Source organism: Opisthocomus hoazin, chromosome 6, assembly GCF_030867145.1.
Source record: "Opisthocomus hoazin isolate bOpiHoa1 chromosome 6, bOpiHoa1.hap1, whole genome shotgun sequence".
NCBI classification, from domain to species: Eukaryota; Metazoa; Chordata; class Aves; order Opisthocomiformes; family Opisthocomidae; genus Opisthocomus; species Opisthocomus hoazin.
Window position 1 is genome coordinate 53,576,076 of NC_134419.1, and position 58,778 is coordinate 53,634,853.

Consider the following 58,778-nt stretch of genomic DNA (forward strand, 5'->3'; position numbering starts at 1 on the left):
CTCTCTCGGTTGGAAAACCACAGCTCTGTGCTGCGTCAGGCTGAGGTGAAGAGAGCAAAACCCAGAAGGACCCTCAGCACCGCAGGCAATTCATAACATCTTACTTTAAACCACCCTTTGCTGCTAAACTATACTAATTGGGTCCAGAAATCTTGCTGTTTCATTGTCTAGACAAAGCCTGGGATTCAGAAAAAGAAAAGCTTTATTCAATTATTTTCATATGGCTTTGTAACAGAAACCTGTTTTGACATATTGGCTCAGTTCAGAGTGAAAGCAACAGGAAAATGGATGCTCCTTTTAATCGGCTTCTTTGTCCAGTCAGTCATGCCCTGAAATTGCATTTGCCGAAATCATAGCACAGACGACGAGGTAAGGCATTAGGAAAGTCAAACCAAAACTGCAAATTTGGTTAAATACACAAACAAGGAAAATGCGTAAGTGACAGGAACATGTTTGGATGTGAACAGTGCCCGGGAGACATGAAGAATGTCTGGTAGAGTCTTCATTCCCAGCGCTTACACGATGTGCAATGCGATTTCCAGCCTGCACGCCATTGGTAAGTGTCAGGGATATCTGCGAATGTGTCTGAAAACTGAAGCTTTTGGAAGATTAATATTTTAGAAGATGAATGCTCTAGGACATTGCATAGTTGTCAGAAACCTAAGAGGTGATGAGATGTTCTGTCGCTGGCAGGCACCCAGGCTGGATTATTTGTTTCCCAGAAGCGGAGTTTAGTGCTGCCTGCAAAAGCAACGGCACGTTTTATAACAGAATTATCCAGGAGTATTTTTTAGGCTTTCTAGAAGAGGTTCTGGTAGCAGCTACTGGTTTGTTGTATGTGCCTAACAAAATGATGTGCGACCTCCCACTTGCACAGTTTTACATACACAGCTCAGAGGTTTTCCACAGTCTCTTTGCTAGATAACTTCAGAATAAATGATGCCACACTTCATACTCTCTGATACCAGACAGCGATTTTCAGTGCCGTCTGTCTCTGCTCTGGGCCAGGAGGCAGCAACCAACTCTGTAACAGTTGTCTGCCACTTTGAACGAGACTATTTTCCCCGAGGAAAATGGTCCTTTGTGGGACAGGAGTGCAGCGCTGCCGGCTTGAAAGGGCTTATTTCATTTTGTAGGCATAAATGGCGTTTGCAGTCCATGGTCGCTGTGTAAGACCCAGCACTGACCCACTGTCACGGCAGCGGGACATGGATAAATGTCGGCGTAGGCGGAAACGTGGCCAGTGCAATGCGCCGATTACCTGTTACGCTTGCACCGTGTGATTTGCAGGAAGGGACCCTCTTTGCACGGGCAGTTGCCTGGGTGTTATAATGAAAGGTAAATGCTCTGGTATTGCTTAATTGTGCTGCTGTAGAGTGTAGGGGTTCTGCTTTGCGATGTTTCTAGTATTGATTTTATTTGTTCTGAATTGAAATCCAGTCTGGAAAAGGACATTCACCTCGTCAAACTAACTTCCTGAATATTTAAATTATTCCTGTTAAGAAACTATTCAGGAAGTCTGATTTTTAAATATTAATTTAGTTCCAAGAGACCGTATGGTATCAGTCTGCCTCGGTAACGTCTTTGTGCTACATTGGAATTAGATGCCACCTGAGGGGCACTAAAATGCTAACTTCCAGCCATTAGCCTATAGTTCAGGTTCAACCAGTTTTACGCACGGTTATTGCTGTAATCCTAACAACACACTACCGGCAGGCTGTTTCACGGCTGTTGGCCTTTTTAAGGAAAAGTGTAACTTCATGTTTTATTCATTTTAAGCCACAACGTTCCTGAGAAACCAAAGAACCCAGCACCCAAGCAGCAGCTTCGCAGTTCTGTGTTTTTATCCACGCTGTCTTCAACGGCGAATTGCAGAGGGTTGTGGAAGCGCTGCTCTGGGCTCCGGCAGCAGCGTTAGATGGCCGGCTTGAGTAGCAAGATATATATATATATATATATCTATATTTATTTTTTTGTTAATGTTTTTTTCTTAAGCCTCCAGCTGTGGGCTTATCCCTGACCGAGCACCCCCCGGCAGCTGCCCATTTGCAAAGGAAACCGCGCAAAGCAGCAGCAGTAAAACAAAGCCGGAGGAAAGCAGGGCCAAGCCGCAGCAGGGAGAGCCCCGCATCCCCGCCGTGCCCCACGCCGACCCCACCCGCGGGGCCGCTCCCGGAAGCGGCGGCGGCCCCGGCCCCGGTCCCGCCCGTCGGGGCGGCCGCTGCCGGCCGCGGGCACGGGCCGCCGGGAAGGGGCGGGCGGCGGCAGGTGCGGCGGGGCGGGAGGATGGCGGCGGGGGACGCGGAGCAGGCGCGGTACTGCGGGCGGCTCTCCTACCTCTGCCTGAAGCTCACCCTCATCACCTACTCCACCACCTTCTGGGTGAGGCCGGCGGCTGCCCGCGGCGGGGCGGGGGGGAGCGCTGTCCGCCGGGCTGGGGCCGGGGCCGGGCAGGCGTGCTGTGCCGCGCTCGGCGCCGGCGGGGAGCCCCGGCGCTTGGCGGTGGGTAGCGCTGCCGGGGGGCGCGCCCGCGGCTGTGGGTGCAGCTCCCGGCCGGCCCCGGGGGCTGACGGGCCGGTTTGGGCGGGTGGAGGGCTTGCGGGGCTGGAAAGTTTGGCGGAGAAAACCCGTTCGTGCGTGTGTTAAAATCCTGCTGTTTGCCCGGGGGGAGCTGGGCAGAGAAAGCCCTTCCCCTGCGAAGCCAGTCGTCGGCGCGTGGGGTAATTAATTCCTTTCCTGAGCCTTGGCTAAACGACGCGGTGAGGCTTTGAAACTGCGAGGCGCGTCGCCCTTGCTGTCCTCCAGCAGGTACCGGATAAGCCCGCATGCTGTCCCCTGGAAGCGGCGAGTCCCAGCCTCTGGGTCCCGCCTGTTACTGCTGACCCCTCGAATGGGGCGAACTCGCCCTGACCGGGCACCCCCGGGGCTGGACGGGGCCGTCGGGGCTCGGTGCCAAGACCGTGGTTTTAGAAGGGATTTTGCCAGGCTGCCGTGTGCTGGGGTGATGCTGCCCGGGACCTTAGAAATGCTTATAAATATCTGCAGGGTGGGTGTCAGGAGGATGGGGCCAGACTCTGCTCAGCGGTGCCCAGCGACGGGACAAGGGGCAATGGGCACAAACAGAAGCAGAGGAAGTTCCATCTGAACATGAGGAAGAACTTCTTCCCTCTGAGGGTGACGGAGCACTGGAACAGGCTGCCCAGGGAGGTGGTGGAGTCTCCTTCTCTGGAGATATTCAAGACCCGCCTGGACAAGGTCCTCTGCAGTCTGCTGTAGGTGACCCTGCTTCGGCAGGGGGGTTGGACTAGATGACCCACAGAGGTCCCTTCCAACCCCTACCATTCTGTGATTCTGTGCTGGCTCCCGACTGTACTGGTGGGTGAGGTGCTTGGGCAGGGTTTCTCTCAGCTTAAACACCGGTTGAGCTCTTGTTTTGCTGCTCTGTGTTTCGGTCTTAGTGGATGCCGTGGTTACAAGTTGGGAGTGTAGCGCTTTTGGCGTGATGCGCGGCAGGAGAGGTTTAGACCCACCAGGCTTAGTAGTAGGTGTCTGATTAAAGCTATGATTTAGGGATGAACCACAGTTGAAGTGCAGAGTGTTTGGGTGCTATTCAGACCTTTTGGGGTCCTAGATATTTTGCTTAGCAAACAAACAACTGACTAAGGAAAACCCCTTGGTTTTAGACCCCCGAAGTTTCCTGCGTTGCTCCACAGCAGTCACTCCGCAGGCGTGGTTTTTGGAAAAGGGAGATTTGTTGCGTTATTTCTCAAACCTTCTTTCTGCAGTGTGCCCTGCGTGAAGGACCGTGCGCATTGTCTGCTCCATGTTTTCCTTTGGCACCAAGGGCTGTTGCTGATGGGATGTGAAAATTAATCTGGCAGCGGAAGAAGGGCCCTTTGAAACGTTTCCCTGAGCGTCTGCGGAAGACAAAGCCTCTTTCCAGCAGCCTGAGGATTTTATTTACTCTTCGCAGTTGCTCGCTCTGGATTTTCAGCGCTCTGCCCATGTTCGTAACCAAGCACTGGAGCCTGATGGCTCTGCTGGGGCGGTGGTTTGCCGCTGGAGAGCGGGCGCAGGGAAGGGAAGGACGGGGGCTGGCGGCCTTTGCCCCTGGCGGGCCAGGGCTGGGCAGTGTGCTGGGGCCGAACACACGCCGTTTTGTGCGAGGTACGGCGCGTGGGTTGCGCTCTCGATATTTTCTTTTGTTCTAGCTTAGTGAAGCAGATCTCATTAGCCGTAAATGTCAGCTGTCTGGTTCCTGTTTTTTTTTTTTTTTTTAATTGGTGTAAACGGGAGTGAAGTTTGGCTGTGGAGTATTGGCTTGCTTAAATTTTGGGTGATTTGTGTTCTTTTACCGCTTTCTGGGGCTTTGACACGCGGGATGCGGAGGCTGTTTGGTTTCCTCCCTGCTGCTGCTGTTCCTCTGGTACATTTGCAAGTGCTGAACACTCGGATTCAAGTCCCCGGGATTGCCAAAAATCTCCAGGGACTAAACATCAGCCTTATCGAAAGGCAGAAAGGAAATGAAAGCATCGATGGGAGTGCCGGAGGGGATGTTTGCCACAGGCAGTGTTGCTGCTGTGTCTTCCCATATCACCTGGGGCTTTTTTAAAAGCTGGTCGTCGCTGTAACTTTTGCAGCCCGCTGTTGTGCTGGTGAATGAGGCTGCAGTGTCATTTTTCTCACCTGGCTGAAACAACATCCAGCATTTTAAACAGAGAGTTGAGTGGGCAGGCGCTTTATTTAAGAATAGGTATTGTAAATGCAGGGTTAAAACCACTACTTAGAAATAAATGCTCTTCCTTTCTCTTGGGAAAGCAACTTCTGTCTGTGCAAAAGCCCCAGAGAAAGTCCCTGCCATTCGCTGGGGGATGCTCATTTAGAGCAAGTCAAGGCCAGCTAATTTTTCCTGCGGACGCAGTGTGAATTGCCAAACTGGGAGCTGTTGTGAAGGATACAGGATGTAAACAGTATGTACGTTTGTGGGCTACCTACGTAAAAGTTGCATTTCCACCCCTGGTCACAGGAAGGGAGAGCACAGTCCCCGAGAAGAGACACGGGTGGGATGATTGCTAAGGTAGCACATCTGCTTGGCATAAACTATTGCTGCAGTTGGTTTGGCCATATTAAAGGTTTAAAAGATTTTTGTTAAATGCTTAAAAGAATAGAAGATAAGAAAAGTATAATTCCTGCTTGTAAGGAATGAAGATTTTAATTGTGTGCTTGGGTGGACTTTTTTCCCCCCATAATAGTTTTCTATGCTTCAAAATCTGTATAAAAGTTGGAATTCACATGTGTGTCTACTATGTGATACGTCAGGCTGAGCTTTGTATTTGCTGGCTGATGCTTTTCCCCTGCATTCCCCCTGGATGCAGCGGGAAGCCTTCCCTCCTCCCTGCGGCACGTACCCTCTGCGTCCCCCAGTTTGCAGAACTGTTAATTTAGGATTGCTCGAGGGAGTTTTATTGCAGGAGTATTTTGTAGCACCCTTCTTGGGGGTGTGATACAATTTTCATGTCTGATATCCTGGAGCCTCCCGGAGCAGGCGGCTTGGTGCACTTCTGGAGGAGAGCAGAGGAGTGGGGAGGCGCTCCCCGTTTCCCCGCCGTGGGTCACGGTGTGGCTTCAAGCCTGTAATTTGTCTGGGATGGGATATCGGCTACCTTGGTCCTCGGGCCAGTAAAAGCTGTAATGGGTAGGAATCTGAGGGGAGAGGGAATTTTTTGGTTTTTTGGGGGCCAAGCTGGTGTCAGAAAACAAGGTGGGGCTGGAGTTTCTTGTACACCTAAAATGCTGGTTGTAGTCTGGGGGTGTGTGAGCAAAAAGCAGATGGAAGGGGGTGAAGACGCGTATGTACATAAATCTCTCTGTATGTGTGTATGTATTTTAAGATCTTAAAGTGGGAATGTGTCTTGTGTTTCTACTCACGGGCACCTTTGAATCTTTAAAACTAAAGACCACCTTAAGTTGAATGTTTCCACGAGAAAACTGTGGCTAAGAAAAAGATATTTCAATAAAACATTCTAGTCGTGAAACAACACACTTCTGAAATTCAGATAAAGTCCTTCAAGTTTAATCCCTGTGTTTTATGCCCAGTGTTGTTTTTTTTTTTTTTTTTTTAAATTTTCTAAACAAGGAACCTACCAGGCAAGTGTTGAGCTGCTTAACGGTGCTTTAGTGCTTCCATGAGACTCTTCAAGTTGTATTATCTGCTGCTTTCCTAGCAGGGTAAATGCAGTCTGGACACAAAGGTATCGGGATTTTAAGTTTTGGGGTTGTTTTTGTTTGTGGTTTTTTACTTTTAATGATAGTAATACTTGAACTTCTGACTCACGTATACAGGTGCAGTCACAAATGTTATGTTTTGTAATTGTTTTGAGTCTCTTTCCTCAGTTCTTCTAGCTGTATTTAAAGACGTCAAACTGATTTGTTTATGTCGTTTTCTTTTCTGCTTGAAAAGTAATTTATAATTTATTATCCAAATCATTATATTTTTTAAAGACTAAAGCTAACACTACAAGTTGACCATTTAGTAATAAAAAGACCTAATTACAGTTTTTCAGTAGAGGTATAGAAGTAGTAAATTTGGGTACCAGTTACTTGTCCACCATGTTTTCTCTTTTGTCATCCATAACCTTACAGCACAATTTCTGAATTTGTCAGAGGGGGACTGACTCTGAATTTGGTCGTGTGAATTTTTAAGTTGCTTTTGAAATAGCTTAGGTTTATTTATTTTTATGGGTGAACCGTTCTGAGATTTTTCTTTTAGAAATGACAACTTGGTGTCACTCCTCACATAATGTCCTTTGGGATTTTTCTTCTTACCTGTAGAAAATCAAGAATTTCCAATAAGCTGTTATTTATTTTAAGATGGCCCATAATTAAAAGAAAATATTTCAACTGTTGCGCTCATGATCTTGCAACTACGTATGTCATGTGTCTGTCTAGACCTTTGCCTGGGGTATACCATGCGGTATCCAAAAGCCGTATAATTAAGAAGCGTGCTCTCCTCGCCGTTGGTGTGTGGGGAGCGGGCTCGGGGTTCCTGCAGAAATGTCGGGTCAGAAAAGGGGAATGCTGCTTATCAGATTGCCAAAATGATTGATCTGAAACTGGACTCTTCCGTGGAGAAGTGCCTGGCTGTTGGAGTCAGCTGTCAAGTTTTTCCACTGCAATTTGCATGATGAAGTGTTGTGGGTTATTTTTTCTTTTTTCAAATTCAGCATAATTCAGAATGACTTGCAGCATGCCATAGGTTTAATACCAAATGATTGTGACTTAGCTGTAATTATTTTGATTCAAATATCTTTACATCGTCACCTTCATCTGGTAGTTGCTCAAGAAAGTGGCGTGATTTCAAACTTGCATTTTTAAAATAATTTTTTAAAAATTAGGTTCATTTCCCCCGACAGCAGGAGACGTGGAGGTATAGGAAACAGCCGGCCATATTTACTGAGCCCGAGTACGATAGGAGCTGATAAGAAGGGATATGTAAGCTGATGATTGCAGACTGGCTTGTGTTGTGTTAGGGGCATACACACACGCACACACAGAGGGAAGGGCAGACAGACATCCAAAGGAGGAATGTTAATGCCACGGCATTTGCTAGTGTAGTGTGTAATATATGTGATCTCGGATGAATAATAAATTACATTTCAACCAGGGACGTGTGTTTCAATTGGTTTAATTTCCAGAATGTTAAAACATTCTTCAACATATTTTTGAAATGAGCAAACCTCAGTCTTTTTCTAACTCGGGTTTTTTCTGCCTTAGTCTTTGAGGTGTTTTTTTAATATGTACTTCTGATTTGAGCATTTCATTGCTTATAATTCATTCTGAAGTGAGAAGCCACAGGTTCATGTGTACTCACAAAATGTCATCTCTGTGTTTGCTGGCAGAAAGAGTAACATCTGTGCTCTTCTCTTTTTCTGTTCCAGGTGATCGGAGCCCTTGTACTTGCCATTGGGATTTATGCAGAAGTTGAAAGACAGAAGTACAAAACTCTAGAAAGTGCCTTTCTAGCCCCGGCAATTATTTTAATACTTTTGGGCATTATAATGTTCCTTGTATCTTTTGTGGGTGTACTGGCTTCTTTGAGAGACAATTTATGCCTCCTTCAGGCAGTAAGTGTTGGGTTTTTTATTCATAATTTTTAAGGCTCGTTGCTTTTGCTTTTCAGTGTCACCCGAATTCAAACCCTTAACAATGTCTGTGTTGAGAAGTGTTTTAATAAAGTTGCCTTTTTGATTTTGATTGCATTTGAAACTGCTTTATGGCAGTGGTCCCCTAGCCATGGTCTGTAGATGTCCCTCCATCAGGGAGCAGCAGTATTTGGCCTGCCAGTGACAGGACAGGCGAGGGCCAGAGCCCGGTGCTGAGAAAACCAGCTTTCCAACAGTTAAGGGCTTTGTGGAAAACAACCAGGAATGTGAATTATTATCAGCCAGCATGAATCTTGTGCAAACTCAGCTGTTGACATACCATTTGACACTAGCCTGGCACCGCGGTGCCTGCTCTTGCTCTGGTCTGGCCGTGCCCTGCTGTGTTGGAGAAGAGGAGATGGTGCTGCCCCTTGGCCGAAGGAGAAGGCCCAGCCTGGCTGCAGCTTCTCCCTGTCGGTACGGGGGGTTTCCTAGAGCTGCGAGCTCACTTGCTGGGGTGTGAAGCGCAGAGATGAGCTGCAGTCCCTGATGGTTCCCCAAACGCTTCTTGTTTCAACCCGGAGGAAGCTGCTAGAGAAAGAAACCCCAAGTCAGGCTGGCATCCATCAGGCTGGTGATGGCTGGGGTCTGTCTGCCTTCGTCCGGGAAGTGGAAGAGAGGGGGGAGATGGAGAATTGTGTGTTACAGTGTTAGCTGTATAGTGCCACAGGGCTTCGAGAGAAGGGCCCTAAGGGAGAAAGGAAAGGGACACGCTTTTTCTCTCCAGTGCCTCTAAAAGGGTAAATTTTAGGGAAATTCCAGTACAACGCTGTGGTTGCAGATGGAAGTTGCACGTAGGACTAATTAAAAAATAAAGCACAAAATCATAATTTTCACCTTCATGGGAGTTCAGTCTAAAGAAGTGCTAAATACATGGTATGTTATGTAGGACAAAACAAGAAGTAGCTGTGGATTTTGAAATTATGCTGGAATTTTACTGAGAGTCTGTCCTTAGGTGTGGTGGTGGCTTCTTTTGCTCGGAGCGTGGTGGTGTGTCCTCATGTGATGCTGAGGATGTTTTCTGTTCCCTTTGTGGTAGCAAACCCAGTAGGGTATTCAAACAAAGAAAGTCCCTGATGCCTGCTTCTTAGGCTAATTCCAGATTCAGCAGAAGAAAAGATGTCTGTCCAGTGAATTCGTGACACTGATACTGGGTATTGAGAGCACAGAAATTAAACCAGCTTTCGGGGCGGAGCATTAGAGATTATTTTCAGATGAGAGATCATAAAACCTCACTCCTGGTGAAGTTCATTGTTAAGATGTAGACCTAAATTCACATAACAGCCATCTTTTATACCCAAAGAATCCTTTGGGTTGGAAAAACGTTTCAAGTACTGGCACGTCGCAATTATCTCGTGGTGTTGCTAGGGATTTCTTCATGTTGTTTGCATTTTGCATGCGCTTTGGTAAGTAGTCACAGATGCATACGTTGTGGTCATGTGTGAGTGCATTTGTGAGCACGTGTATGCATATGCACAGATGAATAAATAAATAGAGAGCTAGCAGATGTAATTTTTCTTACCACTGAGCATAGTAAGTCGTATTAGTGCCCATCGTGCAGCCTCTGTGCTCAGCTGGCTCGGTGCTAACAGTACCGCTCAGTTCCCTCTTCTGAAGCAACACACTAAAAGGTACCAAGCCAGAATTTTCTTTGCTTCAACACTGGCAATTTAGTACAAAATTGTTTGGATTATCTTAAAGCACCGCTTTACCCAAGAAATGAAACCTAGCAGGTGAATACTGGCTGTGTAGGAAGCATAAAAACACAGTGTTCGGTGTGGTTTGTAGCAGTCCGTTGATATGCTTCTCTGTGATGCTGTTATGGAGAGAAATATCTTGGCACCATAAATGCATCTATCAGTTTTGAGTCCATTCAAAGCAGAAAAATAATGTGTTTGCCAATTGCGCAAACCCCAGGATGACTCAAGCAAGGAAAAAAGGCTTTCTTGTGACAGGAACAGTTTTATAAGAACAAAGCCATAATTTTATATCTTTAGGATGATATCTCTTATGCAGAAAGCCAAGTGTGTTGGCAATTGAATGTTACAGGCTTAAGCACACTAATTGAGAGAGTAATTGGGGTTTGCTCTGTTTAAGGTCTCACTTGCAATTGTTTTTCTGCAGTTCATGTACATTCTTGGTATCTGCTTGCTGATTGAGCTGACTGGTGGAGTGGTGGCCCTGATCTTCAGAAACCAGGTGAGTCGCGTTCAGCTTTTACTCATGAAGAACGTTACTCACAATCCGTGACATTACAGCTATGCTGCTGAGCAAGTAACGGGCATTAAAATTGTCACATGAGCGCTACTTGATGGAGGTCTGAAGGCAGGTCCAGACTTTTTGGGGCCTTTCAACTTTGGGGAAGGGTGGGATTGGCCACCCATCCTGGAGATGAATTCCACATTAAAGAATTTGGAGAAAATCTGGTGGCTAAGAACATGCAATACAGGCAAAATGAGTTTCCAGCTCCTCCTGTATTACAAAGTGCTCTCTTCTCGTTTGCCATCTGGGTCTCAGATGGCTGATCGAGGAAGTTTCCAGCTGGATTTGGAGACTTGGTTATTTTTCAGTGGCCAAAATGTTTTACCTTACCTAAAAGACAGCTGTTCCCTGCCCACGTCCATAAGCAACACAACTGATTTCTGTAGGAGACCCTGTTGTTTACAAGCATGCTATAATGATATAAAACCTTCTTTTTTCTAAACAGAAAGCAGCAGACTATTTTTTTTCTGTTAGAAATGTTTTATAACGTAAATATGTTCACTATGCCAAGTACTAGATTTCTGTGCTTTGATTTTTTTTCTAATATGGCAAAATATGAGCATTAAAAGGAGATGCTGGTTAATAAGACCTCTTCCCTCCCCACGCCAATCCTACCAATCTCATTTCCACAAAAAGAAGTCATACATACCATGTTACATATGTTATTAAAAAAAAAAAAGCTTTAAAAAAGATTTTTTGGGAAATAACAATTCGTCATTATTATATTCTTCCTATCTAGCATTTTATTCTTACTCCATGCTGGACCGGAGTCGTGAACTTGACTTGTGAGAGCAGAGGATGAGTTATCTTCATTTCTAGATGCTGTTGTTAGCCGTTGCCGTGAGTGTTGCCTTGGCCCTGTGCGAGGATTGATTCTGGATTGTGGTGGGGGCACCAGGCTCATCCAAGAGGAGTAGATCAGCCTGCCTGGTGTAGGAGTGTGGGCATCACAGGATGCAGAGAATTTGGTTGATGGAAAATTAAGTAGATGCCAAAGATGGCATTTGCTGAGAGGGTGAGGAGGAACTGCATTTGACTTGCAGACAAAGAAAATGTATTGTTGGGGTTTTGTGCACTAAGCGTTTTCCCGCGCTGTGAGTTGGCTGTCTGAGCAGGACAGCTATGCTCAGGGACAGGTCTGTTTGTTTGTTTCAGGGACAGGTCTGTTTGTTTGTTTTAAAAGGTTAATGGAGAAGTTTGGGTTAGTATGGGGAGGAGAAGGAAGTATTTAATAAAAGCTTAGGGTAATAGCCTCCACTTAAATGCTGGTTGTTTTGCGTGTCTCAGTGGTTTTTCCCTGTTTCTTGCTCTATTTCCGTCTCAAATCTGCCGAGTCTAAGTGAGGTGATAAAGGCAGCGCGAGAGCAGTCAGTACTTGCTGCTGTTCATTCTTGGCCAGTTATGACAGTCCTGCAAAATCCTGTGTTACTTCTAATCTTCGATACAATAATTTATTTTGTTCTGTTTTGGTTTCAAGTGTAATACTGAGAAAATGAGTAGGCATAGTTCAGGATTCTTTCTGACCTGCAGGGATTCAGCTTTGGTCATTTTAGCAGCTGGGTTGAAAGGAAAGTTGTTGTGTTCTGATTATGATTAGTCCCGGTTTTTGCTATGCTGTGATTGGTTTTCAACATCCAGCACAAATACAAAACTAAAAACTCGTGTTGTCGTCCCGTCCGTCCCCGTCCCCCCCCCAAATGTGAACAGTGTTTTGTTGATTTAATTTCTAATACGCCAAGCTGAGGAGATGGCATTTTATATCTACAACTACTCTACTGCCACATTTCTGAAAACAACCACTGTAAAACATACAGATACACTTTTTTCCTGCTTAAGGTGGAATAAAGCTCTTTATCTGGCAGTTGTGGACTCCATGGAAAATTAAATGGTGACAATAAAATTAATGGAAAATCAGATTAATGGAAGATGGTGAGCAAGGACAAGTCAGCTATTGTCGCCCAGGGCGTGGTGCAGACCGTGGTGCCAAGACCCACCAGCCAAGCCTACCGTTCTGTCACACAAAAGATGATGGGGATCCCCAGTGCCCCGTGGGAGGGATCCTGCCTGGGGATAATGAGACCATCTCTGGGAGATGCTTGGAGAGTCTTAGAGGAGCAGCATCTCGTTGGAGAGGTGTTACATGGTTAGCACTTCTCAGCACAAAACCAGCAGTGAGACTGCTTCCTTGAAAGAAAACAGAGGGTCAGTCCCTGCAGGACTGTGCTATGATTGATTCTTAACTGGTATTTGTTTTTTCTTTAAAAATAAAAAAGCCTTTCCTTTTGTCTTTTGTGCTCATCAGTTACACTTGTCCCTTTAACCTGCTCTTTTATTTGTTTTGGTGTGTGTAACCTGTGAGTCTTGTTTTACTTTTGCCTTCTAGACAATCAACTTTTTGAACGATAATATTAGAAGAGGAATTGAGAATTACTATGACGACTTAGATTTCAAGAACATCATGGATTCTGTGCAAAAGCAGGTTTGGTTGGTTGGTTATTTTTTTCCTGGGACTAATTCAGTGCCGAGATGTAGTAGATCCAGGGCAACAGCTTTGAGTTTTTCCAGTGATGTGAAATCAATTTCTTACTGACGAGGGTGATGAGATCTCATGAGTCATCTGTTATGATGTCGCTGCAGGTAGGACTCCTTCAGCATCCCAGCTGGCATTTGAAGCCCCCTAAATTACTGCAAGAAGTGGGGGCAAAATGCTGCTTTTGCCTTGGTAGGTGTGATTCAGATACTCAAGGCCAGATCCTGCAAACATCTAGACTTATATGAGTCCCACAGCTGGATTCAGACAGATTCAGCCTAAATTCCACCCAAGTTCTTGTGCTCAGTGTTTCTGCTGGCTGGTCCACAGCATTTAAAGCCATCTTGTTAACAGGAGGCACCGGATAAAGAGAGATTAGATGGCAGTTAGGCGGTTTGAACCTGGGCCATTGTATTTTCACTTGAGGGCACATAGCAAGTTCTTTAACAAGGTGGTTATTCAAAAGAAATGCCAGTGGAAGCATATATACCTGCAATTAAAATTCAGAAATTGTGTTGAGCCCAGCTGAGCATTAGTTAACGGCACGTGTAGTTGACTCACAGCCTTTTTTTTTTTGTAGGCTAGTGTGTTGAAATGTTTATTGGATTATTGAAGAGCTCTGCCATAGAGTTCAGAAACTATAGAAGAAGCAAAAAATGTTGAGAAATGTGATGTTGTGGCCCCTGTAATGTCAGTGACCTTGCCAAATGGTGATTAAAAAAAAAAAATTAACTTAGGGAGTGATATGTATGTTTTATGACATCGTTATGGAGATGGCAGCCTGCTTTGAAAAACAGAGTTAGGGTGGAAAGTCTGTCAAAAGCCAGCCATCCTGAGGAAATTTTGTCATTAGACTTCATAGTGCTTTAAAGTTTCCATGCACTGCCCAAAATTATATATATGTACAGCAAATGTACATTTTAGTGATTAAATAAACTGCTGCTTTTCCCTGCATTTAAAATATTTTAATATTTGTATGAAGTCAGTGTAAGCTTACAGTAGTTGTTTGCTAGATCTCAGTTCTACTAAATTACATCCAAAACATTTTGGTGAGATTTTTTTTGTGCCTCATAGAAACACTTTGGTCTTTTAGACTCATTTAGAAATGTAGTCACAATACTTAAAAAATTTAAGAAATATACTGCAGCCCAAGATGGAGTGAGTGTGAAAACATTCCTTAATGATGTCCAAGTTTTTGACTTGGAAAAGATAGGAGATGAAACTTAGTGCCAAGTACTTTGCTCTGGAACCCTGGCTAATAACTCGATGACTGATGGAGGAACACTGCCTATATCTTTGATTCTTTTCAGTTGCATACGTTCATCTATGCCTTGCTGAGAAAATGACAGAATTGCTGGGTAGCTCGGTGCTCGTAAGATTACTTTATTCTTACTTTATATTCTAATTATTAGAAGAGTTAAGATATAAAATTTTTTTCCTCTGCCTTTTGTGTTGTTTTTTTCCAGTTTAAGTGCTGTGGTGGGGAAGATTACAGAGACTGGTCACAAAACGTGTACCACAACTGCGCGGCGCCGGGACCGCTGGCCTGCGGCGTGCCCTACACTTGCTGCGTCACAAATAAGGTAAGTCCTGGCATCTTGGTGTTGCTGCTCTCTGCCACTTCACTGGCGTTCACCTAAAAAGGTACCTTACTTTAGAAAGTCTGAGGGAGGAAGCAAAGGAAAATGGGTCCCTCCTGAAAACGGGATTTTTTCCCTAGGATTTGCTGTTCCAGCTTTGCCAGAAAGCTTGGGCCAGGATTGCTTCCGAGGGTGGGGGTTGGATTGATGTGCACCAGCCGCTGTGTAATCACTGAACAGAACGACCTCATCATCCAGAAATGTGGGCAAATGACCTCAGAGTCAGTGCGTCCTTGTGGATGCAGGTCTAGACCGGAGCTGCTGCTCTACCCTAACTCATCCTGGAAAACTGCCCACCTTGCTGCCCTGTAAAATCCTCCCTGGAAGGACACCTGTCAGCTGGAGTCTGGACCCGTGCCTCAGTCTACAATGAACTGGTATTAACTGGTGCTGGCAGCACTAGAGCAGGCGTGAAGTTCCACGCGAATGATTTTGTGCAGACCCCCTGTTTTATATAAATTTGAGCAGTTTTAATTCATTGCTTTTCCTTAGAGAGATGAATGTAATGCTGAGTTTGATGAAGAGCTAGTCCTCAATGTGAAAGTGGTATGGACCATCCCTGCCTCACTGGGTTTTGGTCTTTGAACACAGGACAGAGAAATTGAGTATGTGTAAGAGCAGACGTGCGTGGGTGCTTCAGGACAGGCTGCGCGTGTGATGGGAGGCTGCTGATAAACCCACCCCTGATGTGGCATCCTAGGTATTGCAGACGGGGATTTGATGGGTGTCAAAGAGATGTGGCCGGCGTGTGCCCTCAGTATGTGCGAGTCCTTTGCTGGTGTTCAGTCATCTCAGAGAAGTGGTTTCACATCACCTTCTGCATCCTTTCGCATTTAACACCCAGGAGCTTGTGTCCTGGACCCATTTCAGTAGAGCTCGTGATGGATAGCCTGCCGGCGCCTGTTGTGTGCTGCCCTTTCAGCGTCTGCCTTGAGCATGAGTGTTTAATTAAAAAAAGGGAAAATAAATGCAATAATTGTCAGTAATCCTGCTAGGTGTTGCTAAGAAATGTGTATAATATAAAGGTGTTTGTTACGTATGCTTACACATTTTTTGTGTATGAAAAAGAGTCTGTTTAAATCTGTGCTGAGCTTTGATTTATTCTCAGAAACCAAAGCTAAACAGTTATGCTTTAAGTCTTAGGTGTTTGAGAATATGCTGGGCAGACCCTCCTCTTAGGGAAGTCTGCTGTCTCCGTGGGGCCAGGGCTAAGGACATCGCTAGGAAACGTCCTAGCCTGGTACAGCTGTTGGATTGTTACCCACTACTGCTCTTCCATGTGGGGGGCGATGAAGCTGCAACACATAGTCCAAGGGCAATCAACAGACTTCAGGGCCTCGGGACAGTTGGTAGGGGAATCTGGAGCACAGGTTATTTTTTCATCTCTCCTTTCAGTTGTTGGTAGTGATATTGGAAGAAACAGACAGGTGCAGTCTATTAATACATGGCCCCGTCGCTGGTATCACCGCCATAATTTTGTGGTTTTCGATAATGGAATGGCCTACGTGGCACCAGGCTTAATGGTGTCAGGTGCGATTCACCTTTCTCAGAGTGAGAAGAGGGTCTTTGCTCACAAGCTAGTGGGGCTGGTTGACAGAGCTTTAAACTGGACGTGAAGGGGAAGAGGGATAATACCAGGCTTGCCCATGACCAGCTGTGGGAGGACATGCCAAGGTTAGAGGGACAGGGTACTAGCGAGGGCCCTCAGCCTACTGCTCTGAGACGCGCTGGCTACACTGCAGCACACTTGAAGTCTTATGGAGATGAGCAACGGCTCCTGAGGTAATAGGAGCCAGCAGGGAAACACCAGGGAAATACCTCAAAGGAATGAAGGGTTGTTCTTCTAAGAAGGTGACGTGGCCAGCAGCCCAGTTGGAGTGTTTCTACACAGCATGGGCTGTGTTGCAGCATGGGCAACAAAAAGGAGGAGTTGGAAATCACCATAGCTAGAAAGCTACAACCTGGTTGCCATTACTAAAACTTTGTGGGACAAATGGCATGACTGGAGTGCTGCTGTCAATGGCTACAGGCTGTTCAGAAGGGACAGGCAAAGAAGTAGAGGGGTGGAGGCGTTGCCTTCTTCGTCAAGAAATGGATACAGTGTGAAGAGCTGTCCCTGAAGAACAGCCACAAGCAGGTCGAAAGCTAATGGGTAAGCATTAGAGACCGAGGCGACAAAGGGAACCTTGTGGTTGGTTTCTACTACTGGCTGTCTGGTCAAGGGGAGCCTACTGACAAAGCCTTCTTCCTCCAGCTACAGGAGGCTTCGTGCTTGCAGTCTCTCGTCCTCCTGGGGGATGGCGGGTGGGGAGCAAAGTTACAATGCTCAAGCCATCCCATCTGGCTGGAGATTAAGAGTGGCTTATCAGAGCAGTGACAAATATTCCTTGGCTGTGTCCCAAGCTGAGAAGCAAAAGACCAACAATGTTAAGGGTGGGCATAGACATGTCAGATCCTCTTGCACCCCTCCAGGGAAACCAGCATGTCCGAGTTCCTTCTTGAAATGTCTGTACAACAATGCATGCAGCATGGGCAATAAGCAGGAAGGATTAGAAATCTGTGTGGTCGCAGGGCCACGATCTCTTTGCAATTACAGAGACGTGGTGGGACTGCTCGCATGACTGGCATGCTGTCATGGATGGCTACACACTCTTTAGGAAAGACAGGCCAGCAAGGCGAGGTGGTGGAGTTGCTCTGTATGTGAGGGAGCAACTGGAATGTGTTGAGCTCTGCCTGGAGGCGGATGAAGAAAGAGTTGAGAGCTTATGGGTTAGAATTAAGGGACAGGCTCATATGGGTGACGTTATTGTGGGAGTGTACTACAGGCCACCTGACCAGGAGGAGGAAGTTGATGAGGCCTTCTACAAGCAGCTGAAAGTAGCCTCACAGTCACAGGCCCTGGTTCTCATGGGGGACTTCAACCACCCTGACATCAGCTGGGAAGACCACACAGCCAGGCACACACAGTCCAGGAGGTTCCTACAGAGCATCGATGATAACTTTATGATGCAAGTAGTGGAAGAGCCAATGAGGAGAGGTGCTCTGCTGGACCTTGGACTAATGAACAAGGAGGGACTGGCTGAGGATGTGAAGGTTGGAGGCAGCCTCGGCAGCAGAGACTGTGAAATGGTGAACTTCAGGATCCTGCGTGGAGGAAGCAGGACAATAAGTAGGATCAAAACCTTGGACTTCAGGAGAGCCAACTTTGACCTCTTCAAGGAGCTACTTGGAGGAATCCCGTGGGCCAGGGCTCTAGCAGGCAGGGGGGTCCAAGAGAGCTGGTTGCCGTTTAAACATCACTTCCTCCATGCTCAGGAGCAGTGCATCCCCCTGAGGAATCTAGCAAAGGAGGCAGGAGACCCACATGGATGAGCAAGGAGCTTCTAGCAGAGCTCAGGTGGAAGAGAAAGGTCCATGGAATGTGGGAAGAGGGACAAGCCACTTGGGAGGAGTACGGGAATGTTGTCAAAGCATGCAGGGATGTAATGAGGAAGACTAAGGTCCACCTGGAATTGAATCTGGCAAGGGACGTCAAGGACAACAAGAAAAGCTTCTTCAGCTACATCAGTAGCAAATGGAAGCCTAGGGATGATGTGGGGCCACTGCTGAACAAGGTGGGTGTCCTGGTGACGGAGGATGCAGAGAAGGCAGAGCTACTGAATGCCTTCTTTGCTTCAGTCTTTAGTGCTAAGGCCAGCCCTTAGAAATCTCAGGCCCTGGAGGTAAGAGAGGAAGCCTACACAGAGAATGACCTTCCCTTGGTCGAGGAGGACTGTGTGAGAGATCACTTAAGCATTCTGGACACCCACAAATCCATGGGAATGCACCCACGAGTGCTGAGGGAGCTGGCGGATGTCATTGCTGAGCCACTCTCCATAATCTTTGAAAGGTCCTGGAGGACAGGAGAGGTGCCTGAGGACTGGAGAAAGGCCAATGTCACTCCAATCTTCAAAAAGGGCAAGAAGGAGGACCCAGGAACTAAAGGCCGGTCAGTCTCACCTCCATCCCGGGAAAGTTGATGGAGCAGCTTACCCTGGAGGTCATCATTAAGCAGGTGGAGGAAAAGAAGGTTATCAGGAGTAGTCAGCATGGATTCACCAAAGGGAAATCATGCCTGACCAATCTGATAGCTTTCTACGATGGCATGACTGGCTGGGTAGATGAGGGGAGAGCCGTGGATGTTGTCTACCTAGACTTCAGCAAGGCTTTCGACACAGTCTCCCATAACATCCTCCTAGGGAAGCTCAGGAAGCGTGGGCTGGATGAGTGGTCGGTGAGGTGGATAGAGAACTGGCTGAATGGCAGAGCTCAGAGGGTTGTTATCAGCAGCGCAGAGTCTAGTTGGAGGCCAGTAACTAGTGGTGTCCCCCAGGGGTCAGTACTCGGCCTAGTCTTATTCAATTTATTCATCAACGACCTGGATGAAGAGTTAGAATGTACCCTCAGCAAATTTGCTGATGACACAAAACTGGGAGGAGTGGTAGATACACCAGAAGGCTGTGCTGCCATTCAGCGAGACCTGAACAGGCTGGAGAGTTGGGCGCAGAGAAACCTGATGAACTTCAGCAAGGGCAAGTGCAGGGTCCTGCACCTGGGGAGGAACAATCCCATGCACCAGTACAGGCTTGGGGCGGACCTGCTGGAGAGCAGGTCTGTGGAGAGGGACCTGGGAGTGCTGGTGGACAACAGGTTGACCATGAGCCAGCAGTGTGCCCTTGTTGCCAAGAAGGCCAATGGGATCCTGGGGTGCATTAGGAGGAGTGTGGCCAGCAGGTCGAGGGAGGTTCTCCTCCCTCTTTGCTCTAGTGAGGCCCCATGTGGAGTACCATGTGTCCAGTTCTGGGCTCCCCAGCTCAAGAAAGATGAGGAGCTACTGGAGAGAGTCCAGCACAGGACTGTGAGGATGATGAGGGGACTGGAGCATCTCTCCTGTGAGGAAAGGCTGAGGGAGCTGGGCTTGTTTAGCCTGAAGAAGAGAAGGCTGAGACGGAGCCTTATAAATACCTAAAATATCTTAAGGGTGTCAGGAGGACGGGGCCAAACTGTTTTCAGTAGTGCCCAGCGACAGGACAAGGGGCAATGGGCACAAACTGAAGCACAGGAAGTTCCGTCTGAACATGAGGAAGAACTTCTTCCTTCTGAGGGTGACAGAGCACCAGAACAGGTTGCCCAGGGAGGTTGTGGAGTCTCCTTCTCTGGAGATATTCAAGACCCGCTTGGAAGAGGTCCTGTGCAGCCTGCTCTAGGTAACCCTGCTGTGGCGGGGGGTTGGACTAGATGATCCACAGAGGTCCCTGGCAACCTCTACCATTCTGTGATTCTGTGACTTCAGCCACCCTAACATCTGCTGGAAAAGTAGCACGGCAAGCTGTAGGCAATCGAGGAGATTCTTAGAATGCATTGAGTATAACTTCTTAAGCCAGGTAATAGGTAGCCCTACCAGAGGGCATGTAATACTGGACCTGATGGTCACCATGAGCTCATCAGTGATGTCAAGATTGGAGGCAGCCTGGGCTGCAGTGATCGCACACTGATGGAGTTCACAGTCCTGAGGGATAAGGGTCAGGCTAAGAGTAGAGTTGGGACCCTGAATTTTAGGAAAGCAAACTTCCAGCTGTTCAAGGACTTAGTCAGTAGGACCCCTGGGGAAACTGCCTTCAGGGATAAAGGAGCAGAACAGAGCTGGCAGATCTTTAAGGACACTTTCCATGGAGCACAGGAGCTGTCAGTCCCCAGGTGTAAGAGATCAGACAAGGAAGTGAAGAGACCGGCATGGCTGAGTTGAGACCTGCTGGTCAAACTAAGGAAGAAGGAAGTGCATGGGTAGTGGAAGCAGGGACAGGTATCCTGGGAAGACGTATAGGGATGCTGCCTGGTTGTGTAGGGGTGGGGTCAGGAAGATCAAGGTGCAAATGGAGCTGAACTTGGCAAGGGATGCAGAGAATAACAAGAAGGGCTTCTACAAGTATGTTAACCAGAAAAGGAAGGTTAAAGAAAGCGTACGCCCTGCCCATGAACAAGAATAGCAACCTCGTATCAACAGATTAGGAGAAGGCTGAGGTAGTCAACAACTTTTTTGCCTTAATCTTCACTGGCAACCTCTCTTCCCACACCTCTCGAGTGGATGGACCACAAGGCGGAGACTGGGGGAGCAAAGTCTCTCCCACTGTAAGAGAAGATCAGGTTTGTGACCACCTGAAGAGCCTGAACATACATGAGTCTGTGGGACCTGACAAGACGCATCCCAGAGTCCTGAGGGAATTGGCTGATGTAGTTGTCGAGCCACTCTCCGTGATATTTGAAAAGTCATGGCAGTCAGACGAAGTCGCTGGTGACTGGAAGAAGGGAAATATTGCGCCCATTTTTAAAAAGGGTAGAAAAGAGGACCCTGGGACTACCGACCTGTCAGCCCCACCTCTGTGCCTGGGAAGATCATGGAACACATCCTCGTAGAAGCTGTGGTAAAGCACGAGGAGGACAGGGAGGCGATTTGAGACAGCCAGCATGGCTTCACCAAGGGCAGCTTGACCAACCTAGTGGCCTTCTGTGATGGAGTGACTACATCAGTGGACAAGGGAAGAGCTATGGATGCCATCTGTCTGGACTTCTGTGAAGCCTTCGACACAGTCCCCCACAACATTGTTCTATCTAAATTTGGGAGATATGGATTCGATGGGTGAACTGTTCCATGGATACGGAATTGGTTGGGTGGTCGCATCCAGAGAGTGGTGGTCAACGGCTCAGTGTCCAGAGACGTGGTAGATGTTGCATCACTGGAGACATTTCAGGTCGGGTTGGACAGGGCTCTGAGCAACCTGATCTAGCTGAAGATGTCCCTGCTTATTGCAGGGGGGTTGAACTAGATGACCTTTAAAGGTCCCTTCCAAGCCAAACCATTCAATGATTCTAAGAAAGTCGTACGTATGAAAATAATATTCGCTGATCCACAGCTGCACTGAGCAGGGTTTTGCCCTCGGTTGATGGTAAAGGAAGATAGAACTGGCTGGTGAAGAGCAATCTGGCTACTCAGTGGTCATTCAAAATACTGTTTTGTTTTCTGTACCTCTCATTTCTGTGTTCAAGTCTTATTTTAAAAGGTTAGTTCATGTGTGTGGAAATACAGCAGTACTGTGAAGGCAAACCACCACAGGGATCTGTGACTAATAACGCCAGGTGCCTTTTCAGCCGTGGCACAAATAGTCAGACATGTTGAGGATTTCAAATCAACCTGCCAGGCAGGAAAGTGCTAAAATAAAAACTTTTCTGAGGAAAACGAGGAGTATATCCTCCGTGTGCTGCACTGGCAACTGGGGAGCGTGGAATGAGACTGCTTGCAGCCTAAAGGTAACCTGCAAAGTGGTAAGCTCAGGACAGTGAATTGAAAGGCAGGGAAAAGCCCCAAACTAACAAGCAAACTTCTTAGTTAAGGTTGGGCTGTTCAGCAAGGTGCTGCAGTACGTTTGGGCTCGTGGCTTTGCTGCACCGGGCTGCCGTCGATGGGCCTTGCAGAGTCCAAGCGGCACGGACACGTATGTGGCAGGATTGTTTTGGTTTCGGCTGCCGCCGGCAACAAAAGCGCCACGCGGCCGCCCCTCCCCCCGCCGGTGTGCGGAGGAGAATGGAAAGAAAGAGGCAGAAACTGGTGGGTCGGGATAAGGGCAGTTTAACAGAACAGCAAACAGAGGGAAAACAGGAACAACAACGATACAAATAAGGAGAAAACACAACCACGAACCGTACAACAGCCGCTGTCCCGAAACAGGACCGATGCTGCGCCCCCCCAAGCCGCGAGTGCGTTCCTGCCGTGCCGCCCCCCCCCCCCACCGGAACCCAGCGTGACGTCACATGGTATGGAATACCGGGCTCTGTTTGGCCAGGTGGGGTCAGCCCCCACCCCCCGGCTGTGCCCCTTCCTGGATTCCGGTGAAAATTAACCCTGTTCTGGCCAAACCCAGGACATTATCCACCCCTTATTCCATAGCATCTACGTCATGCCCAGGTCCCCCATTGTCCAGTTGATCACCACCACTTCTCCTGTCTCCAGATATCATTCCCTTAGTCTATGGATCATCACTCTAAAGTGTCCGTTGAGTTCATTTAATCCATGACTTCGGGCTCCATCTGTCATAATGGTCTTCCGTGGCAGGGGAGGTGATGTGTGGTGATGGGCGGTCACTTGCTGCATCCGGAGCTCACGGCTGATGTATCTGGTGCGGCCCGTGCCCACAGTCTGCAGGAGACGTTGATCTTGATGAAGTTGCTGGATGCCAGTTGTTGAAAACCAGGTCCAGTTCCATCATTGCTGTGCTCTGCTAGGTTTTCATCGAAAAGTCCATCCTTCTTTAATCTGGAGAATTCTTACTATGCTACTACTGGTACAAAAATATAACAATTACAACAGTGATAACAGACAGTGACAGGGTTATTTAACAACTAACTTTATACAATTTATTTATGGACTATTCTCGCCCAAAATTAAATCCCCATGAGGTACACATCGGACTTCCCCATCCTTCCGCATTACCCACCAGGTACACCCAGGTCCTTGAGCAAAAGCAATCCCGCGGACGGGCTTGCCTTTGCCCGAGGCAGGACTGACCCAAACCGTCTTCCCTAACATGTTCCGCATGTGCACTACAGGGACTTTATCCCCTTCTACTGGGCGCTGAGGTTTTGACTGGGCAGGACCAGCCCGGTTGGTGGACCCTCTGGTGTTAACCAACCAGGTGGCCTTTGCTAAATGGGTATCCCAATTTTTGAAAGTCCCACCCCCCATTGCCCTCAAAGTGGTTTTTAGCAGCCCATTGTAACGTTCGATCTTTCCAGAGGCTGGTGCATGGTAGGGGATGTGATACACCCACTCAATACCGTATTCTTTGGCCCAGGTATCTATGAGGCTGTTGCGAAAATGAGTCCCGTTGTCCGACTCAATTCTTTCGGGAGTGCCATGCCACCACAGGACTTGCTTTTCAAGGCCCAGGATGGTATTCCGGGCGGTGGCATGGGGCACAGGGTAGGTTTCCAGCCATCCGGTGGTGGCCTCCACCATTGTGAGTACATAGCGCTTGCCTTGGCGGGTTTGTGGCAGTGTGATATAGTCAATCTGCCAAGCCTCCCCATATTTATATTTTAGCCATCGTCCTCCATACCACTGAGGCTTTACCCGCTTGGCTTGCTTGATTGCAGCGCATGTCTCGCATTCATGGATAACCTGTGCAATAGTGTCCATGGTCAAGTCCACCCCTCGGTCACGAGCCCATCGGTATGTCGCGTCTCTTCCTTGGTGGCCCGAGGTGTCATGGGCCCACCGAGCTATAAACAGTTCACCCTTATGTTGCCAGTCCAGATCCACCTGAGCCACTTCAATCTTAGCAGCCTGATCTACCTGGTGGTTGTTTTGATGTTCTTCAGTGGCCCGACTCTTAGGGACGTGGGCGTCCACGTGACGGACTTTTACAACCAACTGCTCCAGCCGGGCAGCAATATCTTGCCACAATGGGGCAGCCCAGATAGGTTTGCCTCTGCGCTGCCAGTTGTTCTTCTTCCATTGCTGCAGCCACCCCCACAAGGCATTGGCCACCATCCAAGAGTCAGTGTAAAGATAGAGCACTGGCCACTTCTCTCGACTGGCAATGTCTAAAGCCAGCTGGATGGCTTTCACCTCTGCAAACTGGCTGGACTCACCTTCTCCCTCGGCAGTTTCTGCGACTTGTCGTGTAGGGCTCCATACAGCAGCCTTCCACCTCCGCTGCTTCCCCACAATGCGACAGGACCCGTCTGTGAACAGGGCATACTGTTTCTTATCTTCTGGCAGCTGGTTATACAGTGGGGCCTCTTCAGCGTCACCTCCTCCTCTGGTGATGCTCCGAAATCTTTGCCTTCTGGCCAGTCCATGATTACCTCCAGAATTCCTGGGCGACTGGGGTTTCCCATTCGGGCACGCTGGGTGATCAGAGCGACCCACTTACTCCACGTAGCATCGGTGGCATGATGCGTAGAGGGGACCCTCTCTTTGAACATCCAGCCCAGGACCGGCAATCGTGGTGCTAGGAGGAGCTGTGCTTCAGTGCCGACCACTTCTGAAGCAGCTCGAACGCCTTCATATGCTGCCAGAATCTCTTTTTCAGTGGGAGTATAGCGGGCCTCGGATCCTTTGTATCCCCGGCTCCAGAACCCCAGGGGTCGACCTTGAGTCTCCCCTGGTGCTTTCTGCCAGAGACTCCAGGTTGGGCCATTCTCCCCGGCTGCGGTGTAGAGCACGTTTTTAACATCTTGCCCTGACCGGACTGGACCAAGGGCTACGGCATGAACTATCTCCCGTTTAATTTGTTCAAATGCCTGTCGTTGCTCAGGGCCCCATTCAAAATCATTCTTCTTCCGGGTCACGTGGTACAGAGGACTCACAATTTGGCTGTAATTTGGGATGTGCATCCTCCAAAAACCCACAACACCCAGGAAGGCCTGTGCTTCCTTTTTGCTGGTTGGTGGAGACATAGCTGCTATTTTGTTGATGACATCCATTGGGATTTGACGGCGCCCATCCTGCCATTTTATTCCTAGAAACTGGATCTCTTGCGCAGGTCCCTTGACTTTACTTCGCTTAATGGCGAAACCGGCTTTCAGAAGGATCTGAACTATTTTCTCCCCTTTCTCAAAAACCTCCTCCGCTGTGTCACCCCATATAATGATGTCGTCGATGTTCTGCAGATGTTCTGGAGCTTCACCTTTTTCCAGTGCAGTCTGGATTAGTCCATGGCAAATGGTGGGACTGTGTTTCCACCCCTGGGGCAGTCGATTCCAGGTGTACTGGATGCCCCTCCAGGTGAAAGCAAACTGTGGCCTGCACTCTGCTGCCAAAGGGATGGAGAAGAATGCATTAGCAATGTCAATTGTAGCGTACCACTTGGCTGCCTTTGACTCCAGCTGATATTGAAGTTCTAGCATGTCTGGCAGGGCAGCACTCAGTGGTGGTGTGACTTCATTCAGGCCACGGTAGTCTATTGTCAGTCTCCACTCTCCAGTAGATTTTCTCACTGGCCATATGGGACTATTAAAGGGTGAGCGAGTTTTGCTGATCACTCCTTGACTCTCCAGTTGACGGATCAGCTGATGAATGGGGAGAAGGGAGTCTCGGTTGGTACGATACTGTCGCCGGTGCACCGTTGTGGTCGCGATGGGTACCTGTTGTTCTTCAACCCTCAGCAACCCCACAACGGAAGGATCCTCCGAGAGACCAGGCAAAATGGACAGCTGTTTAATTTCTTCCGTCTCCACAGCAGCTATGCCAAAAGCCCACCGATACCCCTTTGGGTCCTTGAAATAGCCTCTCCTAAGATAGTCTATCCCAAGGATGCACGGAGCCTCGGGGCCAGTTACAATGGGGTGCTTCTGCCAGTCCTGCCCAGTGAGGCTCACTTCAGCCTCCAGTAGACTCAGCTCTTGGGACCCCCCTGTCACTCCCGAAATGCAAATGGACTCTGACCCTTTGAACTCTGATGGCATTAAAGTACACTGTGCACCAGTGTCCACTAGAGCTTGATACTCTTGTGGATCTGACGTGCCAGGCCACCGAATCCACACCGTCCAATAGACACGGTTGTCCCTTTCCTCCACCTGGCTGGAGGCAGGGCCCCTCTAATCCTCGTCAGAGAATTTGCTGCTCACTTGCTGTAAGAATGACTTGGAGGTCCCCTCCAGAGGATCGGAATCAAGGTCAAACTGTCTACCTGGTCTGGAGAGCTGGCTTCTGGAAACTGGAGCGGCATTTTTCCTAACAGAATCCCCTTTTGTGATCGTTTTACCTCGCAGCTCACGCACTCGTGCCTCTAGACTTGAGGTGGGTTTTCCATCCCACTTCCTCATGTCCTCTCCGTGGTCACGCAGGTAAAACCACAGGGTGCCCCGGGGTGTATAGCCTCTGTATTCCCTCTCCTGAGCAGAGAAACGCTTGCCCCTAATAGCTGAGACACTGGCCCGTACAGGTGGGGAGTAGGACATGTTCTCTTTGATTTGCCGCACCTCCCGGGCCAGTTTCTCCACAGCTGAGACAAGGGAGGAAGAGAGACTTTCCTCATATTGCCGGAGTCTGACAGCCACCTCATCCACTGTTGGTGCCTCCTTACCCTTCCAGTTTACAACTGCCAGTGAGTTGGCATATGAGGAGGGTGCGCTCCGCACAAACTTCCTCCACATAGATGCTGTGCACTGGACTTCATCTGGGTCTGTGGGTAACTGGTCATCGTCTGGTTCATTATAAACCAGCTCCCGCACAGCTAATTCCCTCAAGTACTGAATACCCTTTTCCATATTGGTCCACTTGCCAGGATGACATACAAAATCGTCACTGAAGGGGTACCTCTCCCTCACCCCTGAGAGAAGTTTCCTCCAGAGGCTGAGGACTTGTTCCTTTTTCCCAATGGCCTTGTCAATGCCCCCGTCCCTGGCCAGGGATCCCAGCTGCTTGGCTTCCTTGCCCTCTAACTCCAAGCTGCTGGCCCCATTATCCCAGCACCGCAGCAGCCAGGTGACAATGTGTTTGCCTGGGTGGCGGCTGAAATCTTTCCGCATGTCTCGCAGCTCGCCCAGGGACAGGGACCGGGTGATGATCTCTGTCTCTGTCTCCTGAGATGACCCTGGCTCATCGTCATCCCTCCCGGAGCGATCTGCTCTCTTTGCATCTTTCTTTAGTTTTACGGGGGCGGCTGCTACGGGCACAGGTTGGTCACTGGGCTCAGCCACGCTGCCTGCAGCTGGAGCTGCAGCAACTGCTGTGCCTGCCAGGGAAACCGAGGCAGACCCTGCAGCTGTGGCTGCAGCAGCCGTGGTGCCAGTCGGGGGGGCTGTGACTGCCTGCTGGGCTGGAGGGGCTGCAGGGCCGGCTGGGGCGGCTGCACCAGTTGCAGTGCCTGCCGCTTCGTTTCCCCCTTTTTCCCCTTTAGGGCACTGAACAGTGTTGAACAGGGCAGCTCGGTAGGCGTGGGCCAGACCCCAGCATGTTGCAGTGATCTGTGTCTCTCTGGAGTTCCCAGGGTGGCAGCACACTTTTTGCAGATATTTTACTAGACTATCTGGATTCTGTATTTGTTCAGGGGTGAGTTTAAAAAACACCTGTGGTGCCCACTGCCCTAGGTACTTGCCCATGCTGTCCCACACACCCAGCCACTCACAGCTATCCAGCCCCGGGGCAGGTCTCTGCACGATGTTCTTAACTGCTTGCTTAACCCTAAACAAAAGCTGAAACCCATTCAGGAGGCAGAACAAAAGGAGAGTGCTGCCCTGAGCATCCCACGGGTACTCGAAATTCTCAAAAGCCGTTAGGACCAGCCTGAGGGAGAGAGGGGGGGCGAAAGAGTGGGGGGAGGTATCCCCTTCGGTTTTCCCCACAGGCTGGGTTTGATTATTCACAAATTCTAAGACATAGGGTCCGAGGTACGGAAATGACCGCAGTGCCGCATGCAAATACAAGCCTAATTTCATGCACATTGACGTTATCATGTCATAAGTCGATATCGTACAGTACAGTAAAATCATAACCCTGATCCTTTTCCCCGTGACGATGAATAGCACCACAGGGAACAAGTACAGCAAGTACGGATTCAAAAACCACAACCATCTGATGAAAGACAGAAACATTTTTACCGGCGACTATTTAAGTAACACAGAAAAAATGCCTACAACAAAATTTAACAAAATGTAAGAAAGCAGTTTTAACACCCGCTGCTCAGCCCTGCCGTTATCCCCGCCCCACGTCTGGGCGCCAATTTAATGTTTTGGTTTCGGCTGCCGCCGGCAACAAAAGCGCCACGCGGCCGCCCCTCCCCCCGCCGGCGTGCGGAGGAGAATGGAAAGAAAGAGGCAGAAACTGGTGGGTCGGGATAAGGGCAGTTTAACAGAACGGCAAACAGAGGGAAAACAGGAACAACAACGATACAAATAAGGAGAAAACACAACCACGAACCGTACAACAGCCGCTCTCCCGAAACAGGACCGGCGCTGCGCCCCCCCAAGCCGCGAGAGCCTTCCCGCCGCACCGCCCCCCCCCACCGGAACCCAGCGTGACGTCCCATGGTATGGAATACCGGGCTCTGTTTGGCCAGGTGGGGTCAGCCCCCACCCCCCGGCTGTGCCCCTTCCTGGATTCCGGTGAAAATTAACCCTGTTCTGGCCAAACCCAGGACAAGCATGACATTAACGTCGTGGCTGTATGGTCAGCTGCCTTGGAAAAAAAAATAACCAGAAGATGCATAAATCTTCTATGTTTGACAAATGCTTCCAAGTAGAGGCTGGTTTCTGTCCTGGAAAACTACAGATATGGTTTGTGATTACTCATTCGCTTTGTAGTCATGGAAAACTCCTGCTAATGTTGGAGGTTGGATCCTGATCCTCTTAAAAAGCCTTGTGCCAAGATGGCCCAGGCTCATACTGGTGGGGTCTCTGAAGGGATTATTTTCAAGTCAGAGTATTTATTGAAGACTTACACTAGTGTAACAGATAAAAATTAGTCCTCAAAAGCCTATAAACCTCTGTTCTAATGCATTTATCTCCGTTGCATGCATTTCCTTGTGCGTGATATCCTGTTAGCAAATGCTGTCTTTAAAATTAAACGATGTGACTGTGTTTCCTGCAGTCACATATTTTGCCAATGGCGGTGCGTTTGTCTGTTCGGCTCGAGCGTTTTGTAGATGTGAAATCTCTCACAGCAGACACAGCAACATGCTGATGCCTGGTATGGCAAACTTTGACTTTCAAGAGCATTTATTACCTGTGGTTGGCAGATGGGTGCTCGTTATGTTTTCCCACCAGGCCTGTGAAATAGAGGGGTTTTTTTAGGAGCACCCAACCTTGTTTGTGAACCTGTTGCGCATTCAAGGTGAGAGCCCAATTTTTTGGGGGTTTAAAAACTTGACCCTGGCTGGTGTTTCTGCCATTTTGTAACATCCAGCTTCCTTCCATCTTTTGCAAACATCCCTCTTCCTTCTCGGGGAGGTAACCTGGGAACCCCAGCCTACCGCTCAGAGCCCACCAGAATTTAGAAAATCTCATTTCTACAGCTTGCTTTGATTTGGAGGGAGGGTATATCAACACATTAGAGTTTACTCTGCCTTATTTCCCTCATTTGCATATTCTAGTTTTCCTCTGTGTCTTTGGCTTTGTTCGTTGCTTCACTTGATGCTGGTGGGCTTTCCATTGGCTGATTTGTAAGTGAAGGATGGTATTTTCAGGTTAGCCTTGCCAGGCCAGATAGAGCTTTGGGACCCGTGCGAAATATTACATAAAATATGTTAGTAATCTGTGATCAATGCAAGCGCTCAGTCTTTAATTCTATATATGAATTTTGTCTTCCTATATATAATGATATAAAAAGTTTGTTGTACTAAATTTGGTCTTGTAAAATGCTCATGTAAATATTTGTAGTATTGAACGTTATTTGGGGTTTAGATACTTCTGAGATTAAATTTGCCATCACGATGGCATGATGGCCATGTAAACCCCTCATTTTCTTAAGATGTGTTAAGTTATTAAGGCCGTAAAATTAAAACCAGCTGTTCATTCTGTGGAAACAGCTGTGGCTCACAGCACTGTTGTAGCTAGCTTTGGTTCCTGATGCCACGCTGGTTTTGCTGGATGGATACGGTTCAAATGCCTTGTGTCATCGTGACACACTGGCAATACTGATTTCTGTGAAATCGTGTAGACCTCTCCTTAAATCTGACCCTGCAAGTGCTGGAAGAAACTGGTGTTGGGCTGGGAAGTAACCCTTGTTGTTGATTTTATACGAGGTGGGTGAACACAAGGAAAGTAAAATATTTTTTTGTGATTTTTGTTTTGTTCTACAGTTTGTGTCTGTTTTTTTATTTTCAGACAGACATTATCAACACTATGTGCGGATACAAAACCATTGACAAAGAGGTAACGTAACCAGTGTCCACCGTGTCGTGGCAAAGGATGGTACTTTTGTCACCGAAAATCCGGGAATAGACCTCGTAACACCAATGTAGTGTTAAAAGGCAGGCATTCTTTATTGCGACGTCGGATGCACGGGGGATAATTCCACCGAACGTGCATGCCCCATACCCTTTCCGTGCAGTTTATATAGATCAAAATATACATATTCATCTGATTACATAAGCCCTTTCTTTCATAGTCAAATCAGTCCATTTTCATACACTCCTCCCACCCGCACTTGCGCAGTGCCTCCTAGTGGTGGTCGTTGGGGGTCCTAAGATGAAGGCTTATCCTCTTCATCACAGTTTCTGCGCAAACTCAGTCCTCTTCTGGCTCTTGTCCCTGCGGCACGGGTCATCTTGACCAGTTCTAGGCACCTGCTGGTTTTAATTAAAACTAACTTCTTTGGGGAGAGATGTATGACTTTTTGCTTCAATTAATTCACACAATAGATAGGTACCACAAATACACCTGCAATCATTTGGTAACGCTATTTCTATTAAAAATCCCCCTTCACCATTATTGTTTAACATTAATGATTACCTAGGGACTAAACCCTCTGTTCCCAGACCTAATGTTCAGATGGGTAGGGCTGTACAAGGGACATAGCAGCATTGTTCGTGCTTTATGATTAACTAATTCCATCACCGTGGTTACACTTTGTGGCATTTTTTGATCAGTTATAGAGTTGTCTTCTGCTTACTTACATCTACCAGACAGTAAAGACAGCAATTAAATTGATTTTATCTGGAATAGCTTTCATATATTAAAAAACCGAATCTTGTTTGATTGTGGTAGCTTCCCTTCTTTGTATCCTCCACAATTCCTCGTCTGACGAGCACGAAGCCCGTCTTCCCAAAGCTCATCCCCTTTGTGCTAATTGCACAATTAATGCAAAGAAAACTGCTTTCATACTTTTAAGTGGTGACTTGAGTTGGGGAAAGTTTTTAACGCTTAAAAGCCAAGGTTTCTCACTGGGTAAAATCAGTTTTGGTAAAGCCAACTTAGTTGTGTCTAAGTATTTTGTATCCCGGTAGTGGGTGGTTTATTTTTCAGCCTGTAATAGTTATTCCTGGAAGAGCAGTGGGACTTCCCAGGCTGCGTTGGTAGCCCTCTCCTGCCTCCAGGAGGAGGATGGGGCCTGCTGCTCTGGTTTCCCGTCTTGGGAATAGCCCCAGTGACTCCAGAGTAGAGACTGCTCGAGGCACTAATTGCGGAGTGATTGAGAAGGGAAATCAGTAATTAGATCTGCCACGAGTTCTCCACTTCTGGCTTTGGAGGGCTGGTGTGGGGGGTTGGACTGAAAAAGCCCGTCTCCCCAGCTCATTTGAGGCACTTGGCACACAATGGCAGCTTCAGTTGTTGGTTTTTGGGATTACCGGTCATCTTTACATATGACCTGTCTTCGTTTAGACTCATTGATTTATGGCTTAATCACCTAAACGCTCCAGCCTGGCTCTGACGCCCAAAGCACTTAAGCATATGCTTAACTTACCCCATTCATCGGCTCAGGACCCTCTGCAGCATCAAGTGCTTTCTGTATTGTGGGCTGGGGTCACGGTGCAGCGCGGCTTGCGGGGCTGAATCTGAAATCCTCTTGTTCCTGCCCTTTTTAGAGTCTATTGCAAAGCACTTGGTCCACAATTTATGCTTTTCCACTGCTGTGCTTTCGACTTGGAAGCAGAGATAAAAGCTAGAGAGACTTCTCCACTTTCCAAGTGGTCTAAAATGAGAATTGGATGCATTTCTTTTAGAGAAGTAGATTCAAAGAAAGGTTTAAAAAAAAACCCCACAAAACTTGTTCAGGTGTGCAACAACGTAAAACCAGGTGGAAGAATTAATGATGAGATCTGTGTCAAGTCTGGGTTTAAAGAGATGGGAAGGAGGTCCAAATTTGCCTCCCTGAAGTTTGAATTCTTATGTGTTACTGTATTGTATGGGAGTGCAAGTGCCTGTGGGAACGTCTGCCCTGTTGTTTTGCAGCGCTTGAGTGTTCAGCATGTTATACATGTCCGCGGATGCACAAATGCCGTGCTTATTTGGTTTTTGGACAACTACAGCATCATGGCCGGCGTGCTGCTCGGCATATTGCTACCCCAGGTAAGAAGGGGCCAGTGCGTTATCCTTGAAAGGGAGTATCTGATTTGTTGCTCTGGTATGCAAAATCCTATTTGACTGTCCTGAATTATAATTTTTAATGTAAATTTAACACAACTGATAAGCTGAGGTGACATTCCAGTGGTTTGGTAGCATTACTGTGATCTATTGCAGGATTTAGTGGGTTAATTTGGTTTTGCTTGGGTTTTTTGAGTCCCCTCCTCCCCCTAGCTGCATCCACTAAGATTTCCCAATGCTCCAAGGCACAGGGGTGGTAATTCTTCTGCTGTATTATCTCTTCACAAAAATGATCAATTTATACCGCTATATGTGAAGAAGAATAACAATGTGAGTTTATGTCTGTACGTGTGCCGCGTACCTGCCCGTCTGTCTGACGTGTGTATCCATAATTTGTCGAAGCTGTGCTGCGAGGAGCGTTAGATAACGCTGTAGTTGACCTCTGCCTAGAGATGCCCCTTCTTTTCGCAGTTCCTGGGAGTGCTGTTATCCTTGCTTTACATAACTCGGGTGGAAGATATCATCACAGAGCACAAGCTGAGCGAAAGGCTGTTTGAAGAAGCGCAGCAGAGATCTGCCGCCGAGTTTGCTGGAGCCGGCTGCTGCATGTGTTACCCGGGGTGACTTCAGAAACCTCAAACACAGTTCGAAAAAAGCGAATCCACCTGTTGTGGTTTGTGCGGGCTCTGCCTGACTGTGGGTGCAACGGATCAGCCAGCAGACCGGCGGGGGGTGGGCAACGCGCCGACACCTCCGTAGCCTCGTCGCTCTCGGTGTGTCTGCACCCAAAAGACACGCCAGAAGGGCTCCGCGCTGCCGGCGGTGCCGCTGCGGTATCGCGACACTGCCGGCAGCAGGGCTGGTGGCTCATTAAATCTTTTTTGAATGATTGCTGAGTGATGCGCAGCCGGGAAATCTGTTCTGTGAAGATTTGAAGGTAGATTTCTAGGAAGAGCCTTTGCATCTTGGGAAGTTCGTATTTAAATGTTTGTCCTTTCCAACTTGATTTTCTTACTCCTTCCAAACAAGATTTCTTACTGATCTATATGGTGGATATTAAACATGTGTTTAATAATTTTTTTGATGCTAATCTTGATGAATTTACTGACAATAATGGATGTGATGCTGAACACTTTCATTGCTCAGTCTTTTGTGCCTTCTAATAATGGAGCAAATGCCAATGTTGAACCAGCCAGGTAACACTTGAGACATTTTTAATGCAATTTGTGACTGTCTGGCTTTTCTATAAACTTACAGGATGTTTGAGTCTTGTATGTACTGTAATTTTCCTCTTTAGTAAATTAACTAGGTGATTTATGATTTTTTTTTTGAGTTCTGTATGTGGAGATGTTTCTAAATTTTATTCTTGTCAAAATAAAAGTAAGAAGTGTGTATTTTTAAAAAAAGCGTAAAGATTTTGTTTAAAATGCTTAAGCCTGTTACGCCTGTCCCTCAAGCACCGAATCAAAAGGCAGAAGTGCCTTGAGCTGTGATTCTGGGTTGGGTGCTGACTTGCCTGGGGTTTTGGACAGTCACGGAAGGTCTGCGCCTCGCTTGCTTCTCTTAGTGAGTCAGAGCCAACACTTGGGAAGTCACCAAGAGCTCTGGGGTTTTTGCTGTCGTTGCTTTGTCCTGAGCATTTCTCTGCAGTCTTTCCAGCCCCAGACAGGCTTGCAGGCAAAATGCAAAACCTAATGATCATGATGCTTCAGATAAACAAAAGCAGGATGAGAATAAAGCGGGTTTGGTTTATATCCTGTCTTTGTGAATCTCTTCTTTTCTGACACTCCACTAAGCCACACAGAAGAGTATCTGATATTATTCTCTCCTTGCTGCTTTTCTTCTGCATCTTTTTGCTTAATTTCCTTGTCCTGGATGTGTTTTCTGCTTTCTTCAAGTCTCGGTGTTTGCTGCTTAGCTCTCTGCCTTCACCAAGGATTTCTGAGGAAGCTTCATGCGTTTCCAGGACCCAGAAAATGACACATCCAGTTCTTCAGTGTTTCTGATGGTGTCTGGAGAGAGAGAGACGCCGTGGAGTTATCGAGCCCATCATCCGCGGAGCTAGGTTATCTCCTACACAGCACACTCTAGCGTTGGCTGCCGTGCATGGTTACATATTTAATTGCTCCATATAGTTGTCGCCTAAATTTTCCTGGTCTCAGTGTTGATAATATATTTTGTTAAGAATCAAGCTGTGTTTTGAGGGTGGATTTGTGTGCAGAAGGGGAAAAGGAGGGGGCAGCTTCGACGGACCGAGCTGACTGCTGGAGAAGGATGGGAAGATTGAAGCCAAAATTGGTTGAGTGTGGAGAGCGGGCTGGGGAGGTGGGAGCTGAAAGCATCAGGAGATGAGGTTTGACCAGAGGCAGAGCCGTGCCCTGGCCTTTAGCAAGAAGGGACTAACACTTGAAATGGGGATGGCGGGAGGGCTGTAATGAATTGGAGGGAATGACAAAGGTAACCTTTCTTTCTTTACTAATAGTGCCTTCTGAATGCGGTGGTGGTTTTGAAGTACTAGGTAACTGGGAAAGCAGGAGATGATGAAGCGTGGTTAGAATTTGGGTGGTTTAAATGGAACAGGGAGAGTATTTGGGGATACCAGGGAGTGATTGTCCTTTAGCAAGGAAATTTGTGGGCTGTACTGAATTTTCAGCCATCCTCAGTGCTCTCTGTCATATGCAGTGTTTGAGGGGGGTTTTACCTGACAGTCACGAACTAAACATGATTTTTTTAATAAATTATTGATTCAAATACTATTGACCCTTCCCATTCACTCAGATCTGAGGAAATTAACTCCTGGCTTCACAAGGCCGTGGCGACCGGAGGGAAGGTTGACAACAGCCAGGAGGCAGCTGGAGGAGAGGGACTCTGTCCCTGCAGGCACCTGAGCTGTGGGAGATCACAGGGAGGCTGCGATGGAGGAGGTGAATTTGCTCTTAAGCTGGAGGCGTGGCTCTTTGCAGTGTGCCATGCTATGTCCTTTGAGTAGATTGATTTTTTGAATGGGTTTGGTGTATGCACAAGGTGTTTTGTGTGCTTACAGGTAGCTGGTTTTATCCTGCGCCACTGACCCTGCAGGAGTGTGTTCCGTCCTGCCCGGTTCCTCCACGCGAGCGAGGTCTGGAGGGGACGTGGTGCGGCGTTGGTGGACCTGCGGCCTGTCTCCCACTGGTGCTCCACACACGTCGCTGACCCAGCTGCCAGCATTTTCTTTTTAAATGTGCACGTCCCTGTGTCTGCAAACCAACTGGAACCACGCAAAGGGCTACACTCAAATTGTTGTCCTGGTCTGATTTTTGTGTTTGGCTGTAAGTGAAAACCACTGCAGCCACGCTAGCGAAGGTCATCTGGGCTTTTCCAGACAGCTGACATGAAAGTTGATTTTAAAATGGGTGAGGAACACTGGTCTAATTTAATCCCTCCCTTCCTGGCAGGAGCAGCCGGGAAGCTGGCCCACTCCTCACTTTTAAAAATTCTCCTTGCCTGATGTTTAAAAGACTGCGGCAACTCTGAAAAATCTCAGAACTGTTTGGCTGTTTTGTGCGTGTGATTTTAAAGTACTTGGGCAAACGTGAGCTTCCCATGGTTCATTCCCCTGCTTTCCCTGTGCCCCAAAGCCCTGCCCTCTGCAGATGTTGGGCAGCTGCTTGCGCTCCCTGCCTGCAAAAAGTCACCCCCGCCAGTCCTTGCTGCCTGAGCCCCGCGTTGCCGCTCTCCTGCCCGCATCCCAGCACTTTCCTGCCCGTCATGGGACGGCTGTGTGGAGCAGCTGCCTGTTCAACGGCCGGGAAACTGAACGGTTGCTACAGCTCCTCAGTGCCGGCTGCCTGCTGGGCCAGCAGGCAGCGGCACCCGATTTAAACACCCTCCCTCACAGAATGACAGAATGGTAGGGGTTGGAAGGGACCTCTGTGGGTCATCTAGTCCAACCCTCCTGCCGAAGCAGGGTCACCTACAGCAGGTTGCAGAGGACCTTGTCCAGGCGGGTCTTGAATATCTCCAGAGAAGGAGACTCCACAACCTCCCTGGGCAGCCTGTTCCAGGGCTCCGTCACCCTGAGAGGGAAGAAGTTCTTCCTCATGTTCAGACGGAACTTCCTGTGCTTTAGTTTGTGCCCATTGCCGCTTTTCCTGTCGCTGGGCACCACTGAAAAGAGTTTGTCCCCATGCTGCTGACACCCACCCTTGAGACATTTGTAAGCATTTATAAGGTCCCCTCGCAGCCTTCTCTTCTTCAGGCTAAACAAGCCCAGCTCCCTCAGCCTTTCCTCATAGGAGAGATGCTCCAGTCCCCTCACCATCCTCGTAGCCCTCCGCTGGACTCTCTCCAGTAGCTCCTCATCTTTCTTGAGCTGGGGAGCCCAGAACTGGACAGAGTAGTCCAGATGGGGCCTCACCAGGGCAGTGTAGAGGGGAAGGAGAACCTCCCTCGTCCTGCTGGCCACACTCCTCCTAATGCATCCCAGGATCCCATTGGCCTTCTTGGCAACAAGGGCACACTGCTGGCTCATGGTCAACTTGTCGTCCACCAGGACACCCAGGTCCCTCTCCACAGAGCTGCTCTCTAGCAGGTGCGCCCCAAGCCTGTACTGGTGCATAGGATTGTTCCTCCCCAGGTGCAGGACCCTGCATTTGCCCTTGTTGAACCTCATCAGCTTCCTCTCTGCCCAACTTGCTAGCCTGTCTGGGTCTCGCTGAATGGCAGCACAGCCTTCTGGTGTTTATACCACACCTCCCAGTTTTGTGTCATCAGCAAACTTCATGAGGGTACATTCTAACTCTTCATCCAGGTCGTTGATGAAGAAGTTAAACAAGACTGGGCCCAGTACTGACCCCTGGGGGACACCACTAGTTACTGGCCTCCAACTAGACTCCGCGCTGCTGATGACAACCCTCTGAGTTCTGCCTTTCAGCCAATTCTCAATCCACCTCACCGACCACTCATCCAGCCCACGCTTCCTGAGCTTCCCTAGGAGGATGTTATGGGAGACCGTGTCGAAAGCCTTGCTGAAGTCTAGGTAGACAACATCCACGGCTCTCCCCTCATCTACCCAGCCAGTCATGCCATCGTAGAAAGCTATCAGATTGGTCAGGCATGATTTCCCCTTGGTGAATCCACGGTGACTACTCCTGATAACCTTCTTTTCCTCCACTTGCTTAATGATGACCTCCAGGATAAGCTGCTCCATCACCTTTCCCGGGATGGAGGTGAGGCTGACTGGCCTGTAGTTCCCTGGGTCAAAAAGCTACCCCTGTGGGTTCAGGTAGCTGCACCGCTTCAGCAGCGTGGAGGGGTTTTTGCACTGAGAATCACGCACTGTTCAGCTAGGAACAGAGATTTACCTCTCTGTTTCAAACAGTTACAGGCCATCCAGGCATGGTCTTGGCACGGCACTTGGGCGATGTGCGCTGGTGAGCTGAGGGCCTGGCTGGAGCATCCTGCGCGGTGTGTGCTGCGCGATGATGTTACGTGATGGAAATCTTCCGTTAGCGCAGTTCTAGAGGAGAACCACGAGCAGCTCTCCCTCTGGTGGTGTGGGTACACCATATTGCAAGGCGCCCAGCAAATCCTTGCTCGCCGTGAATTCAATCTCCGCTCGGCATGTCCGAACGGCACCCGGGTTTCTCCAGGGGTCCTGTCGCTTGCTGTGCTTCAGGAAGCCCCCTCATGTGGGCACAGATCCATGGGCTTCGTCCCTGCCCCAAAGCTGGGGATCCCTCATTAGCCCCGAACCTCTTCAGCAATTAGCATCTGTTCGTGAGACAGAGTGGGGCACTTGGGTTACGGCTGCTCATTACAACCCCACGTGGAAAACCAGCCTCAGAGGCGCCTGGCATTAGCCCGGCCCTTCTCAATGGATGAGGAGTAATAGTTCAGGCAACACTGGTTCTGAAAAACCCCGTTCTTTTCCTCTAGCAAATACTGATGCCCCAGTCCTGTCCACACACTTACACACACTTCCCCCCATCCCCAAGTTCTTCTAACAGTTCAATTTGCAGGCCAGAAAGCACGTTTACCTGCTCCTCACCATGCTTTCCTTCAAGCTGGAAAATCGGTCTCTGATTCAGTGGGACACTCTCAGCAGGCTGACCTGCATGTAGAAATCTGGATCCTTGAATCTGACTCAGCTTTGCAAAATTACCTTGAAAAAACTCTGTTTGCACACCTGCTTAATGCTAATCAAGTAGTTCCAGACTGTGAAACAATGAGTAGAGGGGTAAAGGAATTGGATTGAATTGAAAAGTTCCAGCTGGCAGGGACCTACAATGGTGGTCTAATCTGACTGCCTGAGCACCCCAGGGCTGACCAAAAGTTGAAGGATACAACGAAGGGCATTGTCCAAATGCCTCTTTCTAGGGCACTGACAGGCGTGGGGCATTGACCACCTCTCTGGGTGGTAAAGAAAAGCTTCCCAATGTCCAGTCAAAACCTCCCCTGATGCAGCTTCGAAACATTCCCACACGTCTTGTGTCTCCGTGGGAGAAGAGATCAGCACCTCCCTCTCCACTTCCCCTCCTCAGGAAGCTGGAGGGAGCAATGAGGTCGCCCCTCAGCATCCTTTTCTCCAAATTAGACAAGCGCAATTTCCTCAGCCACTTGGCATCCATCTGCTGAGCATCTGCCAAAGATGGGTCTTTTCCAAGCAGAGGAGAAGAAATGCCAGCACGAAGGCTGGATCTGGAAGAGCAGGAAGGAAGTCTGTGCTTGAGGGCAGCAGCATGGTCACCTTTCCCTGGCTGCTTTCCAGCCAGGCAGCCCGCCGCATGGGGACCACAAGATGGGGAGCAGGGGAGGAAAGTGCCTCCCACTCTAAGGAAAGGTCAGGTTCATGACTACCTGAGAAACCTGAACAGACAGAAGTCTATGGGACCTGATGAGATACATCTCAGAGTCCTGAGGGAACTGGCTGATGCAGTTGCCAAGCCACTCTCCATCATATTTGCAAGGTCACGGCAGTCAGGTGAAGTCCCTGGTGACTGGAGGAAGGGAAGCATTATGCCCATTCTTCAAAAGGGTAGAAAGGAGGACCCTGGGAAGTAACGACCCATCAGCCTCACCTCTGTGCCTGGGAAGACTGTGGAACAGATCCTCTGAGAAGCTGTGCTAAGGCACGTGGGGGACAGGGAGGTGATTTGAGACAGCCAGCATGGCTTCACCAAGGTCCTGTCTGACCAACCTAGTGGCTATCTATGATCGAGACTGCATCAGAGGAAAAGGGAAAAGTGATGCATGTCATCTATCTGGAATTCCGTAAAGCCTTTGACACGGTCCCCCATAACACCCTTTATAAATCAGGGGGATACAGATTTGATGGGTGGACCGTTTGGTGGATAAGGAATTGATTGGAAGGTCACAGCCAGAGTGTAGTGGTCAATGGCTCTACATCTACATGTCTACCTATATCTCTGTCATCTGCACGCATTTATATATCTCAGGGAGTTAGGGACTGGTTTGACGGCCATGCTTAGAAGGCTGGCAAATCTGGCCAGTTTTAAACTGCATTGAATTCCTTCATGAACAACACATTTGGTCAGTTCTCACAGAACATTACTCAATAGCTGTACTTACAGAAAAGTCTGATCCAATCATATTCTACGGATAGTAGTCTGATACAATTCTATTCTAAATTAGCTGTGGGCATACAGTACTGTGGAACTGATGCCAGATAGTGAGCCTGTATGGCCAGACTCTGTGGTGGTTCCTTGTCTGGAGCTCGTGGTGAGCAGGCTGGATGGATCTGCAGTAAGAAAAGTCAGAACCAAACTGTATGTGTTTTTTTCTTCTCAGGTTCTCCTTGCTCCTGCCAGTCTTTACACTCTTGCCCTCTCTTTCCAAAAGCAATGGGGGGGGGGGAAGAGGTCGTGTGCTTCCTGCTTGCTGTGTTGCTTATTTGTATTTCTCTTGTCTTTACACTCATCCTTCTTCTGTATGTGGGAGGATGTCCTGCCTCTTTGCATGCCCGCATGCTTAACTTGCCCTTTCTTTCACCACTTTTGTTCCTTGCATGCCTCCTATGTGCAACATCACCGATCTTTGCTTCCTGGATGCTCACGCTGCTCATATCCTTATTTAAAATTGTGCTTGGCTGACAGTATGACCAAACACGTGCTATTGCTACATCATTTTAGTCCACCTGTATTCAGGTTCAAGGCAAGCTAATACTCATTTTATCCTGGTTAGCACAGTTAGAACTTGCGTGTGACACAGGCTTCTGCTTTGGCTACAGTGCTGACACACTGTGAAGGTCCACCACTTCCCCACAGAGCTAGAGGGCTGTAGCTTGCAGCAGAAGGATTCCTTCCAAATCCAGAGAAGGACATCTGAAGTGCTTTCCCGGGTTCCTCAAAGAATCAGAGCACTTGGGTGATTAACTCTATGGCCTGGAGGAGCAAGAATGACTCTAGAGGCATCCTTGTTAGTGTTGTGTGACTCCAGCTGGTTGGGCCTGGGGCATGAAACCACAGCAGCCTTGCCTTTGTCAGGCTGCCAAAATCAGCAGCTCCCAACAGGAACCTTTTGCATTTTTCATCCCCTGGTTTTTCTCTCTTTTAGCTCTTTATCTGTTATTCAACTTTTCAGGCATTTTCACCTTCGGAAGCAGAGAACAGTTTAGCATCTGACCTCCATCCTTGTAGCCTAACAGTCTGCAATGACACTGTTGCCTTACCTCCCATGCTCCATACCTGAAATTCTCTTTCTTTGTTTCCCCTTTGCGTATTGCTGGGTGCTAGTTTTTGGTCAAGTTTTTTTTCTCAGCACAATTTTCCACCCAAATAAGATCACACTACTGCTTAAGTAATGGCCTTGTGGAGTATCTTGTGTGCTGAAGGTCAATTACTGATGGGCCACGTTGCATCTGAGGTTAGGATTGGCTTACTGTGAGCAAAGAAAAGATTTTTTTGTCTCAAATCAAGTGTCCAGAAGCTCCCATCATGACGCTGCTCACTCTCTGTTCTGCTTTTGGTAAGGATAGTCTGAGTTTAGCTGTGTATCTGGTAACACGACCTATGGGGTGCACAGATGAAGCCTTTCTTACAGCAGCTCCAGAAAGTCATTCCAGAGCAAATGGCTCTGGTTATTGGTTTGCAATCCTCTCCTCAATTTTTGGCCTCTTGATTCTTGTTTTTAATTTGATAACCTTTCGCAAGCTTTCTATAACCTGGCTTATCCCACCCAACATGTTCTGTACTCTTAAAACTGTTCTTTTTCTTAAAACTTGTTGTTTTTGGTGAAGTGCTAGGATGGGGGCTTTAGTTTCTTTAATGTTTTCTTGAAGCTCTGAAAAACTGTCACACTTGAATCAATTTTTTTAATTGTGTCTTTTCTCTTTGCACTTACTAGCTCCCCTTCTAATCTATTTCTGCAACTACAGCTTTATTTCTTGACTTGCCTTGTGCTGATAAAATCGTATTTTATCAGAAAAGAACCTCAAGGATCTGCTGCAAAGATCACTGAAATCAATGGGAAAAGCCTTGTGATTTGAAAGATTGAAAGATGATAAACCCAAGGAATTCCAGAAAGGTCTAATGGCTGCAACAAAAGTTTTTTGTAGAACTTTTTGCCTCCACTCCGCAGAAGAGCAGGCCTTGACACTGCTGCCATCAGTGGAGCACCCCATGGCACCAGATCCACCCCTGTGGGATAGCGTCAGAATCACCAGGGGCAAAGGAAGCTGCTCCCTGTCTCTACCTTCACTGCCAGGGAGTTACTTTGTCATATTTCTGTGGGCTCCAGTTGACTCCGCAAGGCAGCTCAATGAATAGTTGAAGAGTATGTGAGAGTTCCTGACTTGAAAAGTATATCCAGTCTTTCCTTTAAGTGCACTGGCTGCCTTAAGGGATGAAGAAACCACTTACATTTCAATGCCTGAGAAAACAGTCACGACACATGGGGAAAAGAAGCCTGTGAGGGGAATAACATTGCAGTTCTGGTTCCTGTGCTTACAGCCGTGTGCCGTATTCAGTGATGCTGTGCAGAATGACCAAATCCTGCTCTCTGGTGAAAAGGTCAAGTGCCATGCACTTACTTTTCAGTAAGAGATGAAAGAAGCTTCCTGTAAGAGTTGCCATACCTGAAGCCTTTTTGCTGCACCAAACGGTATGCTAACGTAGTTACAGTAGTTACTTGCCTGGCATACTATTTGGCCCATTACTGCAACAGAGTACTGTAGTAACCCTCTAATAAAGAGATTGAAGTATTTGAGTTTACTTTCAGATATTTTCAGGTCAACACTTGCTGCATATTTCCATCAACAATACAAGGAAGTATGCCTCACTCCAGGAGTCAGCACTTGGTCTTTACATGTTGAAGTTCTTTCAAGGAGCCAGGGAGGAAAATAACCAACACACCCACCCAGCATAAATGAAAGCTGCCAATGGGTGACCGGAACTCATATTTCGATTTCTTGTAACTTTTATGGAAATATTTGGTTTGCTTTCAAATAAAACATGAGCAGGTACTGTTGGAATGGCTAGCAGCACTTCACAAAAGACACACCTTTAACAGTATTTAGTACAGCAAAGATTTGTTGCTAGCTGAGATCAGTCAAGGCTTTTGACGGTATCCCCCCACCTTTAGAAGGCAGGCTATTGACTGTAGGACAGAAAGGTCACCCTGTCTCTGACTGTGAAATGTGTCCCACTGCTGAGAGCCATCCAAAGAAGGCTGTGAAATTATGATTCTGAGGACTAAAGGTATGACACCGGGATCAAAGTTAACTGTATTTTCTCAGCGCTTACAGAGGATTTGTGTGTATCCTAGGTAATCTAGGAAGTCAAACCAGAAAATTCCGGAAGTCAAAACAGAAACTTCCTGGCCAGAGCAACATGTTACAATTGGTTTGAGACTTCCAGGCACAAAATATGTATTTCAGTGTCTGGAGTGAAAGTTGTTAACAAAAGCAAATTTTGCAGAGACTCTGATTTGACAGTTTGTCAGCTGGCCTAGAGCTGGTGAAATCACTTTCCTGATTTCGACAGACTCTTCATTGTGCCTCAAACATACCCTTACTGTATGTCATATGATATATTACCAGGACTAATATACTTTGAATCACAAAGTTACCAGTTCGGTCATGAGGGTAAGTAGAAAAGAACTTCTTTTGATGCGTACCTCTGGTTAGAAGAAGAAAGCAGAGCTAGCACGGAATTAGCTAGTTCCAGCAACAATTTACTGAAGCACAACTTCTCTGCAAGATCCACGTATATGCCATCTAACTCACATTCTAGGACTACCAACTTTTGTAAATCACTAACTCACAAAAATTTCTTTGCCCCTGATGCTCTTGCAGTCTCTGAACCCCACAGCATGATCAAAACGAGGAAAACATGATTCTTTGTGGTTTTGCCAGGACAGTCATGGAATGGAGCACAAATGACACAGCAGTTCTTGATTTTGTGAGGCTTTATTATAAATCAGATGGTGCAGGTCAGTAAAGAGGTATGGAAGGAGACTCTGGCTGATGATGTAAATTGGAAGAAGGTCAGGTGCTGAAATTATGGCAGAGACTGCCACCCAGTAGTGAGATTTGTGCTTCTGCCATATCCAGGGTGTTTTCAGTGCAAGCCGTGCTTTTGCCCCTGAGCTTTCTAACATAGCTTCTGAGGCAGTAAGCATTGCTGATGGATTCTTCTTGTCTTTAATGCTTCAGCTTGGTCATCTCCAGACACCTTGTTCTGCTTACAATCAAACATGTTCAAACCATACATGAGTGGTTAGTTTCTAAGTTCAAGGAAGATGGAAGTCATTACATTTTTCATCTGTCCCTGTGAACCTTACACTATTAGTTTCATGCATGAATAGAAAAATCTGGTAACATCACTTTATACACTTAGACAGCTACTTCTAGTAGTTCTGTAGGATCTCAAAAGGTAATTAGTACAGGAGCTAGACATTAATCTAGTGGTCTAGATTTTCCTTAATACAAAGGGTATCCCTGCAAGAAAGCTCACTTTTGTGCTTCAATCCTTAAAAACTGAAAAACAAGATTTTGAGGCTTCCTATGTTAGTTGCTGGGACTCCTCATCATATCCTTACTCCTAATATGAAACCACTTGACTGTAAGATACTTCAGAATTCTGCACTCATCTGTAATCAGTGTAAAAAATATTGTGGTAGTCTTCCTGTCTGTCATGGTGAGAAAGTCCCGTATTCCAGCACTGCATACTTCCAGGTAGGGTCTGAAGGCACAAGAACAAGCAGAAATGAAAGCGTCTTCATTCCTACAAATATTTCATGATATCTCCTAAGAGGGATTGGCTTGAGACTTATAATGAAATTTTATCCCTTCTAAACTGTCTGCATTGGTCAGTATAACTCCAAAGATGCTTGCTGCTTAAAATACACACCCAACTATTTAAAAAAGAATGCATTTATGCATCTAGAAGATGTCACATGCCAGTAAGCTGCATTGTTTGACTGTGAACAAAGGAAAATATTTCTTTCGTACTGCAAATTTTAATTTTTCTACCTGCAAATAGTAACCCATTTTTTCTCTGTTTTATCCAAGAAACCACATGCAAATATGATTAAACTGATATATAGACATTAGGAGGTTTGGGGGTTTTTTGGGCTTGCATTTTTGGTTTGCTTTTGGTTTGGGTTTGAGTTCTGGTTGTTTTTTTCCCAGACGCTGGAACCAGTGGCCCAGAGATGCCTGCACCCCTCTTCCCTCCAGGCCCTTCACCATGGTATTTCCAAGCAGATCTTTGAAGAGGCAAAATTTTGCTCTCCTGAAGTCCAGGCATGCATTTTTTCTGCAGGTCGTACTGGTGTGATATGTGACCCAAAAGTGATTTTGAGTTGGTCGTCTGTTCAGGCAGGACCTCTTTTCCCTGCCCTGGCTGCCATGGGGCTTGGCATCTGCATTGGCAAGGCACTTGAATCAGGACAAAGGGACCCTGTACGACCCAGGGCAAGCCCCCATGGTGCTCAGCTCTGGGGAAAGAGGCCCTGCACAAGGCGAGACAGATGGACATGCTTCTGCCATCAAGCACAGGCTTTCTTCCCACTCTTTCAGATCCAGCCTTAGCATCAGCACTTCTAACCCACTTGGAAAGGACCCCTCTTTGACAGATGGGCACCATCAGGTCCCCACCACCCCCACAGGCCTCCCCATTGCATGCTTTCTGCAGGACCTCCCCCAGCATGAAAGACTGGAAAACAGCTTTTATAAAAGCTATTTCACATTTTTGATCAGCTGCTTCTTTATTTTTGTGTTCTTTCTAGTTCTTATCCACATAGTAGATGGTGGCCATTTTAGACCAGGGGCTCCTTTATAAAATAATTTCATGCAGTGCCATGGATCTTGGGCTTTGGGCTTTCAGGCACTTACCATAACATAGGTGCATGGCAGTGTAGCACTGATGCCCTGCTGTGATATTAAAACCACTAAGGAATGTGAAGATGCAGGTGATATCTCTCTGGCAGTGCTTTGTGGTAGATTCTCCGCAGCACACCCGTGCATTAAAAGAAGTGAAATAATTGATGATGAAAGAGATGGCCAAAGGCTGAATCAGTGCTGTGGTAAGTAAGGGGAATCCGTTTCTTATACACTTTGTCCAGCACCCATGAAAATTAGTAGTACTATGTAATTATTAAATAAGTACGTCACAAATTTTGCTTATTCTAACTAGCAAGTTGCACTGCATCTGTATCTGCTTATGAGTAGACTTCCCCATTACTCAAAGATACACCACAGGTTTCCAGTACATACTACGCAGTTTTTTAGAGGAAGTGTTCCTGCAGCAGAATCTAGGTCAGGAGCAAGCCATTACAGTAACGCAATTTCTCCAAGTGACTCCACCTCATTCCCTGGCCATTGGTGACTGAGCAAGTGCTTTCTTCTCAGGAAGACATACCTTCTTCAGTAGAAGATACTATGTGACGTAGAACTTAATGTATCCTGCCATCATCACCTCCTATGACTGGTTTTCTGTATTTGCAAAATTGCATGTTTGCTGTAGGGTGAACTGCGTCAGTTGACAGTTTCACCTACTCAGCTGCACTGGGCACGCCTGCTTCATAGTTTCAGGAACTTCTCTGTGTCGTGCTGAAAGCAAAGTGTTGCTCTCTTGAATAGGCTAGGGTATTCATTGCTTGTCCACTTCCCAATGTTGATAAATATCTAACGTTTAATTTATGTTGTCATTCACAGGCACATGTGTGTACATATAACAAGCCAAATAGAAAAGTACGAATTTATTATAAAGTGCTGAAACCACAGCTTCTCTGTTTTGTTTCAGGTGTCATTGACCAAAGTAACCCAGCTTGTCCTAAACGCATTTGGAAAACAAACCTTGGCAAGAAACGTGACCTTAACTTTTTGTGCTACAACCCTCTCTTGGTTTCCTCGGTCTGCTGTTGACTTATGCTACTTTTTGCTGTTACTGCCTGAGCTGCTGTCACATGAGAAAAAGCTACAATGTAAAGATGGGTTTGAAGATTATCCAACATAACTTGAATGACAGTGACCTCGCCTGTACAAGTGAGTCTGCTGTTAGAAGAAACCAGACCAACCCGGCTGAAAGCAGCAAAATTCCAAAAAAATCATGCAAACTCAACTAATAAATATGCATTAAGCACGCTTGCACGGAGGGGTTGTCTGTACAAATACCTGAAAGTTAATGATAACAGGCGATACCATGGCCAAAACCATTATGTTAGGTAAATTCTAAAAATGAGTATGTGAATAGTCTTAAGATTGCATGCAAGGAATTAAGAGTTGTAACACGGGATCCTTCTTGGGCTCCCAGCCAAGAGGCACCTTTACTGCTAGTAATAAAAAGGGGGTTTAGCTAGCGTGTGCTTCTGCTGCCTTCTTTCCTGTACCCACATACAAATTGTAAGAGAAGAAAAATGTAAGCAAATCCATTTTGGTAACACTGCTGCTAACCTGACTCTGTGTCGTGGATGAGTGGTTAGGTCGCTTAAATGATCACTCAGAGGTTTTGCAATAAAAGATTTTACTGAAAGTTTTGAAAATGTGATTTTACAGAGCTCATTGGCAAGGTTCACTCTATCACTTCTTAAATGAATGGAATACAAAATCAAAGGGGGGGTTGAGTAGAAAAAGATTTATACAGAGTGGAAGAAAAGTGTAAGGGGGTATGGAGACCCTCCCGTTGAGTCACCAGGTTCGGACTGGACCCCCTTACTTTTCTAAACTCCTGCTCAGAGACGAGCCTAGGTGTGGCTGGATCCAGAACTGGCCTTAGACCACAGCGGTTTATGTCTACGGAATATGTTTAGCAGCAATTCATGGTGTGTTCACAGTTTAAAGAAAGAGTTACAGGAATTAAGCAACTATCAATCACTGGTTAACTTCACATTTACAGAGCAATTAGAAAGAATTTACTATTACAGTCATAGTAATAGGATATTATGCTTTGCATGAATTCACATGCGCACACACAATCATAAAAATTCCCCTTGAGTTCAGTGAAACACTTCTCAACAGGCAAAGGTTGAGTCTCGAGGAGATCAGCCCAGGTAGTTCGCGAGTTACTCTGAGAAGCGTCCCACTCAGAGGGGGATACTGGGCACAGCCCACTGCAGACCAGGAGAGCTCAAAGGCCCTGCCTTGGTACCACTGTTTGTAGGGTCTCAAGATGATGGACTTTTTGCGTCAGTGATTTTCCATCCCGGTCACAATCCACATGATGCAGTCTTGATATTTAGACAGCAACAATTCCAGTACTTCCCAGATTCTGCAGTTCTGATCATTACCAGGCGGTTGCGACTCCCGGCATCAGGAGTTTCAGGTGCGGTCAGGGAGCGCCCGATCGGCCCAGCTCACTGCTCTTGTACAGAGACCAGGAAAGTGCCAAGCCGTCCCGATTCACTACATACCAGATAACTATTCTTGCAGTGCAAGCAAGAATACAACATTGTTCTGGTTCTGGGATTGCCAGGTGTGAGGGGAGCTTCACCACCACATTCCATCCCATGACTAAAGTGAATCCATCTCTCCACAGAGCGGCGGTGTGGTCGCCTCTTGCCTCTGTGCCTAGAAACCGAGTAATACTATATTCCAATGGTAATCTGAGGGAAATTTTTTGTTGGTTACCTTAGTTATCAAGATTTGTTAAATGTAATCAAGCAATGTCACATATGTAAGTAGGGTTTCATAGTAATGTGACTTGTTTCGCGAACTTGCACACTCTAATGTATATGAAAATGTTTAACAGCAAGCATAATATAACTAGAGTCATCAGAATCACAATGGGGTGTAACATCTTGCTCAGTATTCTGGTTGCTGTTGGAGACCATCTGAATAAGGTATCCCTGCAGCAACGTTCCCCATATTTTTTCAGTCTTTCAAGGACACAGTGTATTTCTTCTGAGTCATGATGGACAGTGATTAAAGTCCTTTGTCCATTGTCTCAAACTCGCTTCAGCAATTGATTCAGGTCATCATATTGCAACAGTTTTCTCACCAATGTGAGGTTCATCCCAATAGGGGTAGGTGACAGGTCTTGATATGACGCATACTTAGATTGCAGCAATTGATGAGTCATGACAGGAGCTGAATAGCTGAAGTTGCATCCTGCAGTTTTGGTAATTTCATCAGGATGCATTTCAAAGTGACAAATATTTTGTTTTCTGTCAAGACAAATGTCTTGGGCTTTCATGGTATTACTTTCACAAATAAATCCCTGTTTCTCCCGCACAATGCATGCAGTAACATCAACAGTTTGCCATTTATTTTCTTTTGTTGGGCCCATACTCTCTGTTCTAGTGGATGGAGTACAGTTCCATTGTAATTTAATCCCAATGCAATGACTGGGTATGGAGTGTATACCAAAGCATCTTGTTGTGTTAGTATTGAAATCTGTGCTCCCGTATCTATCAGAAATTTTGTCAATTGGTGTCGAGATCTGACTGGGATTAAAATATATAGGCTATTATCATGTATCTGTTGATAGGATTCCACTTGCCAGACAGACAGACCCAATTGTCCTCCAGGTGCTATTTATTTTTTGACTGAGAAGGGAAAGCGTTACCATTCTCTCTCAGAGCTGGTAGTATTATTTGAGTGTTTGGAATATTTTCTTTTCCATCTTTTATATGAGTCCTAGCCACCCACAGCTGTTTTTCTACAGCTTCCCAGTTACGCCCGTTGTTACGAGCCCATTCATCTCTGAATTTGGGAAACAGATTCATGCCGTTCTTAGTACGTGATCAGTGATACTACTTGCCGTCCTGCCGACTACGCCATGTTCTAGTCATGCGTGACAGTGACTCTTATCTCCTAGCTGTATTCAGGGTCAGAATTTCTTCTTAGAATGATACATAATTGGAGGCTTTGCTGAGGTGAATGACAACTAAGCTGTAAGTTCTCATAAAAACTTCAAACCGAGAATTTGTAACTAAGGGAAGTGGAAACAAATTTCTATTTTTACTGCTAGCAGTATGATCTTGGCCAATTCCTGTTCGTACATGGTGGGGAAGAAGAGTGTTAAAACTTTGGAGGGGATCAGAAATATTTTGTGCTTAGCACCAATAGGACCCAAAACAAGTTTCAGACTTAGTGGAATATCAATATACTTATTATCATTTAAAAACTGGGTAGGGATTTTTTCCTTAAAAATGCCAAAACTAAGAATTTCAGCATTTTCATATAAGAACTAAAATATTCAGGAAAGTCGATGTGAAATAGTGACACACACAGTTTTGGCAACTCCAGTGTTTCTGTTAATTGGTTCTTTTACCCAACTCTGCTGTTTAGCCACACTTTTCATTCTTCAGCTATAGGATAGTATTTCCCCTACTCAGTACCTCTCATTCCTTTAAATTGACATCTCAAAGGCCCACACTTTTCAGAGAGTCTATTCTTCCTCTGCTCACAGTCAACACAGTTGAAAGCAACACTCACACAGATGGGGTCTTGTGCTTCTTATTAATTGCCATAATGATTTAGAAATATAACAGCCCTCTCCAAAGGTGTGAATTTCTTCCACTTTAAGATCTGAGATTACACCATAACCCCTGTATGCTCCCCATGTTTTATGCTCACTAATCATTGGCCAATGATTAATGGGAAGAAATTTAACAAGTCCAAATGCTGGATTCTGCACCTTGGATGGAGGAACACCAGGCACAAATCAGGAGAGGAGTGACTGGAGAGCAGCCCTACAGAAAGGGTTCTGGGGGTGCTGGTGGACACTAAGCTCAGCATGAGCCAGCAGCGTGCCCTGGCAGCCACGAGGGCAAACCTCATCCTGGGGTGCATCAAACACAGCATGACCAGCTGGTCAAAAGAGGTGATTGTCCCACTGTATTTAGCATTGGTGAGGCCTTGCCTCGAGCACCATGTGCAGTTCTGGACCCCACAATCTACGAAGGGTGTTAGGGTACCTGAGTGCATCCAGAGGAGGGCAACAAAGCCGGTGGAAGGGCTGGAAGGCGTGTCCTACGAGGAGTGGTTAAGGACTCTGGGCTTGTCTAGTTTGGAGAAAAGGAGGCTTCGGGGTGACCTCATTGTTCCCTCCAGCTTCCTGAGGAGGGGAAGTGGAGAGGAAGGTGCTGATCTCTTGTCCCACGGATCCAGCAACAAGACGTGTGGGAATGTTTCAAAGCTGCATCAGGGGAGGTTTCGAATGGACATGGGGAAGCTTTTCTTTACCAAGAGGGCAGTCAAACACTGGAACAGCCTTCCTAGAGAGGAGGTCGATGCCCCATGCCTGTCAGTGTTTCAGAGGCATTTGGACAATGCCCTTAATAACATGCTTTAAGTTTTTGTCAGCCCTGGAGTGGTCAGGCAGTCGGACTAGATGATTGTTGTAGGTCCCTTCCACTGAACTATTCTATTCTGTTCTGTTCTGTTATGTTCTAGTCTATTCACTTTAAAGGTTTTAACAAACAACAGTGAAAATAAAATGGAGTAACTGCACCAGCTCAGGCAAGCATGCAATTCTCTGTAACTCGGGACAAACAAATCCCTTTATATCTAGTCCTTTTTCTTGAATGTTGATCAAGTAAAGCTCCCGCTTATCTTGATGCAGGAAATCAGTAACTCTTTGTTTCATTGTCATGTTCTCAGCCTCTGCTGGCTTCAGGGGAAAATTTCACTGAAAGGTTTAAACATCTGTCACAGCTTGGAAGTGACTACTAATGGTATCAATTTTTAGTAATTTAGAATAGTTTTTTTTTTTTTTTAATTCAAGATGATGAGACCACAGCCATCAGCCCAAGTCTTGAGGTCAAATGCCCTCTATTGGCCATGAACTCATTTTCTTAAGTGTTAAAAATAAGGCATTCAGTATTCCCAAGTTTCTTCTAAGAAAAACTTGTGTTTATCTGCAACGTTTTTTTTTTAGCTGCTGTCTTGCAAAGCAGCTCAAATTATTGTGAGTGGCTTAAACTACTGCAGTGATTCAATAGATGGGATTTTTTTGCCAAATGTTCTTCATACTGTGTGTCTCTCAGGAAAGGAAGGCAAAAAGTTAGCATGTCAGGAAAGAAAGCAGAAAATTATTCTTTGGTGGAAAATGGTTATCATTTCTGCGACAGTGTCGCTTAATGCCCCTGTTAAAATCAGGGCCCAGTTATGAAGAAGCTATGCAATATCCTTGTACAAAAGTGTCCTGAAAAGCTTGTGACCATGACACAAAAAGGGAAAATATGGGACATGCCCAAGGCCATAACAGAAGAAAAATCTGTGCTAAGGGTCAGGATTTCAACCCAAATTTTATGAGTTTTCATTACTTACGACAAATGAGACAAAGTCAGACTCTAGGGTGCCTGAGTTCAGTTAGGGATGGGAGGGGAGAGTGGGAACATTCTTACTCATGTGAACTGCGAATGTGTGAGGACTTTGCCCTTCCTGAAGCACTTACCTGACTTTGTCTTCTAACACATGGCCACAAATTACTACCTCTCTTACTACCTCTTTTCTTTGAGACACCCCTGGCACACAGCTGTCTTAACTGTCCAAAGGACAAGGTTGTCACTGCAGAACATCTTACTTAAAGCAAGCAGAAGAGCTCTTCCACTTATTTAGCTGATACTCTGCTATGCTCTGCTTAAGAGCAAGAGTGCTTTTTCAGAAATTTTGGAAATTCTGAAATGTAAGGGACTTGAGGATAGGCAGTGAGCTTGTAGCAAAAAGCTTGTTTTTCATAGCTTACCGTGAAATCAATTAATTTACTTCTACAGTCTTTTCTATGTGCCAGCCTGATTAGAAACTGTGGGTTGGGAGGTGAAGAAGTGACTTGAATCCTCCAGGGTCAAGGTTTTAGAGTCACAGCAGCTCAAAAGGCCACAGACCTCAGGCAATGTGGCAGCTCATCAAATGCTTTGATGGACTGACAAAGTTATAGCTCAGGTTTCCATGGGAACCCTACATGAATCACCTGCTCAAACCTCACTAGTGTTTTTTAGTATTATTGTTATATTCTCTCAAATGGGATTGGGATACTCACCTTTCTTAGGCCCCATGGCAATTGCATGCATGACAGCCACAGTCTTTTCCTGTACATGCTGATATCCCTTGAATGACATCAAAGCTGCACACCATGGTGAAAAACATGAGGAATCTTTCTTTTGGGGGCTGCTGCCAAGAGTTTTGACCAAATTCCTGAGCTGCTTGTGTCCTGCAGCAGATGGCTGACCTTAGCAAGGGTGCAGCACACACAGAACTGCGGTGAGGTGGGCAGGCTTCCTGCTCTGTGCCGCTCGGGCTGGACTGTCGCTGTCCTAGAGACTGCCTACCTGGACAGCTGTTTTCAGCTGTGAGGGCTGAGTCTACCAGATGTGAGGGCTGGGTTCACCAGATGTGAGCCATCTCTGGTCTGAGAGCTGTTTAATAGCTGTTAGGCATGCAACACTAGAGCCAGTGTGAGGAGGATTTATTGAGCAAAGGAGGACCGCATGCTCCTCCTGGGCTGTTAGCCTTTAGAGCTTTGTATAACCCGGGAGATACTTCACTGGAGAGGCTGCACAAAGTCCTCCCTGGCACGGGCTTTGGTGTCCTGCCACATGCACATAACCAGTCTCCTAGACAGCTACACTCATTGTTACCCTTCGTTGACCTGTTTTGGTCTGGTTTTGCCCAGTACAGCTCTTTGTGTGTGGGTTTCCCCGTTACTGGATGGGGAAGGGCATAAGGATTGACCAACAGCCCGTCCTGGACTTCGCAAATGCTCTTGAAAGCAGTGAGACGATCCTGTTCTTGCCGGGCTGACCAAGCAGTCATGCAGAGTATGAAAAATTCCAGGAGCAGGAGCAGTGCCTGTCTTCCATTGCCTGTATATAAGTGTGAGTTATTTTCCTCATGGATTAAATCTGTTCTTTAACTGTGACTTATAAAACAGGAATGTGGTGGGTTGGGTTGGTTCTTTCAGCTGTAAAAGCCAGTTTCCAGAACAAGCGGTGAGACTGTTTTCATGGAAAGCACAGGCATGTAACAGCGGATGCTGTAAGACACAATGTACACAGCAGTGGAGAAGGGAGGAGTTTAAAAATAGTGCTTATACTTTTTCTTTCAGCAGAAGCCCTTTCAGAATGGTGCAGAGAAAGGGAGCAAACTCTTGCAAGGTACTGTGAACAGGTATCATGCATTATAGGACATTTTCTTCTGGGGAAGAGAATCTCCAGCCCCACTTCTGCCATTGGACCCCGCAGCCAGGCTTGTGCACTCCTGTGATTGCTGGGCCCCCCTCTGAACAAGCAGCGCCCGTCCCTGCTGAGGACCTGGGAAACGTGAGTGAACTCCCCACGTCAGGTTTCAGGGTCATAGCCTCAGCTTGGGCATAGGGCTTATGAGGCTGATGGCTGACAGCCCAGCTCTGTAGACAAAACATTCTCTGGATCAAATACCATACTGCAAGGCACAGATACGTAATTTACCTTCTAACTTAAAAAGAAAAAAAAAAAAAAAAGAAAGGCAGTAAGTCACATCGTGACATCTTCCTGCCACTCTAGGATACTTTCTCTAGGAAATGCCATCTTTACATCACTTCTTCATGAGATGCACAATCTCCATGTTTGAGGCTGGTAGTGGTGTCCTCCCCGCTATCAACATGGGCTGGGGGATGAAGGGATTGAGAGCAGCCCTGTGGAGAAGGACTTGGGGGTCCTGATGGATGAAAAGCTGGACATGACCTGGCAATGTGCGCTGGCAGCCCAGAAGGCTAACCGTATCCTGGGCTGCATCAAAAAAGGGTGGCCAGCAGGTGGAGGGATGTGATTCTGTCCCTCCGCCCTGGTGAGACCTCACCTGGAATCCTGCATCCAGCTCTGGAGCCCCAGCACAAGAAGGACGTGGAGCTGTTGGAGCAGGTCCATAGGAGAGCCGCAAAGACGATCCGAGGGCTGCAGCACCTCTCCTGGGAGGACAGGCTGAGAGAGTTGGGGCTGTTCAGCCTGGAGAAGAGAAGGCTGCAGGGAGACCTGATTGCAGCCTTTTGTTACCTGAAGGGGGCCTATAGGAAAGATGTGGAGAATGTTTACAGCAGGGCTCGTAGTGATAGGACAAGGAGCAATGGTTTTAAACTAAGCGAGGGTAGATTTAGACTAGATATAAGGAAGAAATGTTTTATGAGAAGGGTGGTGAAACACTGGAACAGGTTTCCCAGACAGGTAGTGGACGCCCCATCCCTGGAAACATTCAAGGTTGGGTTGGATGGGGCTCTGAGCAAGCTTGTCTAGCTGAAGATGTCCCTGCTCATTGCAGGAGTTTGGACTTGATGAGCTTTAAAGGTTCCTTCCAACGCAAAAGGTTCTACGATTGTGTGATATCTAAGAACTCCTTGTCGCTGTCCAAGAAATTGCTAAGAGTGAAATCACTAGGCTCTTCCAGCAACCCCTTCAAAAAGTTAGAAATAGAATACAATAGAATAATTCCAGCTGGAAAGGAAGCTAAAACAATCATCTAATCCGGCTGCCTGACCGCTGCAGGGCTGACCAAAGGTTAAAGCCTATTGCTAAGGTCAATGGAGAACGCAGCACCAGGAAGAGGGTGAGGAAGCAGCACTGGTGACATCGTTAATAACAGCGAGACGCTTTCTGTAGTTTTCCTCCATTGATTTTCTTTGCTATATCTAGACTAGGGAGAGCCTGGAGATGGACTTGCGGGCCAGCACGCGCCCCAGCTGCTGGCCCCGCTCTGGTTTTGGCAGCCCCTGGGCCTGGCTCTATTGGTGCCGGTGGGGTGGCCTCTTGTGGGGCTGGGAGGAGTCCTGGAAGCTGCTGCTGGCCCTCCTCTTCGGGGCTCGCCATGGCCCCGCAGGGCAGCAGTCCCTGCCCTGGCTGGGAGAGGAGGGCCCTGCCACGGCCTCCCCCGGCCCCTGGTGCGGCCCCTCCTGCTCCCCGTGAGTGGGAACAGGGGCGTTCGGGGGGCTGCTGGGACCCCCGCCAAGAGCAGCGGTGGAAGTGCTGGGGCGCTCCTCTGCGTGGGCTGCTGCTGGGCTGTCGAAGGGGGCCGGGCTGGGGGCAGGAGACCCGCTTCGGGAGGCAGCAGGACGAGGGGCCGCCGCGGGGCTGCCCTCCCGCCCCTCGGCAGCGTGGCGATCCTCCAGGCCCAGCAGACGGTGGGCCTCCCGGCTGCAGTGCTGTACGGCGACATCGAGGAGCTGCTGGACGAACGCCGTCGCACGATGCTGCAGGCGGACCTCCAGCACCTGAACCAGGAGCTCTTCATCCAGCCCGAAGCAGCCCAGCATAGATGTGACGAGGCCTTCCACGGTGTCTACCCGCCAATGACGGTTGCCAAAGATCACTCGCAGCTCCTGACGCACCCAGGGCAGGAGGAGCTCGAGGAGAACTGGGTGGTCCCGGAAAAGGGCTGCCCAGGTGCGTGGCTCGAGACCGCCCTGAGGAGCCCTGCGCAGCCGGTGCTCTGCAGCATCTGGTTCAGTTGCTGCAGGACTGTGGGCGGATGGATGGCCGCGAGCTCCTCCTGCCTGGTGGACGACGAGGACGGATGCCGCAGGTGGTGTGATCACGTGCTCCTCAAAGTCGTCGTCCGCCCGCACCGAGTGCACGATGGATTGCACTCTCCTCTTGCAGAGGGGGCACTCGAGCTTTTTCTCAGCCCACTGCAGGATGCACCGGTAACAGAAGCAGTGGAGGCACGGCATCACATAGGCGGCATTGTCCCAGCTATCCAGGCACACTGGGCAGCGGTCCTCCACCTCCGTGGCCACGCTCTCCACCTGCTGCGGTGGGCTGGGGGGAGCTGGAGATGACCAAATGCTCCCTCCCATGGGCGACGGGTGCTGGAACAGCCGGTGTCACGCTGGAAGAGAGGCCACGGTCACTGGCTGGCCTGGGGAGGGGTGGAAGAAATGCCCAGGTCCTTCAAGAAGGAAACCCTCCCAGCTGCCCAGGGTGAGGTTTCTCCCCCAGCTCACCTCTGCTGCTGCGAGTGCGGCTCCTGGGTGCCCCGGCTGCCTGAAGCTGGCAGGGCCGGGGATAATCCTTGAGGGGCTCCGGGGTCAGGCGTGGACAGCTGAGCAGGACAGCTCTCCGAGCAGGACACCAGCACCAAAGGCTTTGCTCAACACTCCAGCCTCACGAACTGCTCAGCTGGAGTGCAGGCACGAGTCAGCCAGGTGGGGCTCGGTGCCCGGATACAAGCAGCGAGGGGCTCCTGGTCGCAATCCATTGCTAGGTGACATCACAGCCCATCCCTTGGTGACAACAGAACCTGTCACTTGGGGTCTCGAAGACATCAGAACCCGTCACTCGAGGACATTCCAACAGGCCACCCTGGCCCACGACGCTCGCCCCGGCATCACCGCAGCCCCAGCACATGCATCGGGGGTTACCACAATGCCACAAGCCGCTCCGTCCCCTCACCTCTTGCCCTGGGCTCGGCATTGGTGTTTCCTGCCAGGCACCGAGGCTTCAGCCATATCTTCTCAGGGCCCTGTCAGGTCGCTCTGGCCAGGGCAGACATCTCCAGGCACCTATGGCACGAGGGTTCATTGGGTAACAGCTCGTGCCTCCCTGGGGGGCTGCAGGACAAAGTCCCGCGGGTCTCCCCACAGCCCAGCACTGCTGGCCAGCCCTCGGGGCTCCCCTGATTTGTCCCATGGGGAGTCACAAGCAGCACTTGTCTTGGTCTCTTGCATTTTCTCGCATCTCTCTCCCCTAGCCAGAGGGCACAAGGGTGATCCCCTCTGCTCAGCACCCACCAGGCCTCCTCTGGGCACTATGACCCATTTGGGGTCCCGCAGACAGGCTGACAAACCATTGTCTCCACAAGCAGAGATGTAATACTGTAAAAGTCACAGTAGTGTATTTGAATTTCTCGCAGCTGCAGACCTGTCCTCAGATGAAATTATCTAATCTACATCTATTTATAGCAGCTGAGGATATTGGACATTTGGTCCAGCTGTCCAATGCTGTGTATATTCATCGATCACTTTCTCACTCACTTCTCCCCTATTTTATTCTTGTGTCACCAAATACCATCACATTTATCGGTCATTACTCATAGAAAGTAAGGAGAAAGTTTGAACTCCTTGGTCAGACTTGTTCTAGTTGCTTAACACAGGTTCTGAACCGCCCTAGAAATTATGGCAGGACTTTTCTATCTTGTGCTTTATTCTAATTTTGTTTCTTTTTTTTTCTTTCCTGGGAGGGGAGCGGGGGTGTCCTTTCACTGATTTAACAGTTTGCCTGCCTCCTGAGAACTGGATTGGACTGTGGCGGTAAACGAAACCAACTCCATTTCAGATTATCAGTCCCTTAATCAAACTGCCACCTAGCATTCAGTGCCTCCTGTTACATAGATACACCCTTGGAGGGTGACATTTTGGGGTTAACAGTGCACAGATGATGGGCTGGAGTCATCTGTAAATTAAGACATAGGACTGCACAATTATTGCAGTTGAAACGGGCCCCTAGAGGCCACTTTGTGCAGGAAACCGAAGCTTCTCCAGGCTCCGCGGGGTTTCTGAGTGACACCGTGCAAGCCGAGGTGCTTTTCTTCCAGCATGTGTTAACACCTCAAGAACCTGCTGCAGGGATCAAAAAGGGCCAAGCTGCTAACTCACTAACACAACAGCTTGCTGCTGCTGCTGCTGCTGCTGCTGCTGCCGCTGCTGCTGCTGCTGCTGCCGCCGCCCGCCGAGCTGA

The 58,778-nt window shown here is 47.7% G+C and overlaps 1 protein-coding gene across 1 annotated transcript; it reads left to right on the forward strand.

Annotated features, from left to right (window-relative positions):
- Window positions 1-2,281: 2,281 nt before the first annotated feature.
- Window positions 2,282-34,774, forward strand: TSPAN15 (tetraspanin 15). Its single transcript, XM_075423140.1, has 8 exons — window positions 2,282-2,382; window positions 7,938-8,123; window positions 10,326-10,400; window positions 12,847-12,942; window positions 14,460-14,576; window positions 30,495-30,542; window positions 32,562-32,678; window positions 33,165-34,774. The coding sequence occupies exons 1-8, from the start codon at window positions 2,287-2,289 to the stop codon at window positions 33,315-33,317; spliced, it is 888 nt and encodes a 295-aa protein (XP_075279255.1). The 5' UTR covers window positions 2,282-2,286; the 3' UTR covers window positions 33,318-34,774.
- The last annotated feature ends 24,004 nt before the right edge of the window (window positions 34,775-58,778 follow it).

What these genes read in the sequence shown, in the direction of transcription:
- TSPAN15 (XM_075423140.1), top strand. Translation starts at nt 2,287, where the DNA reads ATGGCGGCGGGGGACGCGGAGCAGGCGCGGTACTGCGGGCGGCTCTCC. An exon ending in ATTTATGCCTCCTTCAGGCA is followed by an intron (nt 8,124 to 10,325) that starts GTAAGTGTTGGG and finishes GTTTTTCTGCAG; the next exon opens with TTCATGTACATTCTTGGTAT. An exon ending in CCCTGATCTTCAGAAACCAG is followed by an intron (nt 10,401 to 12,846) that starts GTGAGTCGCGTT and finishes TTTGCCTTCTAG; the next exon opens with ACAATCAACTTTTTGAACGA.